The sequence below is a fragment of the Vitis riparia genome, chromosome 15 (genome assembly GCF_004353265.1).
Source record: "Vitis riparia cultivar Riparia Gloire de Montpellier isolate 1030 chromosome 15, EGFV_Vit.rip_1.0, whole genome shotgun sequence".
In the NCBI taxonomy this organism is placed as follows: Eukaryota; Viridiplantae; Streptophyta; class Magnoliopsida; order Vitales; family Vitaceae; genus Vitis; species Vitis riparia.
Window position 1 is genome coordinate 13,434,298 of NC_048445.1, and position 72,089 is coordinate 13,506,386.

The 72,089-nt window shown below is 34.9% G+C and overlaps 1 pseudogene; it reads left to right on the forward strand.

The window, feature by feature from the left end:
- The first annotated feature begins 6,931 nt into the window (after positions 1-6,931).
- On the forward strand, positions 6,932-39,061 carry LOC117931982 (annotated as a pseudogene).
- The last annotated feature ends 33,028 nt before the right edge of the window (positions 39,062-72,089 follow it).

A 72,089-nucleotide genomic window follows, 5' to 3' on the forward strand; every position in this document is an offset into this window, starting at 1 on the left:
GAATGTGTTGTCACTTCAATTGAAATTGCAATGTGCAGACAAGTAAATTATGTGAAGTGATTTTATATAGATGGTTATATATATCATTCATCAACAATTGTAAACACAGGATAAGCGAGAGCCATGCATCGAAACCCGTAACGGTCATTTGGTAAATATTGTAGTCCAAGAGATGTGTTTGGGTGTATAGGGTGTTATTAGGCTTTGGAATACAAATTCTACAACCCAATGACTCCGTGTAATTGTTACAACAACCACATGTTGCAAACATTGATGGCAGAATGGGAGTATTGTGGTAATAAAGCAAAAACTCTTGTTGAAGATCTCTGAGTCCTTGGTGCACCTATACCATGTCGTCGTGCGTGAATGATGGATAGGAACGAAACGATTCAATTATGTAAGACATTGAACTGCATTCAGGAAGAGAATGATAGAATGGCTATTTGAAGAAATAGATATTTCATGTTGAAAGAGTTGTTACATACTGCAACAGAATGTGGGAAAAATATGGACCCAATTGAAGTTGTTGAATTACTTGCAGCACCAGAATACAAATCAGATACTAAAATGTCTAATGAAAATACCGACGATGATTAAGGTAAGTGAAACTGACAAACTTGGAATGCTTCATTTCGTTGCAAATGAAAAGGCCATGTTGTAATAGAAGTTTCAAATGTAGTAGACTTTGCATTTGTATGACATGCCACAATAATATTAAATGCATCATAATGTGTAATAACATCTTTTAATTTCATGCATTCAAGTAAAATGAACATGAGTATGTTTACGAGTGAGGTACTTATTGATGATTCAAACAAATACAATTTGGTTGTTGGATTAGTTAATTAACATATAAAGTCCATGTCATTACAGTGTTTATTGTGGAGTATATGATTGCACACACACACTGCTACAAATTAGACACCATTCAAACACTTTGATACTTACCATGACAACCTTCGTCATACCACATTGAGTGACTCAACTGCTACAATGGTTGAGGGTGCCTACTTTATATAAACCAACATAGTGGAATCTTTATAAACATAATAGCTTCCTGCTATAAAGATTGCAACGAAAATGTGATGAGTCTTTTCAATAAATTAGTGCACATGACTATCTTATGCTACTATGGTTACGGGTGGCCACTTTATGTAGACAAATTGTAGAAATCAATGACATAAAATAAATTCATGCAATGATACCTCACACAAATAGTGAGTAGTCTTCTCAGTAATAAGTGTCAAAATAATTCATAGCACATGGGTACTGTGTTTCAAAATAGTAGCCACCACTTTACGTATACCAACATGACATAATTTCAATAAAAACAATAACTTCCTACAATACTACTGATAGAAAATAGTGCATAATCTTTTCAACAGTAATAATGTGCAGTGAGTAGCATGCAGCTAAGTGAATGGAAGTGGCGGAAGACAAACTATATGGTTAATAATTAAGAAAAAGACAACAATTTATAATTGCCAATACTACCTTCATGATAAGACTAGGGATAAGGTCAAACATCAAAGATTTAGTTTGATCTCCAAGCTATCCAACAACATTATAGCTTACTGAGAGAAGTAATAAAAAAACAAAATAATAATTAGGAGTGTGTGTTCAGTGAATAGCTATAAAGAACATGTTAGTCCATACATATAGTATGCTAAAACTTCCTTAAAAACACTTAAATGATGGATGAAGACGGACATAATTCATGTAGGATATTGAATTCCTTAAATGTGAGCGTTAACAAAAAAATTGTCTCATGTTCCAAACATCCAATGTCATTTTGTGAACTACAAAGTTGATAATAATAATCACATAGTACCTATGAACACTATGAAAACTACATTACTAGACATTGATATTCATAACACATGTGCACAACCTATGTTAAAGTAGATATTACAATAAGCAAAATGCATGTTACAAAGAAGCCAACAAAGAAACTGATTACATATGTACATGAAATATTTTGCAAGAAATAGTGATCATCAAGTGCATGGTCAGACTTTGGTTTGGTAGCTGATGAACATTCATCACTTCTTTTCCATCTTGGTTCATAGAATACCCAAGCTCAGACAAATTCCTTTCTAGAAGTACATGCTTTGTAAACACCACCCTTATAAAGGAGCACATTCTTTTGACATTCAACCCATGAATTGTACACTCCATGTTTGCGCCCAACAAACACTACATAGTATGTTTGTATGTTCGTCGTTTGATGACATAATTGTTGTTGGTTAATTTCTAATAATCAATCAAGTAATGACTATTACAAAAGATAGTACAAAATGTATATAATTCACACATGTATACCATATTTTAGGATAATAATAGTGATTATTAACTAAAAAAATTCAAAATATAACATGTCAAGGTTGCAAATGAAGTTTCGAGTATTCACACAGGTCGTACCTAAGTCTAATTAAGGTAGTACATAAGGTCGGTTAAGATAGTACCAAAGGTAGATTAAGGTAGTCTCTAAGGGTTACTAAGGTAGTACCTAAGGTACAGTCAGCACTGTATCAAAGGTGCACATAATGTCATGCTCTAATGTTCACAAATGAAGTAAATAATGTCCACAGATGAAGTTTCAAGGCTTCACATAGGTAGTACCCAAGTTTAACTAAGGTGATACCTAGGGTCGGTTAAGGTAGTATCTAAGGTTTACTAAGGTAGTACCTAAGGTACAGTCAACACTGTATCAAAAGTGCACATAATGTCATGCTCTAATGTTGACAAATGAAGTAAGTAATGTCCACAAATGAAGTTTCGAGGCTTCACATAAGTAGTTCCAAAGATTAACTAAGGTAGTACCTAAGGTCGATTAAGGTTGTACTTAAGGTAGATTAAGCTAGTGTTTGAGGGTTACTAAGGCAGTACCTAAGGTACAATCAACACTGTATCAAAGGTGCACATAATTCCATGCTCTAATGTTCACAAATGAAGTTTCGAGGCTTCACATAGGTAGTACCCAAGTCTAACTAAGGTAATACCTAAGGTCGGTTAAGGTAGTTCTTAAGGTAGATTAAGCTAGTACTTAAGGTTTACTAAGGTAGTACCTAAGGTATAGTTAGCACTGTATCAAAGGTGCACATAATGCCATGCTCTAATATTGACAAATGAAGTAACTAGTGTCCACAAATGAAGTTTCGAGGCTTTACACAGGTAGTACCCAAGTTTAGCTATGGTAGTACCTAAGGTCGATTAAGGTAGTACCTAAGGTCGATTAAGGTAGTACCTAAGGTTTACTAAGGTAGTACTTAAGGTACAATCACCACTATATCAAAGGTGCACATAATATCGTGCTCTAATGTTCACAAATGAAGTAAATAAGGTACACAAATAAAGTTTTGAGGCTTCACATAGGTAGTACCCAAGATTAACTACGGTAGTACCTAAGGTCGATTAAGGTTGTAGCTAAGGTAGATTAAGCTAGTATCTAAGGGTCACTAAGGTAGTATCTAAGGTACAGTCAACACTATATCAAAGGTGCACATAATTCCATGCTCTAATGTTCACAAATGAAGTATGTAATGTCCACAAATGAAGTTTTGAGGCTTCACATAGGTAGTACCCAAGTTTAACTAAGGTAGTACCTAAGGTCGGTTAAGGTAGTACCTAAGGTAGGTTAAGTTAGTACCTAAGGGTTACAAAAATAGTACCTAAGGTACAATCACCACTATATCAAAGGTGCACATAATGTCATGCTCTAATGTTCACAAATGAAGTAATTAATATTCACAAATGAAGTTTCGAGGCTTCACACAAGTAGTACCCAAGTTTAACCAAGGTAGTACCTAAGGTCAATTAAGATAATATCTAAGGTAAATTAAGGTAGTACCTAAAGGTTACTAAAGTAGTACCTAAAGGTTACTAAGGTAGTACCTAAGATACAGTAAATACTAAAGAACAATAAATAAAAATTAATTACCTTCAAATTTCGAGTAGGGGGTTAGGGAAAAATGCGATACAATGACAGGAAGATGAGGTATTTTTTTTTAGGAAGCCAATATTTTGGATTTCAGTTTTCTGCTCGGGTACGCTCTGCTATAACAAAATCAGAATCATAGTTGCGCCTATTGAAGTCGTTTTTTAACTGGGCGTTCTTAGGATGGAGTGCTGCATTTGGTTGCTAAGAAAGTAGACAAGAAAGAAAAATGTAGGTTGGAGTTTTGGATTAAGGGTTTTTTTTTCTCAAATCAGAGAAATTTTAGGAGATTTTAGATGGGTTTCAAGATCGTTTGGGTGATGAAGCCAAGAGAGAGAGAAAGAGAAATGTTCCCAACCTTTGAGAGGAAGAAGTTTCATATTTGGGAAATTTGAGATGGTTCCCAGGTCGGGTGCTTTTTTGTGTTTCAAATTTGAGAAGTTTCAGATTCTTGGAAAAGATAGAAATATGCAAATTGGAGTTTTAAGGGTTTTTTTTTTCTTTTTTTTAAACGAGAGAAATTTTGGAAAATTTTATAGGAGTCTCTTCGGTTCGGCTGGGTGAGGAAGTGTAGAGAGATGAGAAAAATGTTCCGATATGAGAGAGAGGAAAAGCTTTTGCTTTGGGAAATTAGAGGCGTTGTCGGGTTAGGTGTTTTTTTAGAACTTTCAGATTCGAATTTTTGTGTCTTGTTTAATTTCTGAAGGTCTTGTTGACATGGAAGCTGACTTGCTGTTGACATGGAGACATTGAGGGGCAATTTGTGAAGAGAAAATGTAAATAGGACATAGTGCACGAGAACGATAATATTTTGCCCATTAACAGGGAAATATTATATTTCATATACTTGGGGTTCCAAAAGCATATGATTTTTATATCACAGGCTGAAAATGCAAGTTTCCCAAAGTTTTAGAGCTGGAGAGGGTGAGCTATGGGAGGGGAGATTCTTTTGTGGTGGCCGTTTGAGAGCTGGGCAAATGAAGAGCATTTTAGAGAGGAGAGCAGAGAGGCGAAGGAGAAGCAAGATACGTGGAGCAAGGAATTGAGATTTTCTTGGAGTGACTTCAGAAGAGACATTTTTGGGAGCTAAGGAGGTGACTCACCAGGTATGATGAGCTTCACATCTTCATGTTTTCACACTATTCTGTTTAACATTTCTGCTGATTTCTGGATTGTTCATGCTTGTTGCTACAAGTCTTTCATGCCATTTTTTTAGCTTGGTCTGAGATTGTCGAGACTGCTATTTCCTGCTATGTTTTGGTTCTACTTTAGTTTCTTTGGTTCCTCTTGTAAATAACTGATGTAGGGATTTGTTTCCGAGCTTGATATTTGAGATCTCTTGTTCATTATTTTATTCACCTACATCTAAGCCTGTTGATTGAAACATGAAACATGGCTTTTTGCTGGTTCATTTTGCTTCCTTCACTTGTGCTATATTTTCTTGTTGTTTTTCCCCTGTTTCTGATGTCTGTCTATGGGGAGCTGAGCCCAGTAAATATAGAGCATTGAGAGGCTGAGTGTTTGTGGAACATGGGTGTTTATGGGACTGGGTGAAATAATACTAGAAGATTTCAGGGATGCTTGTGAGGATAAGTGCAATTTTTTGCATTCTTGGAATATTGGTGATTGTTTGTCAAGTTTGACATCGCTTGAAGGGCACCAGAAGGTTCTTAACTGGGAGTAAAGATGACACTGTGAGGGTTTGGAACTCTCAATCCAGTCAGTGCACTGGAGTGATTAATCTTGGCGGGGAAGTTGGTTGTATGATCAATGACGGTTCATGGTTATTTGTGGGCGTACCAAATGTTGTTAAGGCGTGGCACACTCAAAATAACACTGAATTGAGTATCAATGAATACATTGGGCAAATTTATGCATTGGTTGTTGGTAATGATCTGCTCTCTGGTGGTGCACAAGATGGAGCAGTACGGGGCATGTCTGCGATAATCACCAAACTGCCACAACTCCAACCTCCATGCAAAAATACTGCTACCCAATCATTCAAATAGCCAATTGCTTCCAAATGGGAATTCTATTCGTGACTTTGTATCTGCTTGCATTGAAGATTGAGGAGAGGAAGGTTGACATCAAAGACTTTGGATCCGTGCAACAACTTTCAAGCAAGAAACATAATGATGGTGAATGTCTAACCTGGGGATGTGGTCCACCTCAGAAGCTAGAATGAAATAATTTTATTCCTGTGCATTCACAACAACCATCGTGTGGTCATGGGGTTGATGCTTCTTCTATCCATAATTCTGCTTCATCTCTTGGCACAGGAAACCTAGCTGGGTATTTCCTTAGTTCAATCTTAGGTTTGCCTCCATTTGATTCTTAGAGACCTCAAGTTCCAAGAAATCCACCAAACTTCCAACCTCCACCTCCTGGCAACCTTGGTCTGCCGGCTCTACCCAACCTAGCTCCATTTGTTCCACCCAACATGGGTCCTCGAGAACCACCTATTTCGTCCCCTAGCTCCAACCAATCTAGACCACTTCTCCACTGCCACTGGCGCCAACTCCATGCGTAAAGCCTCAATACAAGCCCACCATCTCTCTTTATTCACTCCACTATCCTCTCCATCCACTCCAACCTCAAACTCTTGCTTGGAAATCCGTCATCAATGCTGCACTTCCCCTGGCTCCTTCCTCCATTCCTTATTTTCTTCATTCAAATAATGGCTTCTGAAAAATACCCAGATCATAATGTGTTCCCTTCTGTGCTAAGATCATGTACTTTGATGAAGGATTTGAGGTTGAGTCAGTTTATGGGAGCTCTATCAATTAAAACAATCTCTCGCAGCAAACCGACCTACTGATGAGACAAATGAGATTTATTCTTGCTTGCTGAAAGATAAGATGAAGACTGATGGTGTCTATGGGGTCTCCCTACATGAGCCAGTTAGCTTTGTGGCACTAGTCCGGCCTGATCTCTTTACGTACAAGGAGGGAGTACTGAGGGTCGATACACAAAATCCGTTTGGGCCATGCATTGATGGTCCAAGAACCAAAAATATGGAATTCAAGCAACCCGTGGACTGGTTACGCCCTCGTCTCAGTTGACTGGATAGTTGATGTGAAGAATCTCACCTGGAATAAGGAAGTGGTAGAGTTCATTGAGAGGCGTGATGGGTATCCAAGAGGTCCAGACGCTCAGTTCAATGTTTCAGATGGGGATCACATTGATATATAGATTGATATCATGCATATGGTTCTTCCTTTCTTTTGTGAGAGGTGCATCAAGCAGCAAACTTCTCAACTATTTTAACAGGCACGTAATACCTAAATATGCCTGAATTCTGGGCTTGACACTCAAGACTTGATCATTGCTCTTACGGAAGAGTATGACGGGGTAATATTGTGGGATTAAACCAGCACAAAGGAAGAATCCAACCACTCACTGGAAGTTTTGGAGCCATATGATGTTGATCATGGCGTGCCACCTGGATTTTCTACAACCATGGAGAACAGGCAGCCATGTGATGGTAGTAATGAGGACCCTGAGGTTCCTCCATGGTTTGTTTGAGCTGTCATGCAGTTTGCTTTGTCACTGCTATCATGCATCGATGCGTTTGTTAAAGGCTCTAGAATGAAGGATTCATCCATATGATTGCTGTCAGAACACTTGTTCTTCCAAGAAGTTCATATCGAATCTTTGCAACTAGCAAAGGTCTCAAGAAGAAATTCATCTGGGTTCTGTTGCTATGCAATTGAGATTAAGGCTCAAAGTTCTAAAGCCTTTCTTTCTAGCCAAGTCAACCAAATATTCTGAAACCTCCAGTTGTCAATACTCAAAATTTCCATGACCGAATTCTTGAAGCATGTGTCATTTACTGTTCATAAATTGGTGCCTCCGAATCACACAACATAGATTATAATTATGGGGAGAACTGTGCTTCCCGAGTTTGATAATTGAGGTAAGTTCGTTATTTTTTAGAACTCTTTTATAAATAATTGAAGAGAAAAACTGGTAGGGCTAGGGTTTGAAGAGAAAAACTGGACAAAGCAATCACGGGATGAGAAGCAAATGGGAAAGTAAACAAAAATAACATATAAAAAAATGGTCTCTGTGCTTATGTGGACATATGAGGGCTACTTTGAACAATTATTTTGGATGAAGCCCAGGTTTAATATTAAGTTTGGAGAAAAGCCCATTTTGGCCCAAAAGTCGTTGAGTAGTGTTCAACAATCGCATCCTACTATCAGTACAGTTTTGCGAGATCAAGTGAGATCGATACTGAGCCACAAATGTGAGTGCCATGAGCAAGCTATACTGGTGCCCCACTTCTTGAACCACACTTCCAGTTTCTTCATTGTATGGGCACCTTGTCCCATTTGCACGCTCTCCTCTTCCATATGCTTATTTGTTGGGGAACTTACAGTTTTGAATTGATTTTTCAAATCCATTTTCAATTAAATAATTTGAGCCTTAAAAATTCATTTTTAGACATCTTTTAGACAATAAAATCCTAATTTTAATAAATTTGTTGTCAAATTTCTTTTTGGCATTTTTTTTTTATTTTTCTTGATTTTTTAATAAATTTCTTGATTTTCGTGATTTTCAATAAACATGAATAAGTTCTATAATTCCAGAAAATGAAAATTAGAGAATCAATTCATGCAAAAATAAATCGAGCATTGGTGGGGCCCAACATATGACACATTTGCCAATTGTTGATTTTGATTGTTATGTCGATTAAAAGATGATTGATCTTTGGTTTATACTATGACATACATGTAACTATTTTTATACTTGTGTAGTAACCTTTGTTCCCTATGAAAGTGCTTTTGTTTGTTGCTCATGTACGCTTCCAATTCCATCTTGTTATTTATCCATTCCTTATGATTATCACTTGGTATTCATAGATTTCTCAATCAATATAATTATCATACCTATCTTAATTTGATCAGTAAAGACCTAATCTTTAAGGCTTAAAGGCGTGCTATCTCTAATCATTGTACTTTCCCGATAGGTAACCTAATCTTTAGACCTAAACTCAATTTTTACAGACTGTCTTTACTTTCAGGAGTCACACTTAGAGACAAAATTTGTTTGTTACCCAAACTAGTTGTCAACATTTTGAGACAAAAATATTTCCTCCCCAAATGTATGTGGAAATATATGGAGATAAAATTATTTCGTTGTAGAAACCATGTGTCAACATAATGGAGATGAAAATAGTTTGTCTCCTAATGTACAAAGTAACATGTAGTGACAAAATTTTTTTGTTACCAAATGAAATATTTTGTTACCAAATGGTTTACTCGATATTTGAAAATCTAATTCCAAACGAAACATTGTATTTGAGGCCACAAAAAAAAAACTCGCTGCCAAATAGTGTCGGCCACAAAATCTTGTTTTGTCATAAATATGTTTTCATAACAAACGTTAATTATTCGTCTCCAAAAACATAGGGTGACACAACTATCGAGACAATGAACGAGACGAAACTTTTCGTTAGGAAAGCCTTTTGGCTAAAAAAGGCATATTGTTAGAGACGAAACATTCCATCCATGATCATGTACTTTGTTGTAGTGTATTTTGGCAGTTGATGCTTGTCATTGATTCTTCATTGGAGTTTTTCTATATTGACAACATAGATGATATGAGATCTCTCCCAGATAAGTTGCTTCAACATGTTTCAACTCTTCAATGTCTCTCAATTGACAACTGTTCTGGTTTGACCATATTACCATATTGGATAGGTAGCCTCACCTCACTTGCAAGCCTTTCTATATATGATTGTGAGCACCTAACAGAAAGATGTCGAAGGGAAATAGGCGAAGAGTGGCACAAGATTGCTCATATCCCAGATATTAATATTAATGGTTGTAAAGAGTGAATTGATACAAGATGTCATTTCAGGTCGGAAATCCTTGAACTTTCTTCTTAATTTTATTATCTTACATGAAAAATGCTTTATTTTCATTTTGCTTTGGCACTTCTTTATATTTTCATTCATATGTTTGTTAAAATGCAAAGATTAGTAAGTTCATTTTTCCTTTTAACCAATTGTTGATCTAATCATTTTACTTAGAGTTTTGCATTCCACGAGTTTTAGAAAATTCCAAGGTCTTAGTTAATTAGTATTTGTCATAGATTTTACCTTCCTTAAGAAGCTTATGATTGGCCTAGTGCCCAAAGGAGTTCAATCTTGAATTGGCTTAAAATTTCACATGGCCAAAAAATTCATATCTATTAGATGGTTCACGTAGAAAAGAATTTTGCTCTCTTTTCAATCTAGGTGTGCTGTCAAACATATATCTTAGGCAATGTTTTAAAAGGGTAAAAGCAGTATTGAGGCGTTTTTCTCAAATAAAAACTAGAAAATTTTTTATTTAAGGGTAAAAGCATAAGTCTTGAGGCGAAACAAGGCATAAACCTCAACTTTAATAATAATAAAAAGAATAAATCTTAAAAATTAGAAAAATACTAATAAAACCATATGAAAAATTAAATAATAAGAAAACATACAATGTATGATAACCAAATTAATTGTATGTCGTTTTTAATAGCTTCTAATTTAGTTTTTGTCTCTTCTAAAATCCAATTCTCTTATACATCCTTTTTTTTTTTTTGTTATAAGAAACAAAGATAAATTGTATATTAATAAATATATCAAGTGAAGGATCAGAGATCCTCCCCACAAAATTCAAAATTTGATCAGAATAAAACTTAAACTCCACCATTATACATGGAAAACTATAGAAAAATTAGTCCAATTATGGCTATAAATCAAGACAGAATAAAGCTCCTCTCATTACAAACCAAACGCCAATTAAGTTGAATAATATTGAGAGGATCCTATCATCACTATTTCTCAATGTTATTCAACATGCATTTATCAAATAATCTTCAAAACTACTATCACTATGACTAGTAGGATCCTCTAATGAATCATTATTATATCTTATTGCTCCATTAACCTCTCCATTAATGGTAATTTCAATCCGTTAATTATAATGATTTTTTTTTTCTTTTATCCATCAATAATGAGATAATGATTATATATAAGTTTGGTCACTATAATGACTAACAATTTTGTTATTTCTTCTTCCCAATCTCTTCATTTCATTTCCATTTAAGGTTTAATTGGTAGTCAACTAAGCCCTTAAAAGGTTTAACCCTCATCTTGGATGCAAGATAATTCTCATAAATCTATACCAAAACCCTGTAAAAGCACAAGTCACTACAACTAATAAATATCAAGGCTTAAATCTCTTAAAAAATGTATATGAAAAATTGATAAAGGCCCTAATTCCATTAAAACCTTTTGAATATCTAAGGCTTAAGCCTTAATAGACTTGAGGCTATAACATCAAGGCTATAAGCCTCAATCAAGTGAGTCTTAAGCCTCGATTATCCTTCATTGAGGCTAAATCTTATTCAAAGGGACATTATCACAGACGGATAGAAAATAGTTGGTGAGACACTCACTCATACATATTAACATTTGAAATTCTAGGAAGAGATGAAGACAAAGAGGAGATCATAAAGTTGTTGTCCTCTGATTATCAAGAAAATTTTCCATGGTTGCCATTGTTGGCATTGGAGGGTTGGGTAAGACCACCCTTGCTCAATTGGTTCATAATGATGAGAGAATGGTACAATATTTTGGGCCTAGAATATGGGGTTTGTGTTTCTGATAATTTTGATGTAAATTCATTGGTTAAAAAAATCATAAAAGAGTATGGGAGGAAGATGTAGAAAGATTGGAGTTGAATGGTTTAAAAAATCTCCTTAAAAAAAAATTAAGTCAAAAGAGATGCTTTCTAGTACTAGATGATGTTTGGAATGAAAGCTTTGAAAAATGGGATCAATTGAGAATTTTGTTGATGGTCATTGGAAGGGAGGGTAAAATTGTTGTGACTACTCGAAATTATAAGGTTGCATATATTATGGGAATTGATTCTCCATTTGTTTTGAAAGGTTTGAAAGAAACTCAATCATGGGATTTATTTTCAAAACTAGCATTCAGGGAGGGATAAGAAAAAGGGCATCCAAGGCTTGTAGAAATTGGAAAAGAAATTGTAAATATGTGTAATGGAGTACAACTTGTTGTCAAAACAATAGGAACAATATTGTGCTTGAAAGCCAAAGAAAGTCAATGGTTGTCCATAAAAAATAATGAAAAGTTGTTGTCACTTGGAGCTAGAAATAATAATGTTTTACCAGTGCTGAAGCTAAGCTATGATAATTTGTCAATACATTTGAAACAATGTTTTACTTTTTGTGCATTATTCCAAAAGACTACGAAATTGAGAAAAAGTCGCTAGTGGAATTATGGATAACATAAGGCTATATTTTAGATAAGGATGTAGGGGATGAATATTTTGAGGAATTATTAACCAAATCATCATTGGAGGAGTTTGAAAAAGATGCTTATAATAATACATTTAAGTAGTAAAATGCATGATCTTGCACAATCAGTTATAGGATTTGAGGTTCTTGTTTTAAAAGATGATGTGAAGGAGATCTCGAAAGATGTTCGTCATGTATCATTGTCTAAACCAATGAATCTCAAGTTGAAGGCTTTGAAGGTAAAACACATACTGACCCTTTAAGTGATAAAAGATCTTATGACTGAAGATAAAGATGATTCAATTTCAAGAACAACTTTTTCAAGTTTAAGTTTTAAGTGCTTATGTGTGTGAGCTTGAATCATTTCAATTTAACTTTGGTACCAAAGTGTTTAGGTAAATTGAGTAATCCAAGATATGTTGATCTCTCCTAGAATGACTTTGAGGTACTCCCAGATAGTATTACAAGGTTAAAAAATTTGGAAACATTAAAGCTTGTTGGTTGCGAATATTTAAAAAAATTTCCAAAAGATATAGGAAAATTGATTAGATCTTAGACACATGGAGAATGAAAGGTGTTGGAGTTTGACTCATATGCCATGTGGAATAGGAGAGTTGACTTTGCTTCAAAGCTTACCAGTATTTGTTGCAGGAAATGGTGGAAATGAGAGAGGGGAGTTAAGGGATGATGATAAAATTGGTAGATTGAGTGAATTGAAAGGGCTTAACAGCCACAAGGGAGAGCTAAGGATTGAAGGGCTTGAAAATGTGAGGGATGTTCTAGTAGAATCCAGGGAAGCAAATTTAGGGAAAAAACAATGCATTCAATCCTTGAAATTTATATGGTGGCGCTCAGGAGCTCAATTGTGTGAGGATGTTGAGTCAGTGCTAGAACACATACACCTCCAAGCCTGGAGAGGCTCTTTATAAAAGGTTATGGAGGTATGACGTTTCCAGGTTGGATGACGAACGGTGGGTTGAGTCACCTCAAGTCTCTACAACATGATGATTTGGAAAAGGTGAAGTACATGGAGTACTGTTGATCAGCAACACCAATATTCTTAGCATCTCTTGAAAGACTCTTTCTCAATGACATGCCAAAGTTGAAGGAATTGTGGAGGAGGGACTTACCAACACAACCACCTCCTTCATTTCCTTGTCTTTCACAATTAGATATCAGGTATTGTGATGACTTGGCATCCTTGGAACTGCATTCATCTCTTCTTCTTTCTAAGTTAGAGATCTCCCATTACCCTAAGATGACATTGATTCATGCCTAATTGGTGTTTCAGCTGATTCGTGTCCAGCTGGTGCTCATTGATTGAGGGATTAATCAACAAAATTTATAACCTATTACACCATATACTAGGGTAGCAAAGACAAAGCTACTATAGCATAGTGGCTCTAGGATCGTTCACTGGGATGAGTTTTCACTTCACAAATGATATTAATTCAAAGCTGAATTGGTGCCTTTTCATTTCAAGGTTAGCTTTAAAAGAAAACATAATCTTTGGTGGAAAAAGTTGGTTTTAAGCTAACAAAAAATAGCAACTAATTTTACTTACAAAGAAAAGTGTTTCTTGGAGTTTCAGATCACTAGGCTCAGATTCCTCATACAAAAAGGAGAGTTTCGGTCACTTGTTTCTTTTCCTCGCATTAGAGAATTAACATATAGTTCCTTCTCCAACCGGTGTTGTACAGATGCTTCCCATTAATGGGTTCAAACACTAAATCCCTCTCACTGATGCACCTTGCAATGGCTCATACCTCTCATCTAGCATTTGCCATTCAAGGTGATCTTTAACCTTGGATTACCCGTCAAAGGCTCGCAAGAGATAACTAATGGATGTCTCCTTGGAGTCCAAAAGCTTACCAAGTGTTGGCTATTCTAGAAAATCCTACCTTCAAGTCACCTCCCAGAGGCTCGCAAGGGGTAAACTAGTGAATCTCCATGGACGGAGATCACTTGCCTTACCAAGTGTTGGCCCAGGTGATTTAAAGACGTTTTAAGTCAACTAAAAAGATAAAAACCATTAACGGGTCACACTTTCTCTTCATTAAAAACTAAAACAACAAAACTTCCAATTTATGCATGAGGAAACTTACCCGGCTTTCCTTAGCTCCAAGAGACAAAGGGCCTAGCCTCTCATCCTTTGAGGAAAAATCCTCAGAGTTTGATTGGCTAGAAAGAAAATGAAAATGTAAGAGAAGGAAAAACAGAGCAAGGCTCTGTATATTCTATATATTTATATATCTATATCATGGATTATTTTTTACAATGGATGCAAGGGAGTTTATATAGGAAGGTAATTTACCCTTCCTTGGATACTTCCTAGCTAAGGAATTACATGAGTGGCTGAATATAAGGAGAAAATGGAAATTTAGACACAAAAATATCAGAAGAAAAGATCTAAAAGAGTCGGTGCACAACTATCGGGAAGCTTCAGGACCGTTGCACTGGTGAAAAAGAGGTCTGCGAAATTTCGCAGACAAACACAAAGGGCTGCGAAATTATTTCGCAGCAAAAGGCTGGTTTCGCACCGCTGCGAAGTTGGCTTTCATCTTGTGGTGTTTGGCTTCCATCGCGGCGTGAAACTTCAGGGGAAATCCATAGCACTGTGCAAAAAGGCTGCGAAATCATTCCGCAACAAAAGGGTGATTTCGCAACACTTTGCTGAATCCTTCCTTCAACTTGGAGCAGTTGTCTTCCAAAGGCTGTAACTTCCTCATTTCAGCTCCAAATCGTGTACCGTTTGAAGCATTGGATTCTTGACTTCCTGAGCTTTGAAATGGTATATAGAATGTAGAAAATGGACTTCAGGAAGTACTCCAAAAGTGTGAAGGAAGACTGCAGCTGCTGTCCTCTATTTTCTTCTTTGCTTTTCTCCTCTTTGCTTCTCTCCTTGCATTCCGGATTTGCTTATGGCAAAGGACTTCAAAGCTTTGGTTCTTCATGTTTCTGAGCTTTCCATTTCTTTGCCAAGGATTCCAAATAACTCTCCTCAATCTTGGATTGCTTTGGTGATCAAATTACTAACAAAAACACCAAAACTTACACAATTTGATTAGAATTGATTGCAAGGGTCCTTAACATGTTAATTGAGTTAAAAGGTAATAACTACTACTCAAAAGTGTTTAAAAGAGTTAATTACAAGCTACAAAATAGCACTTTTTGAGTAGTAATCACTCCCCCCAACCGACATATTGCTAGTCCCTTAGCAATGAAGGAGAGAAAAATAAAATAAAAGTACCATAATTTACAACATCATGTTGATCACTTCAAAAAATGTTTAAGTGGCATGACTAATCAAACTCTCACATGGAACATTAAAGAAATATAAACTCAAATTTCAACAAGAGTTATCAAATAACTTGTCTAGTCACAATTCATAAAGAGTAGGCATTATGCAAATTTAAGCTTCAAAAGAGTTTCCACTCCCAAAGGGTCAAACCTTACTCTTCCACAAAAATCTAAGTGTTACTTATTAGTTTCCGAATATAGTATGTCAAACTAATCTCTCTTCTCAACCTAGTTTTTTTTTTCAAAGCTTAGTAAACTGATCAACCTCCAATAGGCTAAGAACACACCTCTTTTCTCACAATTTTTTTTTCTTGTAGGAGTGCAAAGCTTAAAGGCATTCTTTTCTAAATTGTCCATGTAACGGGGGTCCATCGATGACTCCCAACCAATCAAGGTTTAGGGCATCAAGCTTTAAGGATTTTTCAACCACTAACTCCTCGGATTTCACCCCGGACTTTTGAGAATGAATTTTTAAATACCCAAGCACCTACAGTATGTTAAACTCCACCTATTCACCCATGTAACGAGCATTGAGGTCGGTGACTCCCAACCAATTAAGGCTTAGGGCACCAGGTTTTAAAGATTTTCACCATATACCCCTCAGACCTTGCTCGGGTTTCAAGGTAAGCAAACATTTTTTTTTTTTCAAAGACTCATTGGCCTTTTACAAGGTGTCCCAACACTATTAAATGAGGTCAAAGGTACCAAGTCTAAAATTTTCCTAAGTCGAGAGGGAAATAGTTTTTCATCTTATACTCGGAACCTATTGTGCACAGTGTGTGAATAGCTTAAAGTGGAAGAACTGAGGTTGAATTCAATAGAAGTTTCAACAATTCATCAACTTTAATAAACATAGTACAAACTCTAAGTCAAGTAAAAAGATAAAAAATCAATTTCTCCCTTTTCATTTTGAAAAATTTTCCTTAATAACCATGGAGAGTAGAATAAAAACTTAAAAAATTTTAAAATTAAACAAAAAGCAACTAAATTACCAAAATAACTTAGCATTAATAGCAATACTTACTTCCTCAACTCTCCCCCCAACCAAGCTGAACATTGTCCTCAATGTGACAAAAACGATTAAAAAATAGGGAGGAAGTGGTACCTCTTGAGTGACATGGAGTCTGAGTCATATAGGAGAAACCACATGTTTCAAAGAAAACATAAGAGTTAGTGAGTAGAGGAAATAGAAAAATGCTAAGTTTAAACAAGAATTGATGTCTATATATGATGTATCATCAGTAATACATCCAATCTCAGAATATAAGACATCAAAACATGAAATTATCTATACTAATATAATAAGTAAATACAAAAAATAAAAAGATGATCAAGTAATGGAAGGGTCCTGTGGAGCTGATGCATCTGTGGTGGCCTCTTGAGTGGGTTGGATCAGAACTTCAACCTTTGCTTTGGTAATCTCCTTAGGTGGCATAGTCTCCTCAGCTGGAGCTATGGGCTTTGATGGTTTAAAGGAGGTAAGAAATGGAATGAGAGGCTTCATGTGTGTGATCTCAGGGTGTGCGGGGCTCTCCTCTTCATATACATGGTCGTGGGGCTCTGTTGGCATTTTAGCAACTTCCCTTAGCTTTGTAAAGTGTTTTTGCAAACCTCCCTCCATTTTGCAAGTCAATTTCACAATTTGAAGGTCATTTCTAAGTTTGGAGGTGATTTGGCAGCCATTTCAAAGCTTTGAGGTGATTTCGCAGCTCATTTCGCAGCTGCAAAATGAGTGTACGGGGCTTCCAAATGGTACTCATGTTCCCAAAAGTGGTTTCGCAGCTTCGAAATACCCTGCGAAATGGAGCTTTGGTTGCGAAATTGGAAGTTTTTAAATTGCAGCCGTTTCGCAGCTTTGAAATATTCTGTGAAATTGGGCTTTGGCTGCGAAATTGGGAGTTTTTATGCTTCGCAGCTGCGAAATAAGGGTGACTGTGCTGCAAAAATGGCACTCGTGTGCCAAAAGTTGGTTTTGCAGCTGCAAAACTCCCTGTGGAATGGGGCTTTGGCTGCGAAAAATGAAAAGGAATTTTTTTTTTTTTTGGGTTTCGCAGCCATTTTCGCAGCTGCGAAATGAGGGTCACTGTGCTGCGAAATGGCGCTCGTGTGCCAAAAGTTGGCTTCGCAGCTGCCAAACACCCTTCCAAATGGAGCTTTGGCTGCGAAATGGAGGATTTCATGCTTTGGAGCTCTGCAGCCGCTTTCGCAGCTGCGAAATTGGGGCTCCTGTGCTGCGGAGTGGCACTCGTGTGCCATTCTTGGATTCGCAGCTGCGAAAACTTTCGCAGAGGACTCAAAAGTGTTGCGAACTGATTTCGCAACAAATGGCCGTTTTCGCAGAGAAATCCTCTTTGGCTGCGAGATTTCGCAGAGCTCTTTTTCTCCCCTGTTTTTGCTCTGTTTTCGCTCCGATTTCTTCCTTTCAATTTCTTTGCAATTCCTCCTGATTTTGATCATCCAAAAACCTATATTACATCAAAACAAAGTAGAATTAAAACATTAAAATCAAAATTAAAGCATTGAAATAAAAATTAAAACATTTAAATCAAAATTAAAACAAGTAAAAAAATAAAACAAAAAGCTATGGACTAGTTAGTCTTAAGAAAGACTAAGTCCATCAAAAAATTTTGATCCTGACTTAGCTTGCTCGGATCCCATATGAAGTTTGCATCTCTCACTTGAGGCTTGCTATGTATGATTTTCCCATACAAAGCTTGGAGAAAAAGTGAAGGCATGCGTTTCATCATCAATTCTTCCTTGATGACTATTCTCTGTGATTCTTCTTGTATATAGTCATCTTTCTCTATACTTTTTCCTTTTTTCTTTCCTTTGATTTCCTCCCTCTTTTCTTTCTCTGTTTAGTGACTCTACCTCATGCTCTAGCTTGGATGTGGGCATATCAACCTCTTTACCACTCTCCTTAGCCTCCATTTCATGGATACCCTTTTGATTTTGATGAGGTTGAGAAGGAGAGTTTTCTTTCTCTTGCATTGTGTTGAGGTTGGCAAACCTTGAGATTGAATCTTGGAGATTATCTATCTTCTTAGATAGATCATTTTGCACTTCATCCATCTTTTTCTCTACACTGTCAATTCTTTGACTGAGCTAAGCATTGATGGATTTCCGAGCTTCAACAAAGTCTTCCATGATCTTGTTAAGATTCATCATAGCTTGTTCAAGGTTTGAGGCTTGCTGAAGTGCTTGAGCAGGTTGCTGATACTGAGGTGGCTGTGGTTTCCAAGAGAAATTTGGATGGTCCCTCCAATTGGAATTGTAGGTGTTGCAATCACCAAACATTTCCCTCTCCACTGGAATGGTAGGACACTCCTTCACCAAGTGCTCATAAGATAGACAAATGGCACAATGCATAGCTTGCAATGGTGTCTGAGAGATGGCTTGCACTTCTTGCATGTTCCTCATTTCTAGCTCATCCAATCTCCTTTCCATAGCTGCAATCTCTGCCTTCATGTCCATGCCGTCATTCAAAATATACATCTCACCCTTAGCTTTAGGTTGAGACGTCATTCTTCCCATATCTCTAGCATTTGGTTCACCCCATTCTCTTGAAAATTCAGCCACATAACTCATGAAGTTCATGGCTTCCTCTGCTATGGTATTCAATATGGCATGCACAACTAGCAATTTGTGAATTAAGAACAGAGAACACAAAAGAAAACAAAAGAAAAACAATTTAAAGAAAGAAAATTAAGGTAAACTAAAAACTAAATAAAAGGTATACTAAAATATGAACAATAAAGAAATAAAAAGAGTTAGTAAAAGGAAAAGAAAAGTCACCAAACTTGTGATGAAGATCACAAGTGTTTTCAAAAGATCATATCACTGCAAAGTGGCACCATCCCCGGCAACGGCGCCATTTGATTCATGCCTAATTGGTGTTTCAACTGATTCGTGTCCAGCTGGTGCTCCTTGATTGAGGGATTAATCAACAAAATTTATAACCTATTACACCATATACTAGGGTAGCAAAGACAAAGCTACTATAGCATAGTGGCTCTAGGATCGTTCACTGGGATGGGTTTTCACTTCACAAATGATATTAATTCAAAGCTGAATTGGTGCCTTTTCATTTCAAGGTTAGCTTTAAAAGAAAACATAATCTTTGGTGGAAAAAGTTGGTTTTAAGCTAACCAAAAATAGTAACTAATTTTACTTACAAAGAAAAGTGTTTCTTGGAGTTTCAGATCACTAGGCTCAGATTCCTCATACAAAAAGGAGAGTTCCGGTCACTTGTTTCTTTTCCTCGCATTAGAGAATTAACATATAGTTCCTTCTCCAACCGGTGTTGTACAGATGCTTCCCATTAATGGGTTCAAACACTAAATCCCTCTCACTGATGCACCTTGCAATGGCTCATACCTCTCATCTAGCATTTGCCATTCAAGGTGATCTTTAACCTTGGATTACCCGTCAAAAGCTCGCAAGAGATAACTAATGGATGTCTCCTTGGAGTCCAAAAGCTTACCAAGTGTTGGCTATTCTAGAAAATCCTACCTTCAAGTCACCTCCCAGAGGCTCGCAAGAGGTAAACTAGTGAATCTCCATGGACGGAGATCACTTGCCTTACCAAGTGTTGGCCCAGGTGATTTAAAGACGTTTTAAGTTAACTAAAAAGATAAAAACCATTAACGGGTCACACTTTCTCTTCATTAAAAACTAAAACAACAAAACTTCCAATTTATGCATGAGGAAACTTACCCGGCTTTCCTTAGCTCCAAGAGACAAAGGGCCTAGCCTCTCATCCTTTGAGGAAAAATTCTCAGAGTTTGATTGGCTAGAAAGAAAATGAAAATGTAAGAGAAGGAAAAACAGAGCAAGGCTCTGTATATTCTATATATTTATATATCTATATCATGGATTATTTTTTACAATGGATGCAAGGGAGTTTATATAGGAAGGTAATTTACCCTTCCTTGGATACTTCCTAGCTAAGGAATTACATGAGTGGCTGAATATAAGGAGAAAATGGAAATTTAGACACAAAAATATCAGAAGAAAAGATCTAAAAGAGTCGGTGCACAACTATCGGGAAGCTTCAGGACCGTTGCACTGGTGAAAAAGAGGTCTGCGAAATTTCGCAGACAAACACAAAGGGCTACGAAATTACTTCGCAGCAAAAGGCTGGTTTCGCACCGCTGCGAAGTTGGCTTTCATCTTGTGGTGTTTGGCTTCCATCGCGGCGTGAAACTTCAGGGGAAATCCATAGCACTATGCAAAAAGGCTGCGAAATCATTCCGCAACAAAAGGGTGATTTCGCAACACTTTGCTGAATCCTTCCTTCAGCTTGGAGTAGTTGTCTTCCAAAGGCTGTAACTTCCTCATTTCAGCTCCAAATCGTGCACCGTTTGAAGCATTGGATTCTTGACTTCCTCAGCTTTGAAATGGTATATAGAATGTAGAAAATAGACTTCGGGAAGTACTCCAAAAGTGCGAAGGATGACTGCAGCTGCTGTCCTCTGTTTTCTTCTTTGCTTTTCTCCTCTTTGCTTCTCTCCTTGCATTCCGGATTTGCTTATGGCAAAGGACTTCAAAGCTTTGGTTCTTCATGTTTCTGAGCTTTCCATTGCTTTGCCAAGGATTCCAAATAACTCTCCTCAATCTTGGATTGCTTTGGTGATCAAATTACTAACAAAAACACCAAAACTTACACAATTTGATTAGAATTGATTGTAAGGGTCCTTAACATGTTAATTGAGTTAAAAGGTAATAACTACTACTCAAAAGTGTTTAAAAGAGTTAATTACAAGCTACAAAATAACACTTTTTGAGTAGTAATCAGACATCCTTACTACTGCCTCCATCTCCTCTTCTTTCACAATTAGATATCAAGTTCTGGTATGAGTTGACATCCTTGGAACTGCATTCATCTCCTTTTCTTTCGAATTTGCAGATCTGTGAATGCCCGCCCTTAGTTAACATCCTTAATCCTACCTCCATCTCCTCTTCTTTCAATTTTAAAGATCTGACCTTGTGGTGACTTGGAATCCTTGAAACTGCATTCATCTCCTCTTCTTTCTACTTTATATTTCTAGAATGCCCTAAGCTCGCATCCTTACTATTGCTTCCATGTCCTCTTCTTTCACAATTTGATATCGGGTATTGTGGCAACTTGACATCTTTGGAACTACATTCATCTCTTCTTCTTTCTAGTTTAAAGATTTGGGGATGTCCAAAGCTGACATCCTTACCACTACCTCCATCTCCTATTCTTTCACATTTAGATATCTAGTGTTGCGGCAACTTGGCGTCCTTAGAACTGCATTCATTTCCTCTTCTTTCTTTTTTGTGCATTGGGGAATGTCGCAAGCTGAAATCTTTACTACTGCCTTCATTTCCTTTTCTTTCAGAATTAAGGGTCAAGTATTGTGGTGACTTGGCATCCTTGAAACTGTATTTATCTCCTCTTCTCTCTAGTTTATACATATGGGAATGCCCAAAGCTGACATCCATGCCAGTGTCTTCGTTACCTTGTCTTAAGACACTACAACTGCATAAAGTGAGAGAAGAGGTTATACAACAGTTAAGGCTTGTCACTACTTCTTCATTGGAGTCTCTATATATTGACATCATAGAAGATATGGGATCTCTCCCACATGAGCTGCTTCAACATGTTTCAACTCTAAAATGTCTCTCAATTCATGAATGTTCTGGTTTGGCAGTGTTACCACACGAGATGGGTAACCTCACCTCAGTTACATGCCAATTTCTCATGTTGTGTACTAAAATAATAATTTTACTTAGAGTTCTAGATTCTAATAGTTTTATGAAATACTAAGGTTTGATTTAAATATTATTTGTCTCAGATATTAGCTTCCTAAAGAATCTTATGATTGACAAAGGAGACCAGTCTTGAATTGGCCTAAAATTTCACATATCCCAGAAATTCATATCTATTAAATGACTCACGCAGAAAGGAATTTTGCTCTCTTTTCAATTCAGATGTGCTTTCAGACATATATTTAGGTAATCCTTCTCCCACCATCGATGCCTACATTATCATTAATTTTATCATTGATAGAGTTAGCAACTTAGCATAGAGAAAATACAATGTTCCATTGGTATTATTATTTGGTTGTCATGTATTATAATTTAGTTAAACTTTTGTGGCCTGAAAGCATGCTTGTAATTAGAAAAGTTTGAAAATTGTATCTTTAAAGATATCAATACCTAATTCTGTTTAGCTAAAATGGTCTTGCTACTTTGTGTTGGGAAATTTCTCAGGTTAACTATTTTATTTCAGGTGTAATTGTTGTAAATTCAATGTAAAAAGGGATAATGGTGGGTCCTTGACATTTCTATTAGTGGTTGCAATATTTGATCACCTTTGAGAGCTTGAATAAATGTTGCAGAGAGCTTCTTTTGTCAGATAATGATTTTGTGCCTCCACCATTGTGGCTTGAAAATATTTTGCAACTTTATGAATGTGGTAGACAACCTAACATCTCTTAATGAGCTTCAAAATGTTGTTGACCCTGAATTGAAATCACCACCACAAAGGATGCACCCCTCGGCACTTCAATGTTCCCAAAATTGATATTGACTAACAATGGTGCCTAATTCATAGAGGATTTCTGTTCATTGATTCAAGCATGCCATCTACAACATTTAGGTTTGCAATCCAATCTGTTGTCCTCTTTTTAACAGATTCAATTTTTAATAAAGTTACTGCCAATATGTTTGATAAAATGCTTAGATCAATAAGTTAGAAAATTTTGCATCTTCAAATCCATGTAAAATTAGACAAGCCATTAACTGGCAATTGAGGACCAAACTAATCATAATACTTTAAGTTTCACATTCTAAGAGTTTGGGAAAATGATAGGGTTGATTTAATTACTATTTTCTTGCAGATTTTACCTTGTTTAAGAAGCTTCTGATTATTCATGGGCACAAAGATTTCTCGTATCCCAATGCAGAAAAAGATGATGGTGATGGGCTGAATATTGCCCATGGCTTGGGAACAAGCTTTTGAGGGCTGGTGAAAAGGAAAAGACTCCATTCACTTGCATCATTTTCTCTCCTCTGATCTCAATTGACAACATTTACCAGGATGGATAGGAAGCCTTACAATACTTGTGGAGCTCTGAATTCATCCTTGCCCTTAATTGACATTACTACTAAAAGAGATTCATTCCCTCAATACCTTATAGAGGCTTGTCATTTGGGACTATTCTGGTTAGGCAACCTCATATCATTTAAATACTTTGAGATCAATCACTGCCAGAAATTCATATCTACTAGATGACCAGAGCAGAAAGGACCTTTCCTCTCTTTTCAATTCAGGTGTGCTATTAGACATACATTTCAGTAAATCCTCCTCCCATCTTTGATGATTGTGTGGACCCGCGGTCTACAGGTTGCACCATTATTGTTTGTACTATTGATCTATAAGAATGTCATACTCATCTATAATTTTGTTTATTAATGGATCATGTAGAGTAAAACATTTTTACACTACTTGTCTTGTCTCTGCTCTCTGTGTATGTATTAGCATAAACAAAATAGTAGTCTATTGCTATGCTTTGTACTATTTTCTATAAGAATGTCATACTCATCTATAATTTTGTTTATTAATGGATCATGTAGAGTAAAACATTTTTACACTACTTGTCTTGTCTCTGCTCTCTGTGTATGTATTAGCATAAACAAAATAGTAATCTTATCTTTATGTCAATCTTAATGTTGTATCTTTTCATAGTTATAATTAACTCATATAATTTCTTGCTAAAGCGATCTTACTATTTTGTGTTTGCATTCCTCATGTTCGAAAATTTCTTAGGTGTACTATTTTATTGTAGATGTAATTGTTGTTAATTGAATGTGAAAGGGGTAATGGTGGGTCTTGGACATCTCTATGAGGGGATTCAATATTTCATCACCTTTAATACTTTGAATTATGATAAAATGATAAGTTCGAAAAAGTCACTAAGTTTGAAAGGTTTGCATTTTTAAGTCAATGTACAATTTAGAAAAGTCATTAAATGGTCATTGAGGACCAAGTTAATCATATTACTTTTTAAGGTTTGCATTCGAACAGTTTGGGAAAATGTTAAGGTTGATTTGATTACTATTTTCTTGTAGATTTCATATTGTTTAAGAAACTTGTGGTTATTCATTGGCCCAAAGGTTTCTCATACCTTGATGCAAATAAAGATGATGGTGAGGATGGGCTGAATATTGTCCATGCCTTGGAAAAAAGCTATTGAGAGTTGGTGCAAAGGTAAAGACTCCTCTTACTTGCATCAGACTTTCTCTTCGGTGCTTGCAATTGATAATGTTACCAGACTTGATTGGCAGGCTTACAACAAGTATGGAGCTTTGAATTTATTCTTGCCCACAATTACATTACTGCCAGAAGAGATGCATTCCCTTAGCACCTTACAGAGACTCATCATTTGGGACTGTTCTTGTTTGGCAATTTTACCAGACTGGATAGGCAACCTCACATTATTTACATTGATCACTGCTAGAACAATGCTTTCCATCAAAACCCTAGAGACATTTAGAGTTCATATCATTTAAAGAGCCTGGAATTATAACTGTCTTGAATTGACATCACTGCTTGAAATGATGGGTTCCCTTAGAACCTCCAAACACTCAGAATCTACAATTGTCTGCACCTATTGGATACATGCCAGAAGGACATAGTTGAAGATTGGCCCATGATTGCTCATGTCCTAGGAATTGATATTCATTGAAGAATGGACTAATACAAAAAGCCACCTCAGGTTTGAATTCTCAAGATGTCTTCTCATTTTTTATAGCTTCCTATTTTACTATTTTACAATCAGTATGTCGTATTTATAGTTCTGTCTTGATAATTCTTTGATTGCATTAGCATGTAAGAAATAACAATTTGGTTATTTATTTTGCATTTTATGTTTTTGATCAAATACTTATACTGTCTATCAAGTAATTATGCCACTTTAATTTTTGCATTCTGAGAGTTTAGGAAAATGGTGAGGTTAATTTATTTAGTATTTTTTCACAGATTTCAGCCTACTTAAGAAGCTTGCGATTAGTTCTTGGCCCAATGTGAACTCCCTACAGTAGCCTGTTCGAGCTTAAAAGCACTGCAAGAAGGTAACAAGTTTTGAATTAGCTTAAATAATGTCTCATTTCCTTGAAATTCTTATTTTAGGTCATCTTCCTATTATGGATGGTTGTATTATTTTTTAATCTAATTATCAATCTATTAAGATTGTTGTATTCATTTGTTAATTCTCATATTTACTAGGACAGTAACCAAATTGAACAATTACAAACACTAATTGTAAATTTTGTCCACTACTTCTCTTATCTTTTCTGTATGTGTATTTGCATAGACAAAACAGAAGTCAATCACTATGCTTTTAATTATTTTTAAAATATCATTCTAACCAAACACAACTAGGCAAAAGACAACCCTTATTATTCTATTCTATTTGTCATTTTTTTTTAGCTATAGGGCTGTCCCTCTATGCTGAATGTAGCTGAATATTTTGGCTAGAAATAATTAACTAGGTATTGAAAATGAGCGACATCTATTAATAGTCTAATACGGTTAACCGATAGTTGTTGGATAAAGTAATTGTGTAATTTTTGTTGCTCTTCTCCTGTTTCACAAAATCATTAGATTAGTAAATTTGGAAATTCTTATCTTCAAAGTTATAAATTGCTAGTGCTTTGTACTTTGATGACTATATATTAATATATGAGTTTGTTTCTTCATGTCGATATTCTACATGTTTGGAAAATTTATTGGGTTAACTATTATTATAGATGTAATTGTTGCCAAGTCATAGAAAAACTGGATATTAATGTAGTCTCAACTATCTCTAAATTAATTGGAAAATGAGGATTTTCATAGACTAATATCTCTCCTAGTGTTTACCACCTTGCCTCTCTTAGGTAACTAGAAAGTAAGAAGAGTCATAGACTAATATCTCTCCTAGTGTCTACCACACCTCATTTCTCTCAAGTTATTAAAACTTCAGAGGGGAGGTAGCGTAATTTCTTTGTCTCACAACCTTTTAAGCCTTAAGCTATCTTGAAAATTGAGGTTTCAGATTCCTAACTACTCTAACTGAAATGGCAGTGAGAAGGGATCTTCCTATGAGCTCTTTACAAAAACTTATAATCTACCATTGTTATCATTACTTACTATAAACATGCCGAAAGGAAATGGTTAAGACTAGCCTAAGATTTCTAAAATTCCTGCATTTGTGTTACAAATGTCACATAAACATGGAAGGGTTAGCCTATCTATGTGTAAATCATGTCGTTAGGGGAGCGGTTGAAGCAACGAGGCTCATTTTGGATTAGATTTTTATTTGAGAGAATCTAGAACCACACCATAGAGGCCTGCTTGTGTTATAGACTAGCAAAGATTGGGTGATTCATAAACTACTCATGTTGTTTCTAATTTGAGCATGTCTTCAACAATATGCTTCAAGTTTGCAATGCAGTCTTTTTCCTATTGTTTGATGGCTTCAATTTTTTTATTATCATTTTACAATGTTCTAAGTGTGTTATACTTTTTCTATAGATATATATTTATTCTGGGATTAGAATGCTTTGGAGTACACAAACAATAATGGTAATATCTCTCCCAAAGGAGGTGCTTCAACATGTTATAACCCTCCAAATTCTCACAATTGAAAATTGTTTTGCTCTAGCAATACTACTATCACTTCACTCATAGAGCTTCAAGTTCATTCTTACTTTGAATTGATGTCATTGCAGGACGAGATGCATTTCTTTGCACCCTCCAGAAACTCAAAATCTACAATTATTTACGTCTATTGGGAAGATGCCAAAAAGAACTGGTGAAGACTCACCCAAGTATGCTTATGTCTCAGAAATTTATATTTGTCTGAAAATTCTACTAATACATATTCATTTCAAGTCTAAGATCCCAATCTTTCATTCTCTATAGCCTCGTTTTAATTATTTTACAATCAATATGCACTCATTATATTCTATTTTCATAATTATGACATGTGAAAGCATGTGAAGCAAAAGATAGATTTGTTATTTATATCTACACCTTACATATTTGATTAGCTTATACAGTAAGTTTGAAACGTTTGCATCATCAAACCAATTTCTAATGTTATGAACCCAAAAATGATCATGTTACTTTATGTTTTGCATTCCAAGAATTTGTGGAAATGCTAGCTTAGATTACATAATTTATCACAAATTTAATTAGTGTCAAGCTACCGTTAGTGGGATAATGGTGCAAATATCTTAGGAGGATAGTTCTCATTTTTATTACCAAATAGGCTTTAAGGTACTTGAGAAACCCATTACATGTTGTCCTTTCATTCTTTTACTAGTTTGAGTAATATAGCAAACTCATGTAGCTGAGAGAGACCATTAATTGCCTCAAAGATGTTGAGTGTTTAAAATATCAGAGATGTAAGCAAAGAATGAAATATTGATACAACAAAAGTATAAAAAAAATTTACAAAATTTGGATCTTGATTTAAAAAATCATGGAAATTATTAATAATACAAAATAATAATAATAATAATAAATAAATGAAAGTGGTTATAGAAGTATTAATGTCACATAATTTAGAGAGTGATATTTGCAAGTTTGTGATTTATGGGTAGAAAGAATGCACATAGCTACTCCTAATAAAAAATACAAACTAATATAACATTATATAATTTTAACACTTAATGTAGATACTTTAGAAATTGTAAATAAAAAAAATCATTAGCTACTATATAGGATTTAGCATATTATAAGATTTGGTACTCTAATGAATTTGTAAAAGTTTGACAATAAGATTCTTATCAACATGGAGATTATAAGACATATATGGGACATGGCATTAGAGATTTATATAGACAATTTTTCCTATCTTTAATTTTCCATGATTGTGAAGTGCTTAGCTTATTAAATATTTTAGTCCAATTTAAAAGGAATAATGGTGAAGATTAACCAAATTTGAGTCAATGTCCCAAAGATTTATGTTGAAAAACTATGCATGGATATTGTTGCATGTGGATTTCTATCAAGCTCCTCGAACTAACCACTCTTCATTTTGTGTCTCATCCATAATATGTATTTGTTATTTAGTTTAATGCTTTTGGCCTTTCATTTTGCTTTCAATCTTGTCATTATCTTTTCCCAACAAATTTGATAAAAACTATTGCACTATGGTTTTGGTTTTGATTTATTAATTCTCATATGCGGTAGAACAACAAGTTGAGCTCTCATATGTGACGTATTTTTATCTTAAGGATTTGCATTTGTGTAATACAAGAGAATCTTCTCTAAGTTTTAGGGAAGTGCAAACATGCCATGATTTATTTGTGAAAATCTCAATATCTGGGTTGTATATGCTTATGAATATGGAAATTTACATTTGTGTTAGAGAATTGATATGTATTATCCTAAGAAGATAGATTTCTTTGCTGCAAGAAGAAATACTTTTGTTGGATAATGGTGATGATGATGTCATAAATTTTTTGAGAATGTTGCTTGTATGTTTGGAACCATTGCTTGCAATCATCCATCAGCCTAGCGTAACATAATTGTAACAATCGACGTCAAAATAAAACAGGTTTTGGATTGGGCTAAAAAATTCTCATGTCTCAAATTCTTATTTACTAAATGGTTAGCACATAAAGGATTTTTCTACTTTCAATTTAGGTTCTCATTACTAACTCTCTTTATTAGTCAGGTTTACAATTCCAACCTCTTCCTCATTTTGTCTGTGTTTTAATTTATTACTTGACAAATGATTGTTACAATCTGTTTACTTTTTGTCTTTTGATTTTTATAGGTAGTGGAGCAATAAAACTTTAAGGGGCATGACACATATTTCAAATCAATGTTCACAAGTGGGTTTATCTTCAAGTGTCTTGTATATGAGGATTTTATATGTTTATAAACCAGGGCACATATATATATTCTTCTTTGTTCATCTTCTCTTCTAGAACATGAGATGGTAATGATTTTTTCTCTTTCTACAATGGGTACCTCTCTCCAAAAAAAAAAAAAACTCAAGTGAGATTCAGATGATTTGTGTTTTTTTATAGGTTTCAACTCTTAAGAACTACCGTTGAAGCTTAAATTCATCTTTTTCCGAGTACATTTTAAATAATAATTTCTTAAATATTATCTTCCTATTTTTAGGGAAATTAGTTGAGTTGTGCATTTAATCTGAAAGTCGAAAAAAGTGTTCATTTTAAAATGGTTTGACATCTTATTTCACTAATGTATTCCAAATTAGTTATCATAATTTTCTGAAGTTAATGCTTTTGTTTGCTTCATGCTATCTTTATATTGATAGGTAAGGGAGGATTGATGCCTAAAGGACTCATGGTTTCTTTAATTCAGGTTTGCCTTTTGTCAAATACTTTAGGTTTGTAATGCTAGTCATAGTTACCATTTTTGTTGGCTTTATGCTTTATTGTTTTTATAGTCATCATGTTAAGATTGTTGTCTTATTCTAATAGAGACTAGTCATGCCATGTAGGTTAGAGGCATGCATACATGAGTGGATACACTTTGGAGTGAAGATAGTCTCTTCGGGCCTTTTGGTAAAAGAAATCAATGTTAATGCTCCATAGTATCTTACTTGAATTACTTAAATATTGATTATAAAAATACTTGGATTAATCAATTATCTTTTTGCAAATTTATCTGGTATCAATGCCAATATTAAAGGCATAATGCTTAGTCTTAGTTGAGCGTTGTTCAATACTCCAAAGGCAAATGTTGACAAATTATGGATGGGTGACACCTATGGAAAAGGTTAGCTCAATTGCATTAGTGATTTATGCTCTCTTATTTTTTCTATTGTTCACTATAAACTTCATTATTTGTTTAAGTTTACAATTTATACTCTTTTTTCTGCTTTTGATCTTCTTTATTGTGTATCACTTCTCAACTAGTTTGTTAAAAGAAGTGTACTTTATTTGTAGCATTGATTCGTTGATTCTCATGGTCTATTGAATTGGTATAACAGTTTAGTCAATACTATTCTTTCAAGCTTCCCAAGCTTAGCAATCTAAGTGGTCTAGAATGCATAAAAAAAATATTAATAATGAGTATTCTTTTTCTTCTTTATTTCTATTGAAGGTAGTCGATAGTGTGATTTTTCCCATTCTTGAAGATACTCAATAGTTTGACAAGATTCAAGATATGTCATGGGGGAGTACCACTCTCAAAGCAAGTGACAATTACAACAACACTTATTACTAATATCATTTCCCCAAGTTGATATCCATGCCACTGCATCTACATCTAAACAATCTACACAAAAAGGTATCTTTCTATGTGCATTTGACATTAATTTTTGTTCATATTGAAAGCATCAAGGATCCAAAAGATCTACCAGTATAAAAGCATGTTATGCTCTATTAAAATTTCCAACATTATGGCTTAGAGGCTTAACATCTTTCTAGTGTCTTGATATTTATGTTTTTCTGCAAAAGATGAAATGTATATTCATCTTAAGAAAAAGACTAAAGTCCTTCATGAATGAGATTCAATATATTTCCAATTACCACACACTTGAAAATCTAAAAATTTGAGATTACACACCATTTTATGACTCAAATAAAAAGTAGTTATTTGTCTTTGTTCACAATTCCCATTTTTATATTAAAAGAAAAAAAATCATTTTCTAATTTTGTGAAAAATTATGCTTATAACCATCAATAGATACATGTATGTCACATTACTTTAAAATTGCTTCAACATGTCTGGGTAATAGATTAGATTAATAAGTATATCTTTGCAGATGTAGTCACATCCTAGCCAATGCAAAAAAGCTATAGCAATGAAGATTGACAAAGTCTCACTTTTGTCCCAGAGGCTCATATTGACAAGTTGTAAATGGTGGATTCATAGGCATAACTATATCATACTCCCTATCTTTTGATATCTTTATGATTTTTTTTTTGTTCATTGAACATAATATGTATTTATTATCATCTATTAATTCACAACCAATTTGTTAAGAAGTATGAATTTGTTAGAGTTTTGAGACAATGGTTCTTATTTATAGTAGAATATCAACAAATTGCATGAGCACTAGGAATTACTTAACTAGAGTTCATGAGTCAAGTATTTTAGTATTTCTTATACATAAAATTTCTTATGATGCTACTCAAGACTTTCAATATAATTAATTTGACAGTTTTACTATAAATGTTTGAATTAAAATTTCGATTCTAGATTTAACTAAATATTTATAGGCCTATGCTACGATGATATTAATTGAACTTGTAAATCATTAGTTTGAAGGTTTCAACTATTGAGAAATACTATTGTAGAGAAGTCATTTTCACTTTTTTTTTTTTTTTTTTTCATTTTGTGGTGAATTTCAAATGATAAATTCTTTTCTTTTTTTATAGGAAAAATAAACCACTTTAGTGTTTGATATGAAAGTGGGTAGGGTTGATCATTTCCACAATATATGGATGATAACCTTTCTACACTTTTGATCGATGCCTACTATTGGCTTCATTATAGATGTTTCTCTTATGGTTCTTTTTATGCCATTCTTTTAATATAAGAATTTTAAAAAAGACATGGCTCATAGTCTAATAAAATATATTCAAATAAAACATATAGCTACATAGTTTTAGTAGGGGTAAAAAAATTTGCCTTTAAAAATTATATATATAGGTACATAAAAAATTTGTCTGCACCTATAACACATAAAGAGGGAAAACCATCCAGGGAAAATTTCGTAGTAAGATCTATATGCGCGACTACTATGGGTACCACATCTTTAAACAACTTTTTCATATGCTATAGTAGTAGGTATTTTTTATAATGGGACTAAAATGATATTACAACAAGGGTTTTGTCTACTACTATAAGTGCCAAATATAAGCCCTAGCACCTAATGCTTTCTCCAGATTCCTCTATTTTAAACCCAAATAGACACAACCTTTATTTCAAATCTCACTGGACAAACAATAATGCTAATGCCTCATTCTCTAACAATAATGCCCATGTTGCTCCTCTTCTCTAAAACCTTCATTGCATATTTTATCTAAGAACACCATCAATTTACAGTAGAAGATTGCAATACCCATTTTTAACCCAACAATTTCCATCCCAAGGAAATATTTAAGATTCCTCAAGTCTTTAATTTCAAATTCATGGGTAAGAAGACTTTAGAACTTGCCTATTTCTTGATCATGATCTCCAATCAGGATTATGTCATCCACATAAACAATGATAATGACAGTTCTTCCCATAGTAGTGTCTTTTACAAATGGAGTGTGGTTAAACTAACACTAGGAGTAACCAAACCTCTTCACAACCTTGGTGAAACAATAAAACCAAGCTCGAGGAGATTGCTTGAGACCATATAAGGATTTTTTTAGTTTGTATTGCTAATGTTTGTCTCAGTCTCAAGACCTAAAGGAATTTCTATGTATACTTCTTCTTCTAAGTCACCATTGAGGAAAACATTCTTCATGTCCAATTGATGAAGAGGCCAATCCTGGTCAACAACTAACGACAACAGAATAGGAATTGTGTTCAATTAGGCAATTGGAGCAAAGGTTTCTTGGCAGTTAATTTCATAGGGCTGTATAAATCCCTTAGCAACTAGCCGAGCTTTGTACCTGTCAACACTCCCATTTTCTTTGTACTTGACTGTGAAGATCTACTTACTCCTTATTGGATTCTTTCCTTTTGGAATTTCAGTAAGTTCCCATGTCCCGTTCTTTTCAAGAGTTTGGATCTCTTCCTCAATGGTTGTCTTCCATTTAGGTATTTGTAGGGCTTCTTGAATATTGTTGGGAATCCAATATCTGTAAGACTAGTAATAAAAGCCTAATAACTTGGTAACTAAATATTATAGGAGATAAATTTATAAATCGAATGATTTGTACAAGATCTTACTCCTTTCCTTTTGGCAATTGGGAAATTGAGCTCATCATCTTTTGACTCATTAAGATTAGAATCAATGTTACCTGAGTGTGTCTCTTTTGGGATTGAATTCGATTTAGTTTCATGTACTAGTCAGGATGTGTTCATTGCTCTATATCTTCTGGAGACTTTTTCTTTTTCCTTGAGTAGACAATGAACTCATTGTTATTGATAGTCTAAGATTGTTTTGAGCGAAGAGTACTTGGCTTGGTGTCTACAACTTTAGTAGTTTGGAGCAAAAGACTTAAGAGTAGGAGAGATAGGATTAGAGTTGTGAACAACAATAGACTCAAGTGTTTGAGGTTCGATCATGGTTTTTATTTCCAGAATCGATATTCTTAAATTCTATTCCCTTTCTAAATATCGGTTTTGGAGTAACAGGACCGATTTTCAAAGAATGACACATCCATGGAGGTGTAAAACTTTTTTGTGACAAGAGAGTGATACTTGTAGCCCTTTTGGTTTGGAGAGTATTCTAGGAAAATACACTTAGTGGCGTTGTGATCAAGCTTACTTCGACGTTGTTGGGGAATGTGAATAAAGGTTGAGCAACCAAATACCTTTAGTGGAATGGAGGAAATGAGCTAAGTCTAAGGGTATGATTTGAGAAAGACTTAGTACAGAGTTTGGAAACACAAGACACAGGAAGACATTCTATTTATGAGATAGGCTACAATAAATACAACTTATCCCCAAAAATTCTTTGGGACATGGGAGGAGAGCATAAGGCCACTTACAACTTCTAACAAGTGTCTATTCTTTCTCTCGGCTATCCCATTTTGTTGAGTAGTATCAATGCGAGAACTTTGTGAACTATACATTATTTTAATAAGAATTCCCTTAAGATAGAATTGAAATAATCTCTTGCATTGTTAGTTTTCAACACTTGTATTTTGGCATGGAACTGGGTCTGGATCATGTTATAAAAATTTTTGAAATTTGACCCACTTCTAATTTTTCTTTCATCAGGAATATCCAAGAAATTCTAGTATGATCATCTATAAAGGACATAAACCATCTAGTCCCTGTTATGTTCTTTATCTTAGATGGCCCCCAAACATCACTATGTATCATGGAAAAAGAATGAGAAGGTTTGTATGGTTGAATGAAATAAGGCTTACAAACATGCTTGGATAATTGACAAATTTCACAATGAAAACCATTCAAACTTTAGTGAATAATGATGGAAAGAGTTTTTTGAGATATAAGAAACTAGGATGTCCTAGATGATAGTGCCATAACATAACATCATTATTTTTATTACAATTAAAAACAGAAAGTGACAATTTTTCACCAGTTGTCGGTTGAAGTTGTCTTTCAATATAATCAGTCACTTTGAAAATCAGTCCTGAACACACCTTAGCATTGCCAATTGTTTTCCCTAAATTCAAATCCTGAAAGACACAATGGTTTAGGAAAAATTTAGTGACAATTCTTTTCTTAAGTGAGTTTACTAATGGATAAAAGATTGCAATCCAAGTTCGGAACCAAAAGAACGAAGTCAAGAGTTAGGTCTTTAGAGACGACAATAAAACTTGTACCAACCACCTTTGAGAGAGAACCATCAGCTATACAAATCACATAATCCCAAAATAAGGAGTATAATTTTGAAAAATTGTAGCATCTCCAGTCATGTGATCAGAAGCTCCTGAGTTCACAATCTAAGGACTCAAATTTTCCTTTTTTTCTTTTAAGGTAGGAAGAAAATTACCTTTTGAGCTAAGGATTCAAACCTGATGATAGAACTGGAGGTATTTATCCCTTGTTCGCATTGGCTGAACATTTCTTGTACTAGTTCCATTTGTTGTTTACTGAACGACTAGAATTGGGTGGTGTTAGGTTGTCTTCAATGGTGACGTGGTGTCTTCGGCTTTCTTTATCATTTTTAGGATTTGATGGCTTCTAATCCACTAGTTTCCCATGGATTTTCTAGCACGTGTCCTTGGTGTGACCTAGTTTTCGACAGTGATCACACCAAGGTCTCCTTTTTCTTGGTCGAGTACCATTAGAAGGATTGGGGGGACCCTGATCTGCTAAGGTTTAACCCTCTTGACAAGTTGGTTGGTTTGTGACCCCAACATGACTTTCTTTCTACTTTCTTCTCGAAACACTTTTGAGGCAACTTCATGGATGTTGGGTAAAGGTTTCTTGAGTGGAGGTGACTTCTAAGGTTGAAGAGTCCTTCTTGATGGTCATTTTGTATTTGGTCATAAATAGATTGAACGGTTCAAAATTAGCTTTGATACCATGAAGAAGTTTGAGGAAAAAAAAACATTTCTCTTATTTTTCACTCTACTTACAAAGTAATTCTCGCATTGATATTTATACATGAATAAGGTCATATGCCTTCAAAAAAAAAAAAATCTAATCCTTGATTTTTAGGAGAAAGTTTCTCATAAAATCAGGAAATAGGAAACAATTGTATTGGTACAACTGGTGGTATAGTTGGCAGTACGCTGGTGGTACAGTTGTACCTTCTGGATTTCCATAGGTTTGAAGTGTTTAGGATGTAAAAAAGTTTTCAAAGGATGCCAACTGTAATAAATATACATGTTAGAAAAATAGAGAAGATTTGATGTGTTCAAATGGAAAAAAGCCTAACCTATCTAGTAGCTGCTTTATTTTTTCATATGTTTCTAGGTAAGAAAAATTCTACAATTATACTTTACTATTTGCCTTATTCCTTTATTGATTCTTCAGTAGGTTGATTCCACATGCTGAGGCTTCAAGCTTTTTATTTATAAAATTTTAATTTATCTTAAAAAAAGAAAAAATAAAATAAAATAAAATAAAATGCTGAGGCTTCAAGTAGTTTGACCAAATTGTTAAATCTGGACTAGTATATTCCACAAGTGTTTTGCTTGGAGCTGTTTTTCCCCCCTTGCATGCCATGTTTAATTAGGTTTCTTTCAAACTCAATCCAAGTTTCTTATTAAATCGGATAAGGTCATGAACATTTTTAATCCATTTAAGAAGAAATAGAGTAATTTGATTCAAGTGGTCCATAGAAATGGAAAAGAACCCAAAAGGAAACAACGAAAAAAACACTAGAGAAAGTTTCTCAAAATCCAGTTTTGGTATATATGATATCAGCTATCCTGCTTGGTTCAGATTCATTCCTCTACGAGTTTCTTTCTTGTCTTTTATTGGGTACACGAAAAGTGATAGTATTCCAGATATATTACTCATATGATAACTTGATGGAAGGAATATGCCTTGGTTTAAAAGGGAAATAGGAAATCTCGGCATCTTACTTCAACCCTGTATCCATAAAGACTAGTAAAGTGCTTTATTTTGAAATTTCCAGATGCTTAAAATATAAAACAATATTGTAATGCTCACATACCCCCTTGTTGAAAATTCCCACTAGTAATTAATGCATGAATGCAAACTCACAAGATATATGCATGCTTGATGTTTAGGTGTGAATGAGTTTTCAAGAATGCCAAATGATGTGAAGGTGGAGGAGTTAAACACATGGAATGGTGCTTTGGTCGGTGAGCAACCTGAGTTTTTCCACGCCATGTAAGCACACAGAGGTCCGAAATTATTGTTTTTTTTTATTTTTTTTATTCTTTTTAGTTGCAACAAATTCACAGCCAAGACGTACAAATTCAGATGATAGGAACTATCTGATTGATAAGGACCTGAAAAAGGATTATTGCGGTTTGCCATGTGGTTTGATATGCTTGGCTAGGGGTTATTGCAGGTTGTTAAGCTCTTGTTATTTTTCTAGTGTTTCTGAGCAAATGTTTAGATGTCCCATGTCTGTTGCTTGTCTGAATAGTACAACTGATCCTGATGGTCTATGTTTGTTCTTATTCAAATTACTACTGCAAAATTGTTTATCATCTCATCTATTTATCTGAAATCCTCATGCTCAATTTTTTTTTTTTTTTTCATTTCTTCTTTAGCTTTTCAATTTGTGATATATTAAATTTTTGAGCACCATCTAAGTTAACATAGCCTTTCTTTGCATAACAGAGATAAAGTGGACCACATGGAATGACTATGGACTGGCAAGGGGCACCGTCAAGCCCCAGTTCATACACTATGAAGAGAATTTTGCTTTTGGAAATTCCAGTAGATACTTATCCAAATGTAAGAACTACATTAACTTCTAATGTAATTTGCTAATTATGATCAATTGATTGTATCTTGATACTTTATGAATACAATTATTTTTATAAGCAAAAGAATAAAGGATATTGTTATCTGAACTGACTACTTCTCTATGGATGTTAGTTCAATTTTGTTGGGTGGCTTCTGGGCCTTAGAGGCAATTCATTGAAACGGGTTGAAGCTATTATAGGATGTTGTGTGTACATTAGAGGGAAAGGGTCAATAAAGGACCCGAAGAAGGTACTAGACATCCAAGCATAATTTCTGATATTCATTTTGTTTTATTCAACATTGCAACTATGGTCTGTTGTAATGGAAAATGTCTTGGCTTGCCAGGCAAAAACATGCAGGTTTTCATGTCTTGAGAGTGGCCACTTCTGGCAAAAATGCCAGATGTTAGAACCATATTCAACTCATCTATCCCAAGCCCTTCTTTTCAGGATCAAGATAAGGTATTAAAAGATAAAAGTTTCAAATTTGAGATTTGTTTTATTTGTGTGATTAATGTTTTCCATCATTTTCAATCTTAAGGAAGACAAGTTGAGGAAGACCTGTGAGCACCTGAATGATCCACTCCACATCTTGATCGAGGCTGATTTGCCTGCTAACATTGTTGATATGAGGCTGAGACAGGCACAGGAAATTAATGAAGAACTGCTCAAACCTGTGGTATTTACCTCAAAACTCTATATAATCACTTGATTGCTAACTGCATATTTACTTGTTTCTATCATTCTAATGACACAATTATTTTTTTGAAAAACTGAGGCGTATTTTTTTTGGTAAATCATAAGGATGCTATATCCATAAGGTAAAACACTACAAATCAACTGGAACATGGTTAAGATACAGTGGAGTCAGCTCCTCCTCTTGACGATGACTCTTACCTTAGGGGTGTGTTTGGGAGCAACTTTGTAAAAGAATTACCTTATAGTTAAGCTTTTATGTTATACCTTATGTAAAACCTCAGATTGTTTATGAGGTTCATTATTTTCAAGTAATTTTGTTGTTGTACTAATAACTCAAAGGAAGTAGGTTCCATCTGCGTTTTAAGGAGAAAAGAAATGTCACATTTAGAGGCAGAAAGAAGCATTCAGTTCAGTTCTCAACTATGCCAGTGGAAATATCTTTTTGAGGTTGCTCCAAATCACACCATTAGAGGTCTCACCAGAGATATAATATGGTTAAATTCACTGGTTGAACCTAAACATGCATCTTATGAATGGAACTTCAATCCATTTCCCATACTTGTATTTAGATGTGGGCATAATTTCTCTATTTTAGTTTCTTTTTTTTTTTTTTCTTATCCCCTGAACTGAATAATACATCTCTCATATGCAGGGCGAGTCACAAGACTTTATTAAGAGGCAGTAGTTGTGTGCACTATCTTTGCTAAATTCAAATCTCAGAGAAGGGAGTCTCAGACTAAGTGGTAGTGTCTTCCCTTCAATACCAACGGAATGAAACATACAAAAACAGAACGTTAAGAACCCAATGTCAGAACTGGTTTTGACCCTACTCCAGAATTTCGTGGCTTGAGTATACCCACCACCCTATTTACATCTCAATTCACCACAGGGATGAAGAATTGGCTAACAGTTTTGGCTGGGCGAGGTTTCTAGTGGGCTGTCCTTTTTATTATCATCTTGCTTTTTTGGAAAACAGAAAAATTTGAAATAGAAGAAATTGAAAAACAACAAAAAACCAGAACATGTCTTCTATAGTTGGCTTTTGAGTTTAGCTTTAGTGATATCAGTTATTCTGTAAACCTAATACATTCATTGAATTTATTCATGTGTTTGTAACTCTAGATAATGTGGAATATATTTATATATTAATTATCTATTAGGAAAAATGAAAAAAAAAAACATAATGTGGTATATTTATTTATATATCTATGTGTGTATGTACACATGAAAGATGTAGTTATTTATATTATATTTCGTTGTTCCCTCTGATAACCTAGCTCTGGGTTGCGTTGCTTGCAAGATATTGAGAATTTTCATATTTTTCAGGCCCCCCTTGAAGAAGAGCTTCTTGTTTCGTATGCCACATGCTATGAGGTTGTGAAGACATACTCTCGAGTCTTGGTATATCCAGTCTCATTTTATTTTTTTCTGCAAACAAAAGCAATTGTGTGTTCTCTTGAATGGTTGTGGATCTTGTTAGGTTCCCTAGTATGTGAGGGAGTGGGGCCGATATGCTTGGGGACCAAGTGATTTACATTAAAAAAAAAAAAAAGATTGGGAAAAGAAAAAAAAAAAAAAAAAGAGAAGAGAAGAGAGAGAGGAAAAAACGCATCTTCCCAGATTTCACCAACAAGCCGATCTAGCTTCATTTGTGGTTCGATCAAGTTGAAATTTGGAGGAGAGGTTTGAAACTCGAGTAGCTACAATCTGAACGGCGGAGATCATATTTTGAGCTCAGGAACTGGTGTTACTACCCCTGAACAGTAACTACATTTTTGGGTATACTTTCTCCAATTTTCTTTGTTTTTTTCCCAAGAAAGATTGTATAATCCAAGGCTATATGTGCTCTTGATGTATTTGACAACCTCTAAAGATTATTCTAGAAATGACAGGTGTAATCCATTATTGTTGATAGTGGAAGTTTGAACTAGACTAGGTCCCGTGGTTTTTCACTTCGCATTGGGTGGAGGGGGGGTGGGTTTCCACGTAAAAATTCTGGTTTCTGATTTATTTTTTTGTTGCATGAGTTTATTAATTTATTGCTGCTAGTTTCTATTGCCTGTTTAATTTTTCACAAAGAAATGGTAGAAAAATTCTGGTGTTTGTTGGAATATTATGAATTCACCCTAACAAGTGGTATCGGAGCCAAGTTGATTAATAGTGGGATCTCTTGTGTGAATTAAATGGAAGAGGCTGGTAGTGAAATGATTAAACTCACAGCTTTCAATTATTCAATTTGGAATACTAGGATTGAGGATATTCTATATTACAAAGAGTTGTTTGAGCCCATTGAATGTCAGGGTTATAAGCCAGTTACTACAATTGAGGATGAGTGGAAGAAATTAAATAGGAAAACCATTTGATAGATTGGACAGTGGGTTAATCAGAGTGGCTTCCATCATGTAGCCAAGGAAGTTGATGCATATAGCCTTTGGCAGAAATTAGAGAGCCTTTATGAGAGAAAGACTGCACAGAACAAAGCCTTTATGATAAGAAGGCTTGTGAATTTAAAGTAGAAGGATGGTAATAGTGTTGCAGAGCATCTTAGTAATTTTCAAGGATTGTTGAATGAGTTGTCTACCATGAAGCTTGAGCTAGATGATGACGTACAGGCTTTATTTTTGTTGAGTTCCTTACCAGACAGTTGGGAAACTTTGGTGGTATCCTTGAGTAATTCAACCACAAATGGTGTGATAATTGTCAACATGGTAAAAGACAGCATGTTTAATGAAAAGGCAAGAAGAAAAAAGTTAGGTATTCCCTCTAATACAGAAGCACTTGTTATAGAGAGGCGAGGGAGAAGTAAAAGCAGAAAGCCTTCCAATGATTATAACCGTGACAAGTTAAGAGGAAAGTCAAAGTCCTTAAAAGAGATAAAGTGTTTTTATTGTGACAAGCCAGGGCACATTAAGAGAAGTGCAAAAAAATTAGAAGAGAACAGTTTAAAGGAAAATGTGAAGAACAGAAAGAAGACAAAGACATTGTAGCAGTTGCATCTGATGGTGATACATCCATTGTTTGTGATGATGTGTGTGTAAACCTTGCATGCCAGGATTCCACTTGGGTGGTTGATACAACAATGTCATTTCATATCACTGCACATAGAGGTTTCTTCTCTTCCTACACCAGTGGTAGTTTTGGTTGGGTTAGGATGGGAAATGAAGCAAAATGTGAAATTGTTGGCATGGGAAATGTAGAGCTAGAAACTAGCATTGGGTGCAAATTGGTTTTTAAAGATGTTAGACATGTTCCTGAAATGTGCTTTAGTTTGATCTCTATTGGGAAGCTTGATGATGAGGGCTACCATAGTCTTTGGATAAGGTAAGTGGAAGCTTACTAAGGGTTCTCTTGTTTTAGCTAAGAAGAAGAAAAATAATACTCTCTACAAGACAAAAGCAAGACTAGTCAAGGGAGAGGTGAACATTGTTGAGAATGAAGCCTCTACTGAGCTATGGCATAAGCAGCTTAGTCACATAAGTGAAAAGGGACTTCAGGTTCTTACTAGAAAGAAGTTTCTAAAGGTACGTCACTATTACCTTGTACACATTGTTTATCTGGAAAGCAAAGTAGAGTTGCATTTCGTAAATTTCCTTCACGTAGAAAACCAGATATTCTTGATTTAGTTCACACTGATGTTTATACTATGCAAAGTAATACTCTTGGTGGCGCACTTTATTATGCGACTTTTATTGATGATCATTCAAGAAAGGTGTGGGCATATGCTTTGAAATCCAAATACCAGGTACTTGATGTATTCAAAGATTTTCATGTGAAGATTGAGAGGCAAATTGGCAAGTAGTTAAAATCTGTCAGAGCAAACAATGGTGGTGAATATAGGGAGGCATTTGAGCAATACTGCAGAAGTCATGGCATCAGGCTTGAGAAGATAGTTCCTAAGACCCCGCAAAAAAATGATGTAGCTGAGAGAATGAATAGAACCATCTGTGATATAATCAGGTGTATGCTCTCTCATGCAAAATTGCCTAAGTCTTTTAGGGGTGAGGCCATGAGGACAACCATTGATTTGATTAATATCTCTCCATCATATCCTTTAGAGGGTGATCTTCCAAAAGGGGTTTTGACAAGAAAATTTGTTTCTTTTGAGCACTTGAGAGTGTTTGGTTGCAAGGCATTTGTTCATGTTCCTAGAGACGAGTAGTACAAGCTTGACAGCAAGACTAAACAGTGTATCTTCTTGGGTTATTCAAATGAAGAGTTTGGGTACAAGTTATGGGATCTAGTTACCAAAAAAATTATAAAAAGCAGAGATGTTGTCTTCTTTAAAGATCAAACCATTGAAGACTTAGATTAGGTTAAGAAGCCAAAGCCTTTTAGTGAATAACAGGTTGATTTGGGTCTAGTCTTTCCTAACTTTGTGGAACATAATGAACACAACGAAGTTGTGCAAGAATAACATGTTGATACAGTTGACAGAAATGATGAGTCTGCAGTTGATGATATAGAAGAAAATCCTACAATTGAGAATGATGGCTTAGAACAGCAGCAAGAACAAGCTACTCCAGAGTTGCCTACTGAAACACAGTTAAGAAGATCTACTAGAGAGAATCAACCTTCCAGAAGGTATGCTAGTGATGAGTATTTGTTGCTTTCTGATAGGAGAGAGCTAGAAAATTATCAAGAGGTTCTGCTGCATGATGAGAAAAAAAAATGGTTGAGAGCTATGCATGAAGAGATGAAATCCTTACATAAGAACAACATTTATGAATTGATGGAGTTGCCTAAGGGTAATAGAGCATTGAAGAATAAATGGGTACTGAAAAGGAAGCCTGAACCAAACAGATCACGGCCAAGGTACAAGGCAAGATTGGTTGTAAAGGGTTTTAGTAAAAAAAAAGGCATTGACTTTGAAGAGATTTTCTCGCCTATGGTTAAGATGTTTTCGATTCGAGTTGTGTTAGGCTTGGCTGCCAGAATGAATCTAGATATTGAACAACTTGATATGAGGATTACTTTCCTCCACGGTGATTTAGAGGAGGAAATATATATAGAGCAACTAGAAGGGTTTACAATCAAAGGCAAGGAACACTTAGTGTGTCGACTGAAGAAGAGCTTGTATGGTCTCATGCAGGCACCGAGATAGTGGTACAAGAAGTTTGATTCATTCATGGTTAAGCATGGGTATGATAAAATTTCTTCTGACCATTGTGTGTTTGTGAAGAAATTCTCTGATGAAGAATTTATTATTCTCTTGCTATATGTGGATGACATACTGATTGTTGGTCGTGATACTGGTAAAATTGATAAATTGAAAAAGGAGTTGAGCAAGTCCTTTGAAATGAAGGACTTGGGATCTGCAAGTCAGATTCTTGGTATAAAGATTTCTCGAGATAGAACGAATGGAAAATTGTGGCTATCTCAAGAAAGTTATATCCAAAGGTTTTAGACAATTCAACATGGGCAAAGCGAAACCAGTGAGTTCTCCACTTGGAAGTCATCTAAAGCTAAGTTCCAAACAAAGTCCTTCAAGTGAGAAAGAAAAAGAAGAAATGCGAAAGGTGCCTTATGCATCAGCCGTGGGGGTAGCTTGATGTATTCCATGGTGTGCATAAGGCCTGATATTGCTCATGTTGTTGGAGTTGTCAGTAGGTTCCTTTCTAATCCTAGCAAAGAACACTGGGCTGAAGTGAAACGGATTCTTAGGTATCTAAGGGGTACTTCTAAGACATGTTTATGTTTTGGGACTAACAACCCTATGCTTATAGGATGCACAAATGCAGATATGGTTGGGGATGTTGATTCTAGAAAGTCTACTTCTGGTTATTTGATCACTTTTTTAGGGAGAACAATGTCATGGCAATCAAAGTTGCAGAAATGTGTTGCTTTGTTGACCATAGAGGCTGAGTATATTGCTATCATTGAAGCTAGCAAGGAGTTACTGTGGATGAAGAAGTTCCTACAAGAACTAGGTCTACAACAAGAAAGGTATTTACTCTACTGTGATAGTCAGGGTGATTTTCATCTTAATAAGAATCCAACTTTTCACTCTAGATCCAAGCATATTGATGTGAGATATCATTGGATTCGTGATGCACTAGATATGACATTGTTTTGCCTTGAGAAAATCCATACTGATGAGAATGGATTAGATATGATGACAAAACCAATACCTACAGAGAAGCTACAATTATGTAGAAAGCAAGCGGGCTTGGTAGAGTCCCTCACATAGTCAAGAGGGGGAGATTTGTTGGGCTCCCTAGTATGTGAGGGAGTGGGCTCCATATTCTTGGGGACCAAGTCAGTTACATTAAAAAAAAAAAAATCGGGAAAAGAAAAAAAAACCGAGAGAGGAAAAAATGCATCTGCCTAGATTCATCAACAAACCGATCTCGCTTCATCTGTGGTTTGATCGAGTTAAAATTTGGAGGATAATTTTGAAATTTGAGTAGCTACAATCTGAATAGTGAAGATCAGATTTTGAGCTTGGGAACTGGTGTTACTGTATGTGAATAGTAACAACGTTTTTGGGTACACTTTCTCCAATTTTCTTCGTTTTTTTTTTCCTAAGAGAGATTGTATAATCTAAGGCTATATGTGTTCTTGATGTATTTGGCGACCTCTAAAGATTATTTTAGAAAAGACATGTGTAACGCATTATTGTTGATACCGGAAGTTTGAACTGGACTAGGTCTAATGGTTTTTCCTTTCACATTTGGGCGTTTTCCAAGTAAAAATTCTGGTGTCTGATTTATTTTTCTGTTGCATGAGTTTATTTATTTATTGCTGCTAGTTGCTATTGCCTATTTAATTTTGCACAAAGAAATAGTAGAAAAATTCTGGTGTTTGTTGGAATATTGTGAATTCACCCTAACAAATCTCACTAGCTAGTTTTTACTATGAGATAGTTGTGCATGTGATCAAACCGTTTCACCAATTAAGCTATAAGAACCTTATGGAAGGAAATGAATTTTACATACTACTATATAGTTGAAGCATCATTTAAGATGCATATTGGATTTTTTCTCATTGTATTGTGCTAAACCAAAAGTAATTTTGATTTATGAATGAATGATGTTTTTCACATTGTATTGTTCTTTATATTTTAATGATTTCGTCTAATATTAACTTTATAGCCATTAGTTGTTTGAAATTTACAATATAAAATTATTTTTAGCAAAACAAATTAGTCTTGGGAGAAAATGAAGTGCTGCAAAATATAGCTTATACGTGGGCTAAAAAAATCTAGTACCACTTTAGGTAGCCGCTAAGAGAAGGCCGCAGATATAAGTAGAGTCTTTAAGTTGTGAGAGTTCACTCATCCCAACCATAATGTGGTGAACCTATAGTTGCGAGATTGCTTTTGGTTGTGACTATAGGTTTTATTTGCACCACCTATAGCCACGCTTGGTTGTAGTCCTTTTTTATTAGCAACTATAACTTATATTCACACATTTTTAACCTTTAGCCATGGATGGTTGACCTCGACTATAGACATATTTTCTAGTAGTGATTTATTCAAAATTTTGTTCGCATAAATGAAGTTCATTTATATCCCAAAGTTAAGGAGAGAAGAGCGATATGCTAATATTTATGTCGAAGATCACTGAAGAGTATGGTTCTATCAATTTATTTTATATTTCCTAGAGATTATTCTGTCATTTTTTATTTTTAAAGGCCTAAGAGATACTATTGGTTTTCCCTTGCTGAAATGGGTGTTGCTTATATGTGAGCAATTTCTCATAATGAAGAGTGTTAATCTCGTACACTTGGGAACCAATAGACAACCTCATATTTCAAAACCTTAAAATGCCTTACTAAATCATGGAAAGTAAAAAAAGAATGTATGGATTAAGAGAATGGTTTATTGAGAAATGAATGGTGGGTTCAAAATTCTCCATTATCTCTATCATTGGTGATTGTTGAAGCTTTAGTTCAAACCCAAACATGAGACGGTAGCACTTGTGGCTTTTAAATCTTCCTTGAGTGCATTTGTTTTCTAAACAGTAATAGATAAACTTTGGTCTTTGTGGTTACAATTTTAGTTTACCAATTTTTGTTCCCAAACTTATTGTGGATCAATATATCTTGGAGTAGTACTTCAATGCCTGTTTTATTTTTTTATTTTTTTTGGGTCTTTTTTGATTTGTATGTATGTATTCTTTTACTGAGTTCAATTTTCCTTATGATCTTTTCTAGATTCTAATATTGAGCCCAATATACTAAGTGTTTTACATTTGAATTTGAAATTTATTTTATTTTAGTTCATTTTCTTTTGTTGTTTTTGTATGTTGTAATCACCTACTATTTTTCCATTTATCGGCATATTGTGGGTTTGTTACTCTAAAAGCCTAAAATGAAAAGAATGCTCGAGCCCTGAATGTTGACTATGTGATTCCCCAAGTACAGCAAGTCTTTTCAAGCAAAGAGAATCCGGTGGGATGAGTATCATTTTCTCATGTATAATGTTTCATAGTGGCAAAGGACATTGAGAGATATGAGATGAATTAGTTCCAAAAGTGGTGTTGATTTTCTCTTTAAATTGTGGTTGAAAAAGGGTTGTTTAATAAGAAGATATTAAGAGAATTCTAAGAAATCTTCAGTTAAAAAAAGAAAAAAGAAAAAAAAAAGAATAAAAAAGAATAAAAAAAAGTGAAAACAATGATTTCTAGCTATGTAAAAACCAAATAAATTTAAATACCAAGGAAATGAGGTCTAATGAGGTTCATTCTTTCACCACCAATGCACAACTCAAAGTCCACAAATTTAAAGGAAAAAACTATTTTAGAGTATTTTAAGTAATCTTGTCTTAGTAGCTCTGCTTTTTGCGACCTTTACATTTTTTCCATTTTAACAACCTTTTTTTTCCTCCCAATGCCAATGTGAGAATTAAAGTTATATTGGGTTCCTAGAAAGTATTAAGGAAAGGAAAAAATGTTTAGAAAAATAATTTTCTAATGTTCGATTTTGTCATGAAAAATACTAAAAAAAGTTAAATATAATTAAAATTAGTCAAATATATATCCATTTGTAAATTATTTAATATTTATATAAAAAAGTTAAAATAAATGAAATGAGTTTGAAGTAGCAAATGAACATAATTTATTGATTTTAAATCTAGTCTTTCTTACTTTCCTTCTAATTTTCCTTCATATTTTTTTTTTTTCACATTTTCCCTTAAATTCTATTAAATAAACTAGCCTAAAGTTCAATGAAAGTTCAAAAAGGGTTATGACCTTCAATACTTAAAATACCTTAAAAGTAACTTATAAATTTCCATTCCAAAGAGCAAAATAGGTTTTCCTTCTAATGGGGGCCTCTGATTACAAGGTGAATACAATATTAATTCATCCCATGATGTTCATTAATTGTTCATGAAGAAATCTCATGGACTACTACTCTCCCTAACTTTGAAGAACTACTAGTTGTGGGATTGAGTCCTTAAAAGCAAGATATGATGTAAAAAAAGTTAGATTTCACTATCCCAAATTATCCCTTTTATGCATTAACATTGATTTAAGCATTCAACTCATATTTGTTACATTGTACATGACTTAGGTGAATTAAGGGTTGCATAGAGGATACAAGTCATGAGTTCCTTGTAAGTAGATAAGTTGTCCACAATTGGTTCATGGATCTGGGCAATCCAGTGGAGACTGTAGTGCACTATTTCTTAATTAGAGGGATTACTTGTCTCGGTTGTTAAAATGAGTTTCTCATGGTTAGTGCACTGATGTATGTGATGCACACTAGGCAAGACCTAAGGTGAGTCATGACATAAAATTGTCAGTTGTTATGATTCACCAAGCTATTATATTACATAAACTCTTGACCTTGAGAGGATATTGAGTTTGTACTAAAATTCATATGGAGGTTTTGACTATGGGTAAGGCCTTAAAGTGGTCATATATCCATATAGACTAGGTCATTGTTGTTGAAGGCTGGTGGCAACAGGTATTCCAATAGAGGCATCATGATATCTCATGGGTTTGAGACAACATGTCCCCTTAGGTGATCCAAATGACATATGATCATGAAATTTGTGGCCCTAGTAATTCTGTTAGTGAAATTTGACATATACTTCTTAGAACTAGAGTATGTTAATTGATCACATAATAAGTGAGATTTGTAACTCAATGATTGGAGAGGTGATCTTAATAGGTGATAGCACTACCTTGTTAAATTATAGACACCGAATCATGAGGAATTGGCATGAAGTGGATGGTAGGTCATGGATCTGAGTTTTGTCTCATGGTTATTTACATGTAGTATTAGAATGCAGTTAATTATTTGTAGTGGGATGTTGAATCAACTTTATAATTAGATTATGGAAAAGCTAGTGCTCCTATGGGTCCTAATGGTCCCTACTTTGAGCTTATAAACCATGATGATATGGTTTATGAGGGTTAGATTGACTCTAGGTTCACTCTTGTGCATAAGGGTGTTTTGGTAATTATGTAAGGTTGCACAGGGAGTAGTAAACAAGGTTTATGGATTGAGCTAATTGATTAATTAGATAATCTTATGTGATTACTTAATCAATTAAGAGTCGTTTTAAGCTAAATTAAATGACCCAAGCCCATATAGGCTCAAGTCACTCAAGCCCAATAGGGGAACCATATAAATACCCCCTAAGGGTTTGGGTTTCTAAGGACTTTTGGTGTGAATATCATCTTCCACCTTTAGAGAGAGAGAGTCAAAGCTTCCTCCCTTCCAAAGCCTATCATTTGGAGTGCTAAGGTTGTGGTCAGAGTCATTGGGTGGAAAACTTTGGATGTAAGACCTTTGTAAACTACTAGTTTCTTTTTCACTACACAAATTTGATTTAGGAACATCCAGATCCGAACATGAGTTTCTCAATCTCTAGAGTTGAATTCTAATATGGTTTTTGATATTGTATTTTTTTGTTGTGTTAGATCTTGATAACCCTAAGGATAGCTACATGAACCTTATGAGATCTAGGGCCTAAGAACATAGTAATCCAAAGTTCCCAACACTAGTAACACACATTAAAGAACACATAGAATAAGGTCAAAACTTGCAATTGAAATAAACATTAAATTAAAGTTCAAAGTGCTCAAAAGTTTTATAAAGCTAAATGGAATTATACTAAAATCTTCCTCATTCCCAACTATTATAAGGGATTTTGCAGGTCACAAAATATTTTCCTAAAGGTTTGGTAATGTGAGACCAAGACACTCCCAAAAGCCTAAGCTAAGGTCCAACCAACGTTGGTAATTAACTGATTTGGAACATTAGACTTTCGTTCATCTTAGGTGTTGGTGCCCACTTTAACGAGTACAGGATAAGCTAATCCAAAAATGGCTTTAACACTAAATGATGCGAGATTATATACACTCCCAAAGTCCAAGCTAATAGAGGGTAGTGGTTTTTAAGAACCTTAGATTACTCCATTCTCATGCCTTGGATCTTGTGGGGTGCATGCATCTATCTCTAGATCTAATACAACGAAAAATTATGGCTTTAAAACCATTTTAGAATAAAGATTTAGAGATTTCAAAATCATACCTATGATTTAGATGTTCCCAAATCAAAATCCATCTGTTAAAGAACATGCTTGAATTTGGAGGTCTCGTACACCTAAGATCTTTCGCCTAATGACTCGAATTACGATCTTGACACTATAAAGTGTGGGCAATGCAAGGAAGGAAACTTTTGCTCTCTCTCTCTTTGGAGATGAAATAAGACTAATTGAAAAGTTGTTAGGAAACCCTAAACCATAAAAAGGTATTTATAAGATTGCCCACTAAGCTTAAGTGACTTGAGTCTATCAAGGCTTGGGTCACTTAATCTAGCCCAAAACATATCTTAATAAATTAATTAACCACATATGGTCATCTAATTAATCAATTAGCTTAATCTAGAGATGTTGTTCCTTGTGTAAGCTTGCATATTTACCGAAATGACCCTATGCACAAAAATGAACCTAGAGCTAATCCAATCCTCATAAACCATGTCATTATGGTATATGAACTCAGAGTAGGAACCATTGAGACCCCTAGGAGCAATGGCTCCCTCAAAATCCAATTCTGAAGTTGATTCAACATTCCACTAAAGAGAATCAATTGCACTTCAATACCCTATGTAAATAACAACAAGACAAAGCTCGAGTCCTTGACTAACTATTCACTGCATGCAAACTCTCCATGAATCGATGTCCTTAATCTAACAAGGTAGTGCTATAACCTATCAAGATTACCTCTCAAATCCTTAAGTTATAGATCATATTTATTATGTGATCAACTAACATACTCTAATTCCAAGAAGCATATGTCAAATTCTATAAAAAGAATTATTGTGGCCACAGATTTCATGATCACATGTCCTTTGGATCATCTAAGGGAATACATGTCTCAATCCCATGAGATATCATGGTGTCTTTATTGAGTATACCTATTACCATCAGTATCCATTAATAGTAATCCAATCCAAAGGGATATATGACCAGTTTAGGGTTTCACCCATAGGTCAAAGCCTCTTGTTGATTTTGGCAAAGACTCAATATCCTCTCAAGGTTGAGCGTCCATGCATTATAGTAGCTTAGTGAGTTATGACAATTGATAGCCTTGCATCATGATTCACTATAGGTCCCATACAGTGTGCATCATATACATTAGTGCACTTAACATAGGAAACCCATCCCGATAGCCAAGACAAGTCATCCCTCCAATTAGAAGGTAGTGCACTTTAGTCTCTACTGGATTGCCTAAATCCATAAATTGATTGTGGACAACTTATCTACTTACAAGGAACCTGTGATTTGTATTTTTTGTGCAACTCGTAATGCACTCAACTCATGTACAATGTAAGAGACATAGATTAAATGTTTAAATTAATGTTAATACACCAAAAATATAACAAGAGGATAGTTAAGTCTATCTTTGTTACCTCATGTCTTGCTTTTAGGGCCTCAATCCCAACAAACTTCCACTAACCCCAAAAGCAAACTGGGCATTGTTGAAAGATTTTGTTCCATAGTCATATCACCTCCATATACTATCTCAAAATAAGGTAACACTTCCTCTTTATGTGTTTACTCTTACAGTGTACTTTTATTGTTTAGATCATGTCACTATCCCATTATTATCACATAATAGGATCTTAGACGATATATCCAAGGGAACTATCCATAAGCTAAAAGATTTCCTTTGTTACTATGAAAGTAACAAAAACCACTCAAAGCGTACACATACCCAAAGTTAGACCTACGAGAGTCCTCATCAAATTGAAAGTCCAATTTCTCGGTACGAAATAAGTACTAACTCATCACAAAGACTTAAAAAATATAACACCTTGTTCTCCAAGGATATTTGAGTATATGTGTGGACCCGCATTTTTCATGTGCGCCCCCACTCGATCGGCGAGACTTGTTTTTAATTCATGAAAAAATAATTTTGGAAAAGTCAGAGTCGCCACTTATTTTATTTTATTTTAAAAGGGAAAATAAAACAAGAAATAAAACCCTAAAAGAGTGACTCCATAGTTTTTTGGAAAAGCGTGTCTTTGAAAAACCCTAATCTTGGTTCGGGGATCAGGTTACTTATTGGAAAGGTACTTCTAGGAGGTAGCACCCCTCTAAGCCCTACAAAGGTCTCTATTGAGTAAGTTGAGGGAAATGTGACAATTAATTGGTTGATCATGGATACCTAAGTAGGCTAGGTGATTTCAAAAAATGGTGTGCTTAGCAAGAAAAATAATCACAAATCATAAAGAAGATTTAGGGTGCGTACCTAGACTACTTCTTAAGTGCTACCATAGAAACATCAAGGTTAGTTCAAATATAGTACGAAACATACATTTTATCTAAACAAATCTAACATACATCTAAGCATCAAAGGATTTCATCAAACACGAATACAATCTCCAATAGCACACATGTTTATAGAATTCTCAAAAATAGGTGAGAAGGAGCGTACCTGGATAGCAAGTTGAGCGCTAAAATGGGGAAACATGATTAGCTCAATAATAGGTGCAAAACAATCTTATGCATTACAATGAGGATTAATGTCGATCAATCATCAAACAAATACCCCATTTAAATTAATATTAGAGGATGTCTAGAATGTTGGATCCCCCACCGAGATCCAAATTGCTTTTGCACGAATTGATTCTATGAATTCCATTGTTTGGAATCATGAAATTTGTTCATGCTTATTGAAAAACCATAAAAATTCCCAAGAAAATGCATGCCATAAAGAAATTTGGAATAAAAGTTTATTGGAAATGAGGGTTTTTATTACCTAGAAGTCTAAAGATGAATTTTTTAAGCTGGAATTATTCAGTTAAAAAAATGGATTTAAAAAAAAATCAATTCAAAACTGTAAATTCTCAATCAAAGGAACAGAAGGAGAAAGAGGTGTGCATCGAGGCGGCCATGTAAGAGTGCCATCCAGGGACGAGATTGAGACTGTCTTGCTGCTGTTGAATCCCTAAATACATTCTGCTCTCTTTTTCTTCGGTGAGCTGAACCCCAGGCAGACCCTTCATAGAAATCTCCCCTTCACTGTTTTCTTTGGTGGAGAGAGATCCATGAGACTTCTCTAGCAGATTCTGATCCAATTTTTGAGGTTCTACTTGTTCATCATTTGAAAATTCCAATACTGTTACTGCATTCTTATGTGCATTTACGAGCTGCTCAAATGTTGTCCCGGATGTCAAGAGCTCCTCATAGCTTCCTGATTGAGTTATTTGTCCAGTTTCCACACCCAGAATTTTATCGACTTCAGGGAGAAACTCCACTTGATGAGTCACTAGAATGACAGTTTTATGAGCAAGAGCAACCATGACGCATTCATTGAAAGGAATTGCAGTTGTATGTGCATCTACTGCACTAAAGGGATCATCTAGGAAATACACATCTGAATCACTATAGATTGCCCTTGCCAGTTGGATCTTCTGCTCTTGGAGTTGATGAATACTATCACTGGACACTCGGGTACATAATAAACAGCCTCAACCTCTTATTCTGGAACAAGAATATAATCAGGGATGCGGAAATCCTTCAAGTCGAACTCCGAATTAAAATATGCCATTACTGGAAAGCGATTTCTGAGGAGAATACAATGTAGAAGGTAGATCAGATGCTAATTGTGTGGAGCAATAAGTATCATTTCAGAAAACTGGGCAAAATTAGGCCAAGGCAGAAGCTTCAGTAGGGCTTCAGTTTCAAACTTCTCCATAAATAATCAACAAATTCAGGGATTTTCTATACTCTATGAACCAGAACTGACACATGGAAGATGCAAAATTGGATCAATCATTCGTCACTGATTTCTACAGCAGCTGAATTTATTGAACCGACCAGACAGCAATGGTCATCTTCTCTTCGTCTTCAGAATGCATTTCAAATACGGCAGTCCCATTAAATCTTCCTGTTGATCCCCCCGACATCATCATCCCTTGTTGAAGTGATTTATATCAATAGTTTCAGTGGCCATGTCAAGAATGGTGCTCCTTAATGAAGATACAAAATATAAAAGCTCATCCACAACATTAGTTGAGGGAACAATTGCTTCATTCAATGTTACTGCATATTTCTTTATGATAGAGATGCTGAAATTAAGGAGACGTAAATGACAGACCCTATCGCCTTCAAGACCTCAAAAGCCTCTTCTGTATGTACAATTGATCATCACCACGTCCTGAGCTTCCACTCAATGAATATTGAACCATCATTTGCTCTGGTTGAACCATTAATCCTATATGCCCCTGTATGCAGCCTCTGCTTAAAGTTCTGCGCCCCTGTTTTCCGATGAAGTAAACTGTTGTACTGGATAGTTTGGGCTTAACTGGAAGCAACCAAAGATTCCCCACAGCATAGGCAATTTCACCTCACGAGATGGAACAGATGATAGATCCTTCTGAAAACAAATTATTGCACCGAGTTTCATAGTGTCTGGTTATTCACTGACGAAACTCCTCTTGGACATGCTGATTCATGTGACAAGTTGCCTGATATGTAGGCCTGCCTTGTGATTGAGGATGCCATTGACCGTGCTGCATTGGTTCTGATTGTTCTCCAATAGATAGGCAGCTAAAATCATTTTTAGACTCTGTAATCAACTGCTGTGGATGTGACAATTGTTGAATATCTGCAACTACCTTTGGCCAGCTTATAAAGATGTTCTCCGATGCCTTGATCGCTGTCTGCTAAGTTCAATATTCCAATTCCTACAAGCTGAACAAGTGGTACAACTGCATTTTTTGTTGTAATATCCTGCCGAAAACGTTCCTGTGCAAGAAGATGAGATAGTAATTCTGTGCCTAGCTGCTGGATTGCTTGATACATGGACTCTAAAAATGAAATCAGTGGTTCAATGACTTGGCTAGGAGTAAGTTTTAGTGTTGCAAGGCTTTGTGGTTTCTCCAAAATATTTATAAGAGCTTGCAAAGCACTATGCTGTCCCCACATACTGAAATCTGGATGAAGCAAAACCATAAAAAGGGGTTCCACAATACTTGCAGCAGCTGAGCCTTTAGAAATTGCACTGCTATTTGTTGAGGTGCGGAACAGTTCTAAAATTGAAGAGCATAATGAACTGGGTGCAACAGGGAGTAGCTCAAGACAATTATCAATAATGTCAGCTATGACCATATCTAGCTTGGGGGGAGTTCAACATGTCAAAGACTTGAAAAACATGGAGATGATCTTTGCGCGCAATTCAGAATGAGCCGATGTTTTAAAACCTGTCCATGCCATTGCAGTGCAAAGTAGTTCAATGCAAGTTGTTCGAAGTTTATTTAGTGATGTGGCCTCCTTTGGATTCATAAACTTTATAACCCATACAGTTTCATCAGCTTCAGCTATTTGCAATGCTCCTTGCAGGAAATTAACCAATTCTTGAGACAACTTCAAAAGATGGGGTCTCAAAGACGAGAAGAAATTCAAAGCAGTAACAGTACCAACCTGTTGATCAGCAGTTTTTAATCGAGGGGGCCGCATTATAAGAGGTTGAAGCAAAGGTTGATCTAAAGGCTCACGCAACTCAGATATCTCACTACCTGTCCTAAAACATGTGATATCCAATCATTGAGACTCCCTGAACCACTACACACAGGAGAGCCAGCGCGTGCTGAGGGCAGCTTTGCACACTCAATAATAAAATTCCTTGCATTCCTAACTCCAGAATAAGTATGCTGAATGACAGGAGGATACATGTAGTGAAATTCACAACTACAATCAGCAAGTTGGGAGTCTTTCCAAACTGAGAATGCCGTCTTCAGCGTTATAGACTGAAGGCCCTTTACAAATGTCTTGGCATCCCACGGAAGATGAATAACATTCATGATCAGGGGATGGGCAAGGGGGCACTTTGTGAAAGGAGACAAGACAGAGGATAAGGTCCTCAGATAGCCTATGAGCTTTCCATAGCCGGGTAAGGGACTGTAAATCCAGGAAAGATCGATTTCTTCCTTTCTATCCTACTTTGAGTTCCCATTATCTGTCTCCTTAGGTGAAGTGGGAGTCTTACTATCCATAAAGAAGCAATCGACTAGTAGCTACTAATGCTGTCAAAACTGACTGAATCAATATATTCCCATCTAAGTAATTCATCAGAAAAGGATCATAGGAGTCTGATTTGTCCAATGGAAATGTCATTAATAAAATCAATAACTTTTCCATCTTGACATTTTTAAAGAGAGCAATCTGCAGCAGGACTACATGTTGTACACATTCAATGCCTTCTGAAACATCTTTGCTATCATTCACAAATTCCGTAAACAGTGGAACCAAGTGGTGCTGAGTAATGCGTTTTGAAGACCATGGTGTTGTGTAAAGGGATAGATATATCATCAGAAGAATGGGCACCATTAAACGATGGCAGTAGCTTGAGCAGAGCTTCAGTCCTTAATTTCTCTGCAAATAATCAGCAGGTTTCAGAATTTTCCAATATCCTATGAGTTGAAGCCATCACATAAAAGACGCGGAGTCGGACAAACTGCTTATTATCGTTGTCCACTGCAATTGAATCTATCGAACCAAACAGACAGCAAAGGTTATCCCTTCTTAGTCTTCAGAATCCATTTTTGTTTGCACCAGTCCCATTAAGTCTTCCTGATGACCCCCACGTTATCAAGAAACCACACCTTTAACTGAATTCAAGAATCACTCAATCTTCCTTGTCAACCCACAGAAACACCGAGTACACTGGGATTGCCGCACACCTCATCCCTTACACCAACACTTCTGTCATTCCCTCGAAACATGCCCAAGTACACAAAGACTCGAACATCGTATGAGAAAGGAAACATAGAACATAGATGAAAACGTAGTAAACGCAGAGAAAGGATGAGCAGAAAATATCAATCAACATAGACAACTCCATTTCACATGTTAATCCATGGGCTGAACAGGGGGACAATAAGGAATAGGATTTAAACATAAACAGAGTATTGATCAAATTCAGGCACGAGGTCACATATTTCAGCAGACACCAACGACGTATAAAGGAATCAAAATCAAAACAAGGCAAACAAATAAGTAGCCAATCCTAGCAAAACAATTTGTGGCCCTTTCCGTCCACACCAATCAACAATATATTGAATATTTAGAAACAACCAAATGGAGAAATCAAATACAGGTAAGAACACCGAGAGTAACTAGAAGCGTACTTGGACAGTCTTGGCTACAATCGCCTCTTTCCCGCTCTTGTGCTTCCCCCAAAGTCTGTCCAAAAAAACTTGATTCCTCTTTCTTTTCCCCCTTTTTGCTTGTCACTCGTTCGTTCCCCCTCAGAATCCTTTTTTTTTTTTTTTTTGTATTTCTATCAACCTCTCAAAAACTCAATCTGCGGAAGGAAATCCACTTTCCTTTATTTTATTTCCCTTCCTTTTTGAAAATCAAGATGTTTCTCCTCTTCTATGCAGGATCTCCTCTTTCTATATGTATGCAACCACATTATTCCCCTTTTCCCTCCAAAAATATTTTTCTTACCTTCTTTGAGTGCATGTGCCTTAGTGAGAGTTGATTGGAACGATAAAAACAAAAATAAAAAGAATAAAACAAAAAAGAGTTAGCAATCTTGCAACATATAAAAGAATAAAGTAAAATAAAATAAATAAATAAAATAAAACAAAATAATTGAATAAAATTAAATAAAATGGTCAATCCTATGCGGGCCATGCAAGTCATGCGACTATGTGAATCATGCAAGAAACACTAAAAAAGAAGTCTAATAGGCCAAGTGTGCCTAAGAGGGCATAAGTGAACCTAGACGAACCTAAGGTGTCTAAATGGGCCTAGGTGAATCTAGAAGGGTCTAAGGTATCTAATGGGTCGGGTATACCTATATGGGCCTAGGGTGAGACTAGGTGGGCCTAACTAAGTCTAACCTAAAGTGCACCTAAGTGAAGCCTAATCTAAACTTAAAGGGCATCCAAGGTCATAATGTGGAGTCGGATAAACCCTTCAACCAAAGTCTCCAAAGTAGCTCAGAAAATGTAAGCTACACGAGTAGTAATGGGCCATCAAAGAACCACTGTGGAACACTGGAAGTGAACTTAAAAACATGTGCTAAAGGAACAAAATGGAGGGTCTACAATATGTTTGACATCCGCCTAAAGCTCTAATGAGGAAATGGACTAAGATCTATTCATTCCTACAACAAAGCAAATATTTGGTCTAGCACATAACATTACATACTTAAGGTTATCCATTAGAGAGGCATTGGATATCGCCTTAATGTGATCCCTCTCCATAAATGTCCAAGGACATTGATCCTAAGAAAGAAAGCTCCAAATCCAAAGAGTAACAAACCCTTCTTAGAGTTTTGCATCATGTAGTTGACCAAATGCTCATCAATGTAGGTGAGATGGCACAATTTTCTTATTCTTGCAATCCTAAAGGACCTTAACCCTAAGAATATATTACGCCTTCTTCTAGATTTTTATCTAGAACTGAGTAAACAACTAGATCTTGATGGATGACAATATCCCTACATCATATCTAATAAGTAGGTCATCATCTACCAAAAAGGTCTTAGAGCATCACCATGCTTGCCTGTGCCTTCTTGCACACAAAAGGCCCTTTGCTAGGAAAATTTTTTGTTGTTATATCTCATGAACGAGACATACGATAATAGATAGGAGTAATTTGCTGGATTTGAGTATAATCTCTATTGAAAAGGTTTTCTATAGTCAAAACAAAGTTTCAAACTATAACCTTTAGTTATAGTCTTAACCACATAAAACTTAAGTTTTCCATCTACTCTTATATTCCTTTTATAGACCAACTTATACCTACTAGTTTTATCCCTTTAGATGTTTCTATTGGAACCCAAACTATATTAGAATACAAAGATTCTAACTACATATTCATAGTTTCTTGCCTTAAGTGAGCACAAACACTACTCACCGCTTTATCATAATCTGTGGGATACAAACCTCCCACTATGATGAGGTACTGGTGTACTAGAAATCATAGGAATTGTATGTCTTTAACCTTTTGGATCTATAGTATCTTATGCAATATGGGACTATCTTTTAACATATCCTCCAATCTGTATCAATCGTTACCTTATTCCTTGTCATATAATCTTCACAAAAAAAATTGACATTTGTGTCAACAAATATCTTTTGATGATCTTGACTATAAAGGTGATAACCCAAAAATACTCTTAGATGTCCTATAAACTGATATACCTCTTAAGAAGAAAAGGTATTACATAGTTTATAAGACATCCTCAAAAACATCTGGGAAAAGATGAGAAAATTATCCATGATCTTACTATGTCTGTTTGAGTTTGATATTTTCTTTCCACCTCTCCATTTTTTAATACACACCCCAAATGCACATAATTGGGAAATAATCTCGTGCTCTAACAGAAAGAATCAAACTTGCTGGACATATCACCTTGATCTAATTGAAGTGACTTGTTATGTATACCTAATAGGTTGTCTGATCCCGTCATGAATTCAATGAATGTATCCAAGACATGGGATTTCTTATATACATATCCAAACCTAGAGAAATCATCACTAAATGTGATGAAATACCCATACCCTCCCTATGCATAGACATTAAAATTTTCATACATGTCAATACACACTAACTCAAAATATTCCTTGGCTTTAGTCCCCTTGGTCATTTTCTTATCTATATAGGATTCATAGACTGGAAGATCTTCTAGAATCAAAGAGTTTAGACTTTACCAGTTGTTAATCCTATGTAGATTAATAAGACCTAGGTTTAGATACCAAATCTTTAATTAGTGCTAGGTTCAATCCTAAGATCTAGCCATTCTTATCACTTGGTAAAGTGATAATGGAATACATGTTGGCATCTTAGATCTAAGCAATGGAAGCAATACCAATTTTTTAAAAATAGATCTTTTAGGGTTAAAGCACTAACCTTCAGGTTTGGATGTTCCCAAACCTTAAATTTCAAGTGTTGAAGACAACCTTGAAGTTGTTTGAAGTCTCGTAAACCCACGATCTTCCGCCTGATGACTCAACCTTATTCTTGGCACACTTCTGGAGGGAAAGAAAGGATGGTGGAGGTTATGACTCTCTTTCTCTTTGGATAGTGAAAGACAAAAGTTATGGAAACCTTAACCTTAGGGGGTATTTATCGGGATCCTAACTAGGCTTAAGTAACTTGAGCCCATGTGGGTTTGGGTCAATTAATCTAGCCTAAAATGAGTCCTAATTAATTAATTAACCCAATAGGGCCTACTAATTAATCAATTAACCCAATCTAGTGACCTTGTTCACTTACCCCTATGCAACTTTACATAATTACCAAAATACCCTTATACATAAAAGTAAACCTAGAGCTAATCCAACCCTTATAATCTATGCCAACAAGGTATATGAGCTCAGAGCAGGGACTATTGGGGCCCATAGAAGTATTGGCTCTCTCATAATCCAATTTTGAAGTTGATTCAACATCTCACTATAAAGAATCAATTAAACACCAGTATCCTATGTAAATAACAATAAGTTACAACTATATCAATGGACTTCTTAGACAATGGGGATGTACAAAAAAATGGGCTTTAGTTGCAAATGGTTGCTACATGTTAATGGTTGTCAAATTTTCTTTAGAGATGGGTATAAGGGTTTTGGGTATGAGGGTTTCTTTTCAAATGGGTATCAGGACTAAAGGAAATGAAAATAGGTTCTTCTTATATATACTACATTCTACCTCGACATATGTTAAAATGGGTTTTTACTTCATTTATAAATTATATATACTTAACAATGACACATATTGATAGTAAGTATACTTTGACTAACGTGTTTCTGTTAAGCTTGCATCCTCATAAGTGAAAATAACATTTAACCAATTTCATATATGTCAACATCGCTTTCACATAAGGTTTATATGTTATAGTCGCCCTTTTAAATAGGTAATAATAACTTATATTTTCTTAAGTTAAGGGAATATATGTTAAGAGCAGTCTTTTTTCTTATAGCGATAACATCGCATACTTAAGGCTACCATTGCAGAGGTCGGCATTAGATACCGCCTTAATGCAATATCTCTCCATAGATGTCCAAGGGACATTGATCCTAAGAAAGACAACTCCAAGTCCAAAGAGTAACAAACCTTTTTGGAGTTTTGCATCATGTACTTGACCAATTGCTCATCTATGCAGGTGAAATGTTGCAATTTTCCTATTCTTGCAATCCTAAAGGACCTTAACCCCAAGAATATATTGTGTCTTCCTCTAGATTTTCATCTAGAATTGAGTAGACTACCAAATCTTGACCGATGACAATATCCATAAATCATATTCAATAAGTAGATTGTCATCTACCTACAAGATCTTAGAGCATCACCACACTTCCTTACGCCTTCTTGTACACATAAGGCCCTTTGCTATGAAAATGTTTGGTTGTTGTATCTTACAAATGAGTCACACTACAATAGATAGTAGTAATTTGATGGATTTGAGTATGACCACTGTTGAAAAGGTTTTCCATAGTTGAAACAAAGTTTCAAACTATAACCTTTAGCTACAGTCTTAGCCACATAAAACTCAAGCTTTCCATCTACTCCTATGTTCCTCTTTTAGACCAACTTACACCTATGAGTTTTATCCCTTTAGGTGTTTCTTCAAGAACCCAAACTATGTTAGAATACAAAGATTCTAACCACCTCTTCATAGCTCCTAACCTTAGGTGAGCACAAACATTGCTCACTGCTTCATTATAATTTGTGGGATATAAACTTCCCACTATGATGAGGCACTAGTGTACCATAAATCATAGGAATGGTATGCCTTTAACCCTCTGGATCCATAGTATCCTATGTAATGTGGGACTATATTCTAATATATCCTCCAATCTATATCACTTTTTGCCTTATTCCTTATCATATAGTCTTCATAAAAAATGAAAAAACTAACATTTGTGTCAACAAATATCTTTTGATGATCTTGACTATAGAGGTAATAACTTAAAAATCCTTTTAGATATCCTATAAACTGATATACCTCTTAAGAAAAAAGGTATTACATAGTCCATAAAACATTTCCCCAAAAGAATCTGAGAAAAGATGAGAAATCTATCCACAATCTTACTATGTCCATCCAAGTCTGATATCTTCTTTCCACTTCTCCATTTTGCAATAGAGACCTTGGCACACATAACTAGGAAATAATCTCATGCTCCAACGGAAAGAGTCATACTTACTAGACATATCATCTTGATCTAATCGAAGTAACTTGGCATGTATACCTAATAGGTTATACAATCCTGCCTTAAATTTAATGAATGTATCAAGGTATCGGATCTCCTATGTACATATCCAAACCTAGAGTCTAAAAGTGATGAAATATTGATATCCTCATCATGCGTAGACACTAAAAGTTCTATAAATGTCAGTATGCTCTAACTCCAATATTCTTTGGCTTTAGTCCTCTTTGTCATTTTACCATCTATACAGGATTCGTAGACTAAAAGTAATTTTGGAATCAAAGAGTCTAGACTTTATCAATCTTTGGATCCTATTTATACTAATATAACCTAGGTCTAGAAACCAAATGTTTAATTAATGCTAGGTTTAATCCTAAGATCTGACTATTCTCATCATTTGACAAAGTGATAATGAAATACATATAAAGAAGAGGATATTACCTTCCTCTAACCTGCATAACTAACCTTGCATTTGAAGCTAAGGTAAGTATAATCCCATCATTTAACTTTCTCAGTTGTTGAATATCCTATAAGGACTTACAGACAGTGGGCCTACAATCTATCCATCATAAATGGTGAAATGGTCCACTAAATATTCAACAATGAGAAAATGATGTATACTTTCCTTTTTTCCTTTAGGTAAACTGAGAATTCCTTTTCTATTGTCCTAAAAGGTCACAAAGGAAGCACTTGGCCTATATCTTGCTCTCTTATTCCATCTCTTGAACTTTCCTTACTTGGTATTGTTCTTCTTCTTTTTAAGAGAAGAACCTTTGACATCCATATGAACACCTTATAATCTTTGAGAATCCTCTTAGCCATCTTGAAGGAAAATGACAACGTCTTTAAGATCATATAAATACTGGTGTTCATAACAATCCAAATAGTAGCTTGTCAAAGCTAACCTATCCTTATCACCAAATAATCATTTCAAACTAGAAAGAGAATATCAAAGTCTCAAGTAATAGACATGTGTTGCTATTGCAACACATTATCCAAAGATCCAAGTATTAGACACTTGGTCTTTTGATCCGTTTCATACCACCTTGATATACCACTCTTTCCTTTTGCTAGGTTAGTTCATAAGGAATAGCTAGCTCTACCTAAACTAGCTTCTATGTAATTATTTACTATATCCAAAGTAAAATTAGTCTAATTGATTAGTTGGGTTTGGCCTATTGTGAGAAAGAAAGTGATAATAGAACCAACATGATATCTGTAATAAAGAATATAACCAAGCATATGGCATAAGTGAACATTCATGGCAATTGGTAATTAATTTCGCAAAAATGTAGTACTCTCAAACTACATGTCTTTTTGCAAGGTATCCTAGTATCATAAAAATCAAGCCTAAATGGGGTAGGTCATGACCTTATTAGTAGTAAGAGACCTTCTCAGATTGATCTCCTTGACTTAACCATAAAGGTATCCAAAGGCAAAATCAACATACCTTTTATTTGGTTCATGGGCTATGCAAGTGGGACCATCGGGACGATTTTACCACTTCATATCCAATGTCAAGTGTATAATCATTGTCATTGAACTATCAATGTCACCAACTAAAGAACCATATTGTGGGAGTGGTCGTTCCCACTATAGATATATCTAGTCTCGTCCATGTGGAGAGTTCATATCTCTTTATTCTTAGGCTAAACCACCTTGGGGGTGGTGATGAACTCAAATCAAGATGGGCCCGACAATGGAGGCTACTGGTTTTCCTAAGGCTTTCTCCCACTTAGTCTTTTGAGATAAATAAGAGCATTTTTAAAACATTAATAATTACCTTGATAAATAAATTATATTCATTGAGAATTTCCAAAAATATTTATTTCCTAATTGGAAACCCGGTGTTACAGGAAAATGTTCATATCCAAAATTTAAAATTTCTATGAGAGTATTTTATCCAAAAAAGAATTTTGATAAAATGTCTACTCTCAAATTTTAAAATTTATTTTCATGAAAATTTCTCCTTCTTCACACAATTCCAATTAATAAATATTTTATCTAGGAAATATTTTCAAAGAAATATTTGGTAATAACCTTTAATGATAAATTATTTCTAATAAAAATTTCCATAAGATATTTATTATCCAAATTGGAAACCTAGTGTAATAAGGAAACCTCCAATTTATAAAATTTTGAAAACTTGAGAGCAACTTATCCAATTAGGAAAAGTGTAATTCTTCTAAGATTCTCAAAAAAAAAAAAAAAATAAATAAAAAATATATATATTTTATATCCTTAAAAATAAATTTAGAAATGAACTTCAGCTCTCACACTCAAAATTCCTCATAAATTTAATTTCCTTATTCCTACACCTTTCTAATTTAATAAATATTCTTAAATATGAAATCTAATTTTCATAATAATCTATTCCATTAAAATTTCCAAAAATAAAACTCTTAGTAATTCCCTTAATGATACATTATCCATCTTGAAATTTTCCAAAAACAAATATTTACTCTTCAAATTAAGGATTAGTGTAATAAGAAAGTTTCCAATAACTTGAAAATAAAAACTAGAAAGCACTTTATTAAAAGGGAAACTTTCTATAAGGATTCTTATATATAAAAAAAATTAAGAATCCTTTGTAATAATTTAGAAAATGAAACTTTGCTCTCTAATTTATTTTCACAAGTTTTATTTTCTTAATCTACACTATTCCAAAATTAAGTAAATAACATGCTTTGGAATCTAATTTTCAAGAAAATTTATATCCATTAAGATTACTAAGAGTTTCATACAACTTTCATAAGAAGCTTTCAATAATTTTGGTGATCTTCTTAAAATGAATCATCTGTCATGAGAATTTCCAAAAACTTCATTTATTCACTAAATTGGAATACTTGTGCTTATAAGGAATATCCAATTTTATAAAGATTTTAAAGTAAGAGAATCTTCCCTTAATATAGAAACTCAAGTCTTTGAAGATTTTAAAACTAGAAATTCCAAGGATTTTAGAAAAGGAAACTAGATTCTCTCACAAATTTTAAAAAATATTTCTATATAAAAAATTCCTTAATAGTAGCATTATTCCAATTTTGAATAAAACTTTAATTTGGAACGTAACATTCTCATGAAAATTTATTTTCCATAATAAAATACAAAATTAGTAACTTTGAAAGCACTTCTCAACACATGCAATATAATAATATGCATAAAAAAATGAAATATTCAAAAAGAGATCCCATGGCCAAGGGATGTTTTTCACAACTTTCCAATTGTGAACAAGAGTCATTTCTCTTCAACTTAGCACCAATATTTGGCATCAAAACTTGTCAAAAGAAGCTCTTATATACCACAATTCAAAAACTTTCAAGCCCAATAAGTGGCCTAAAAAAAATGAGCCCAAAAAACAAAAAAGAATTGGATACCTATGCAATCCCGTAATAGCATACCCTCTGCATAGCTTTGCTTCAACAACCATATCTCCCTTGCTTCAACTCTAAATCACAATTTGTTTGTGGTATTGGATTCCTAACGCATAAGCTTCAAAACCATATGCATCTTGCCCCAAGAAACTGACAAGAAGCAGCCCTGATTTTGAGTCAAAGAGAATGTTGTTGTGCAACCATGGATCTATATAAAAAAAAAAACTTTCTCCATTTTTTTTAATTCAACCGAAATAAGGATTCATCATTTCTTCTACAACTATTAAAATCCTTGAATCTTCATGGATTATGCTCCAATAAAGATCCAATCTTTATTGACATCATTTAGGAAATCTTCTCTTGTAACCCTCCATAGATAATAAAAAAACAGGACTTTACATCATAAAAGAAATCCTATGCTCCTATAATGGAGCTTACAACCCAATCTATAGAAAAGATTAAAACTTTACAAGAGAAAAAGAAAACCTATGCTCCTTTAATGGAGCTTACAACCAAATCTATGAAGAAAAAAAAGAAAAAAAACAAATTATCTCATTTAATCATCACATGTAATAATAAAAGGAATATACATGCATCTCTTGGCCATGAGATAATATCAAGGCTGCAAAAAGATGTTAGCACGCCCTAATTAAATATCTAAGCATGCTTATTACATTATGCTCTAATACCAGTTGTTGGCATCTTAGATCTAAGCAACGAAAACAATACCGTTTTTTTTTTCAAAAAAATGACCGTTTAGGGTTAAAGTACTAACCTTTAGGTTTGGATGTTCCCAAATCTTAAATTCTAAGTGTTGAAGATGACTTTGAAGTTATTGGATGTTCCCAAATCTTATGTAATTACCAAAAAGCTCTTATGCACAAAAGTGAACCTAGAGCCAATCCATCTCTCATAATCTATGCCAACAAGGTATAGAGCTCAAAGTGAGGACTATTGGGACCCATAAGAGTATTGGATCCCTCATAATCCAATTTTAAAGTTGATTCAACATCCCATTATAGAGAATTAACTGAACTCTAGTAACCTATGTAAATAAAAACAAGACACTAAGTTCCCAAATCCGTGACCTACTGTCTACTACATGCAAACTCCCTATGAATTGGTGTCCATAATCTAACAGGGTAGCGTTATCACCTATCAAGATTACCTCTCAAATCCTTGAGTTACAGATCTCACTTATTATGTGGTCAGCTGACATACTCTAGCTCTAAGGAACATTTGTCAAATTCTATTAAAGGAATTATTGTAGCTATAGATTTCATGATCACATGTCCTTTGGATCACCCAAGGGAACACACTATCTCTATCCCATAAGATATCATAATGCCTATATTGAGAATATCTGTTGCTACCAGCCTCCATCAATAGTGACTCAATCCATAGGGATATATGACCACTTTAGGGTCTCACCTATAGGTTAAAGTCTCCTATTGATTTTGGCACACACTTAATATCCTCTCAAGGTTGAGAGTCCATGTAGTATAGTAATTTGGTGAATCATGATAATTGATAGCCTTGTGTCATGATCTACTATAGGTACTGTCCAATGTGCATCATATACACTAGTGCACTCACCATGGAAAACCCATCCTGACGGCCAATACAAGCCATCCTTCCAATTAGGATGTAGTGCACTATAGTCTCTACTGGATTACCCAAATCCATGAACCAATTATAAACAAATTATCTACTTATAAGGAACCCATGACTTGTATCTTTTATGCAACTCCTTATACACCCAAGTCATGTACAATGTAAGAGTTATAGACTAAATGTTCAAATCAATGTCAATACACCAAAAGGATAGCAAGGGGATAGTCAAGTTTAACTTTTTTACATCATGTCTTGCTTGTAGGTGCTCAATCTGAACAGTTTGAATGTGCAAATCATGATCAATACTCCCACGCAAGTATCTCTAAAATTGTTTACAAGCTTTCTAATGCATACCAATAGGAGAATGTAAAATCTGACTCAACTTGTTTACGATGTAAGATATTTATCGCTTAGTGATAGTGAGATATTGTGATGCTTCAATAGTGTTGCGATACAACTTCTCATTATTCAATTTATGTTCTTTCGAATTGGATAGTTGTAGTCCCATACTTGTTGGTGTAGGGCAACTTTTAACTTATTTCATGTTAGTTCATTTTAACAAGTCAAGGATATATTTGGATTGAGTTAGATAAGTTCCTATAGAATCCCATGTAAAATCCCCTAAGTTGCAAACTTCACGATATATAAACAATGATGTGTCAGCCTCTAAGTCTTTAAAACCCCAATTGAAGAGAGTACTTTGTAATTTTTCAAACCAAGCATGTGGTGCTTGTTTAAGTTCGTACAATGCTTTATGTAGTTTGCATACATATTCGAGCTTCTTAGGAATTATAAATCCTTCAAGTTGAGACATGAAAACAATTTCTTGCAGCTTCCGTTTAAAAACACATTATTAACATAAATTTGAATCTCCAATCCATTGTAACTACTATAGTTAAGATGATGCATATAGTAATTGGCTTTATGACAGAGCTGAATGTTTTTGAAAAATCAACTCCTAGTGTTTGATGAAATCCCTTTGGCACAAGTCATGCCTTGAGATGTTGAATTGATCCATATGGGTTATATTTTAATTTATACACCCATTTGTAGCCAAAGACATTATAGTGTGGAAGACAAAATACTAGGTAGCATGTTTGATTTTGATTTAATGCTTGAATCTTTGGTTTCATAACTTTTTTCCACTTGTTAGATTGCAATGCTTTTGTAACACTATTGGGTTTACTTTCAAGTTGTTTTATTGTGCTTTCAATTGTGAATAACTTTGGTTTGAATATTCCTACCTTTGACCTTGTAGTCATTGGATGTGTATTCAAGGTAGGAATAGATATATCTATATACAAGTCACAATGAGGAATTGGATGAAATGTAGACTAATTTTTTGAAGCATCAATTGTAAGAGACTGAGTTGGTTCACTTGAGTTTCCATTGGGAGTGCAAGATGTAAATTGATTTTTACAAGCAGTAGTTGTAGAATTTTTTTCAATATTTATGCTGCCTTTTTTAGCAATAGATGGTCTTGGTTTGTTGAGCTAAGGTAATATCACAGGAAGATTTGGAGTTTGGGTTGTACTCATAGATTTTTTATAAGATCCGAAAGTCGGGATAATTGAAAATCCCATGAAAAAATGAAATGTTAGTTCATCAAATACCACATTGTGTTCTATATAAATTTTCTTGGAGGGACTTAGCACTTGTATCCTTTGTGTAGATTACTATAACCCACAAACAAGCATTTGAGTATATGAAAATCAAACTTGTTTTTATTATATGGTCTGATGTGTGGAAAACAAGCACATCTAAAGTAGTAGAGAAAAAAGTAATTAGATTCTTGATGGAATAATTTTCTCATGGGAGATTGATTATTCAATATCAATGTAGGTAACCTATTGATTAAGTAAACTACAATGTTGAAAGCATCCCACCAAAAACTAAGTGGCATGAAGGCTTGGGACAACAATGTTAAGTCGAGCTCAACAATATTCCTGTGTGTTCATTCCGCACAACCATTTTGTTGATGCATAGAAGGACACAATTGTTGTAACATTATACCATTGTCATTGAGAAACGTGTCAATGGTTTGTATTCACCACCCATATCTATTTACAAGCTTTGATATTTTCTACAAGTAGATTCTCAACAAACTTCTTAGACTGTAGAAATGTAGTAGGTATTGCAAATTTGTTTTTAAGGAGGAAAATCCATGTATATTAGGTGAAATCATCAATGAAACTAACATAATATTTATATCCTTCGGTAAAGAGAAGAGGCGATGCTCCCTAAACATTTGAGTGAATAAGTTCTAAAGGTTCACTAGTCTTTGTAGGTGATGAATGAAAATTCAATTCATGACATTTTCCATATTGGCAAGCAAAGCAAAATTTACTAGCGGCTTTCTCACTAATATGTGATTTATTACATCTCTTGAGTATTTGATGAAGAACACAATGAGAAGGATGCCCAAATCTATTATGCCAAGTACTTAAGTCTTCATATTGAACATTCAATGCAATATAGTTATATGAGGAACATTGACATTTGAAAAACAATTTGGGTCATTCTGTAATAGATTGATGAAAGATGAATTCAATTGATCTAGAGGGGAGTTCATTTTCCTCTTTATTTGAGTAGTACTATTTATTCCATATGAATTTTTTTTTTCAACTTCTTTTGCAGTAATAAAGTTAGGTCCTTGAAGTTGATATAGTCCATTCTTGATTCTCCCTTGAAGTAGAATTTTCCTCGTGATTTTGTCCTTGACTAAGCACCGAATGGCATGAAATTCAAAAAACACATCCATTAGCATCTTAAATGTAAGGAATGAAAGCAATACCAATCTTTTAAAAAATGATCTTTTAGGTTTAAAGTACTAACCTTTAGGTTTGGATGTTCCCAAGCCTTAAATTTAAAATGTTGAAGACAACCTTAAAGTTGTTGGAAGTCTCGTAAACCCATGATCTTCCGTTTGATGACTCAACCTTGTTCTTGGCACACTTCCGGTGGAGGAGAAAAGGAGGGTGGAGGCTATGACTCTCTTTCTCTTTAGATAGTGGAAGACCAAAGTTAAAAACCCTAATCCCTAAGGGGTAATTATAGGGATCCTAACTGGGCTTAAGTGACTTGAGCTCATATGGGCTTAGGTCACTTAATCTAGCCCAAAATGGGTCATAATTGATCAATTAACCCAATAGGGCCTACTAATTAATCAATTAGCCCAATCTCAAGATCTTGTTCACTTACCTCTATGCAACCTTATGTAATTATCAAAATGCCCTTGTGCACAAAAGTGAACCTAAAGTCAATCCGACCCTCATAATCTATGACAACAAAATATATGAGCTCAAAGCGAGGACCAATGAGACCCATAAGAGTATTGGATCCCTCGGAATCCAATTCTGAAATTGATTCAACATCCCACTATAAAGAATTAACTAAACTCTAGTATCCTAGGTAAAGAACAACAAGACACTAAGTGCTCAAGTTTGTCACCTACTATCTAATACATTCAGACTCCCCATGAACTGGTGTTCATAATCTAACAAGGTAGTGATATAACCTATCAAGATTACCTCTCAAATCCTTGAGTTATGGATCCCACTTATTAAGTAATCAACTAACAAACTCTAACTCTAAGGACCATATGTCAAATTCTGCTAAAGGAATTACTATGACCACAAATTTCATGATCACATGTCCTTTGGATCACCCAAGGGGATACACGGTCTATCCCAAGAGATATGATGGTGTCTATGTTAAGAATACTTGTTGCCACAAGCCTCCATTAATAGTGACCCAATCCATAGAGATATATGACCATTTTAGGGTCTCACCCATAGGTCAAAGCCTCCTATTGATTTTGACATAGACTTAATATCCTCTCAAAGTTGAAAGTTCATTCATTATAATAGTTATGTGAACCATGACAATTGATAACCCTGCATCATGATTCATCTTAGGTCCTATCTAATGTGCATCCCATACACTAGTGCACTCACCATGGGAAAGTTATCTCTCCAATCAGGAGGTGGTGCACTACAGTTTCTACTGGATTGCCCAAATCCATGGACTAACTGTGGACAACTTATCTACTTATAAGGAACTCATGACTTGTATCTTCTATGCAACTCCTAGTGCACCCAAGTCATGTACAATGTAAGAGACATGGGCTGAATGCTCAAATTAATGTCAATACACCAAAATGATAGCAAGGGGATAGTTAGGTGTAGCTTTCTAACATCATTTTTGTTTTTAGGGGCTCAATCCCAACAACATCCTTATTACAAACAATTTTTGAGATACTTAAAAGATTTTTAATAATGCTTGGAACATGCAATATATTTTTAAGAAGAATAGTTTTATCTGAAGTAGATAAAAAGAAATGACCAATATGTTGAATGGGCAAACCTATAACCAACTCAACAAAATTTGATCTTGTCAATGACATAACACATAATCTTGGTTAGTGATTATGCAAGAATCAGAGGCTCTTGGATCTTCGTTAATGAATTCTAGAGGACATTTACTCATTCCATCAATGAACCAAGCATATCATGTACTTGAATTGTTGGTGTAATTTGAGATTTCTAGATCAAGTACTTTTCTTGATCTAGTTTTATTGACAGAGTATAGTTAAAAAAGTTGGAGAATGGTGAAGAAGGATTCATCAGTTGTTAATGGGTGATTGAGTTGGATATTATGGCTTTGATACCATGTTAAGGAGTTTGGATGAGACATAAAATGTGGTGAAAGCAAACACAGAGTAGAACAAAGGAGATGTAGGAGAGTTTACAAAGCAATTTTTGAAGACTAATTAATTCTATTTTTCAGCTAACTCTAAAACTAATTTTGTTCTTCTAAAATATCTTGTCTAACACAAGGACCATCACCCTAGCATTTTAGTCAATTGTAAAACCATCCCGTAAAGCCATGAACTCAGTTTTCATGTTTGCCATTGATTATTGTATGTGGCCCTAAGACACTTTCCAATACTGAAGGTTGACAATGCATTTCTTTTGTAAGAGAAGAAATAAGGGATTATGGAACCCATGCTTCACATAGCTTATTTGTTTCTCCTATCAATCGTGATTGCATTCTTCACACAACTTATTTGTTTCTTCTATCAATCGTGACTACTGATAACTAAACCTCTGGACAAAACTCTAGACAAACCACAAGTAGAGGACAAAGATGAACAACAAGAACAGAGGAAAACAACAACAAGAAAACAACCATAAAAAAATAAAAAATAAAAAATAAAAAATCCA